This window comes from Hevea brasiliensis, chromosome 9, assembly GCF_030052815.1.
Source record: "Hevea brasiliensis isolate MT/VB/25A 57/8 chromosome 9, ASM3005281v1, whole genome shotgun sequence".
Classification (NCBI taxonomy): Eukaryota; Viridiplantae; Streptophyta; class Magnoliopsida; order Malpighiales; family Euphorbiaceae; genus Hevea; species Hevea brasiliensis.
This window is the reverse complement of record NC_079501.1, coordinates 47575096-47647184: the sequence shown is the minus strand read 5'-3', so window position 1 is coordinate 47647184 and position 72089 is coordinate 47575096.

Genomic DNA, 72089 nt, shown 5'->3' with positions numbered 1-72089 from the left:
TTGTTGATTTCACAAAAATTGCTCCTTGCAACTAGAACAAACCTAAGGCAGCAAAAGAAAAAGAGAGAAAGATTTTTCTTAAAGCTTGGGTTGACACACACAAAGGTTAGTGCTTTAACTTATAGTTATTTCTGTGTTTTATGAAAGAAATTAGTAAATCCTACAACTAGGTGCCATAGGAAATTATAGATGAGTGAAAATCTGGAATCTGTACAGTATATGCGTGAACAGTAAATTTTAAAAATTCATAACTGGAATTAGGGATCTCAGATCAGGGTGATTTTTATGTCAAAAGAAACCTTAAGGAATGTTCTAAAACTTTGTAGTTCTATGGCAGACCTGATTCTAATGTTAGGTTAGGGTTTGAGGACAAAACATTTTATTGCTCAAATGTGGACTCTGTTCTGCTGATTTCCTGCAACAGGACAGCCATCTTCAATAAATCATAACTGGAGCCACAAAACTCGAAATGATGTGATTCTTGAGTCCTTGAAACGCTTATTGAATGCTCTAAAACCTTGTAGTTATGGCCAAGAGCTAATTGTGGTAGCTGCTGGTTGATATTTTTACATTTCCTTACTACTATCTTACATGTACTGGATTCTGGACAGGTTGCACCTTTTTAATTAGTTCTGCAATTTTCGATCTGATTTTGATGTGGTTCCAATTGGAGATTGAGTTAAACATATGAAGGTTGATTTCTGGAAAATATGGTCTTGAAATCATGTTTCTATAAATTATGGTGATTATTTTTGCACCCTGTTTCTGCATGCTGATTGTGCACTGAGTGCACTATTCATTCTAGTAACATGTATATTGCATGAGCTAGAAATTTTAGAGGAAAAATGATTAAGCATGCTTTGATTTAATGAAGTTACATGTAGAAATTAATAAGGAGGAGGCCCATTTCTGGTCTAGAAATGAGTGACATGAGGAAATTGAGTGAATAGGCATGCTGCCCTTGGTGACCTGCAGGACTGGTTGTGAGTCCAGCAGGTTTGGGCAGCTATAAATGGAGATGTATAGGTTCAATTGGTGCAAGGCAAATTGGACATGAAACTAGACACATAATGACACAACTTTGGTGAAGAAGCCATGCTCAGAAAACCAAACCAAGTGGACCAAAAGTTTGCCCTAATCCGGGTGACCTGCAGTCTGCCTGGGCAAAATGACCAAATGAATAGTATTCGGTCATTTGGCCATAACTCAATGTAGAAAGGTCCAATTGACCTGAAATTTTACCAGTAACAAGTTGAGATATAGACCAACAACTTTCATGAAGAAAACTGACCCAAATTATGACCATAACCTAGTCAAATTGCTAGCCAAACTTGAGTTACCAAATCTGGATTAAACAATTTTACCCAGAATTTTGGAATCTGACCAATCCGTTTTAGGCCATAACTTGAGCTACAAAACTCCAAATGGAGTGGTTCAAAAAAATAAATTCAACTACACAAAATGAGGAACAACTTTCATGTTGAACATTTTTGCAAATTCCCACTGCAAAAGTGACAAATGGAACAGTAAAGACAAAGCATGAAAACTGAAAATTCTGCCCAATTAACATTAAGCTTGGAAATGGTATTGGCAACCAATACCAACAAATTTTGAATGCAAAATGTGGTATCTTTGAGAACTTAGGTTCAATAAATTTATTATGTATTAAAAAGTCAACAATTTGAGTGAATAGTAATACAAAGACACAAAGTATAATAACTAAATTGGTAGAGGAAATTAAGGTATGAAATTTGAAATCCATGAAACATTCATGGATTACTTGGAATAGGAATAGTAATTCACCTAAATGACTTAATGAACATTTAAGTTATGTGAGTATATAGTTAAGATTTATTCCCATTATTAGTAGGTCTAATAAAACATAAGTAATACCACTTGAATATGAAATGACATTAACCTAGATGGATTGTTGAGTATAAATAGGATGAGGTTTACATTAGGATTTGTGTTTCCATTACAAATAAGATAATAACACCTTGTATGAGTTATGAATTCATATACATATTGTAATGAATAAATGAATCACATGAAAATATAAATGAAACATTAGTTCTATTTATAAGAGAAAGGAAGAATGTTTTGAGTACAATGGTATATGAACACCATTGTTGTGAATTGTGATCAATATGAATGATGTAAGAAATGTATGAATAGTATGATGAATGTATAAATTATGAAATTTATTATGAAATAATAAAGTCATAAAACACAATATATTAATATTTAATGATATTATGTGCCCTTGTATTGCCTAGACATGTGTGTCAGATTGGATAGTTTGGCATGCCAATAGGGTATTGTTTTAGCAGTACTGCGAAAGGCTTTATGCCTGTATTCATGGCTTTATGCTCGTATTCATGGCTTTATGCCCGCATTCATGGCTTTATGCCAACATTCATGGCTTTTATGCCCGATTATGTGTTATCATGGCTTTTTAGCCATACTGACTGCATACGTGGTTGATGTTCTGCGTCCCATGGTATGACGGCCCGAGGCACCGCGGTGTCCAGTGCCAACGACCCGTTATCAAGTTTAGTCAGCCTGTCATAGGTTACTTGGGCAGTGAAATTTATTGAAATAAGTTAAGAATATTAGTAATAAAAACATATTAGAAATTAAATAAATGAGTAAGATGACCTAAAAGAAATTAGAATAGTTATTTATTAGAAAGAATCGAAATGAACTGGACCGATATCAAAATTTACTTATTATGAAATAATCTGAGACAACCTAGAAAGTATTGAGAAAATGCTAAAAGATTAGCAAAGAAAATTATAACACACATAAAAATTGCAAATGTGACTTACATGATAATATAAGCATATATTTATTATTTTTAGATCATTTTTCTATGTACATTATTACTATACATTGGCGAAATAAACACTTCCAAAGAAAACTAAATTAGGATAAAACTTATTAAATTTTAGAAACCGCATGTGAAGTATAAACAAATCTTAATTATTTGAATTATGTTTTATTTCTATCTTTATTTGTATATTATTTCCTTGTTATATTATTGCACCACTAAGCAGCAATGCTTAGCGCGATGGAAGGAACGGAAGCGTGAAAAACACAAGTTTATACCATTGAATTCAAAAATTTTCACCTAGGGTAACATGCATCATGCAAGATTTATTTTTATCTATTTGATTTCAATGATAAACAACATATTAAAACTCTTTTAATATGTTTTTGGATCTGTATTTGCCATTTAAGATTTTAAAATTAATCAGATTAATTTTAGAACCCTAGATTAAATCAAGAACGATTACACTAACCTCTTGATGCACTGCAGCGTATGCGCCTTTGAGATCGTCTTGAGGACACGGATGTTGTCCCTCTAGCTTGTCCACACCAAGAACACCTATGGCAGCCCTTGAACAGCTTCTAAAGCCTTTTCTATTAATTAGAAATTCAAGTTCTGCCTTTTAAGAGATTAGAGATGTAAACAGGACACTAGAAACAATTCCTAGTGTTCTTAATTCAAGAGATTGATGGCTAATCTCCTTGAATTGATAAGAGATGAAGAAGAAGAGATAAAAAACCTCAAAGTGGCGTGACAAAGGAGTGTGGCTGCTGGTTGTATTTTATTTTCTCATAACAACACTTAAATAGCTAGGTTAACACATTAAACCCTTGCCACATGTCACCCTTTGATTAGCTCTAGGTTTAAGTGACCCAATCACATTGTGCCAAGTGTCAAACCTATATTTAATCTTGATTTTAATCATCTTACATGATCAAAAAACATTTGGCAAGCTTATGTGTTATGCCATGTGTCACCATCTCATGGTGCCACATGTCACACTGCAAAATGACCAAAATGCCCCTGTGTCTTAATTTTGAGTTCTTAACCCAAAATAATTATTTTCTTCTTCTAATTAATTTATATCAAATATAAATTAATTAATTAATCTCTATTAATTAATTTCTCATTAATTAAATTCATATTTAAACACTTTAAATATAAATTTAACTTATATTGTACATCCAATAATCTAGATTTGGTTTCAAGTCATGCTAGGGACTTTGCAATCTAATTGCAAATCAAACCTATTTAATTAATCAATTTAAACTCTTTAATTAATTAATTAAATCATATTTAATTAGGTGATAACTTGTGTATGTGTGTGACTTACTAGGCTCATCACTAATTGGCAATGAGACATGATATCAACTCTTAATATCATCAGAACTCTTTCTTACCATAAATGATTTCTCTAAATCATTTTATGAACCTCATAGACCATGGTTAACACCTAGTATAGCATGCCATAGCCACCCAATTAGTAATAAGGTTTATCTTAAATGAACCTATAATCATATGTTACCATGCACTAGAATCTCTCTGTTACAAAATCCCAACTCAAGCTGGAGTCATGGTTTATGTCAAACTCCATTTGCTATGAATATTATGTTCTCTTTTAATTCCAGTTCTTGACTAAAAAGATTTTCTCATCAGAAACTCTTTTCTGAATAAATCTATCTGTCCTGGCCAGGAACTTGAAACATCAAGAACAATTAAATGAACATAGGATTTTATCTCTATTTACTTAGAGGAACAGATTCCATCTTGATCAACACCAACCTCCATATATAACTAGTAGGAGCCAACACATGCCCATATACCCATACACAGTACAAGTATGAAAGCAGTATCAAACTCAAACTACCTATATACAAGATAACTGTGCTATCTCAGGTCTAAAGATTATATGCACTGATATGATTTATGACAAAACATTGACAAGAGTAAACTCCATGTGCTTGTCATAAGTGTCACTGGTTCGGCCTACTTATCATTTATAAGTGCCTATCATGTTTGTCATATGGCATGAGACTCACCATTCCATCTTATTTATACCTCATATAAATAACTTGGGAACAAACATGAATACAATCTTTCTGGATAAGTCATGTCCTTATTATGAAGTATCCTTGATTGTGAACCTATTTATGATACTTTGTGCTAGAAATATTGTCACTCATATTCTTAACAACTTAAGAATAATATTTCTAACAAAATATCAATGGACCTTTTCTACTACACATAAATATATTATGTAAACAGAAAAGTGGAAATGCCTTTTATTAATAAAAATATATACAAGATACATACTAAATGATATGCTCTAGGGCATACTACTAACAATCTCTCACTAGCACTAGAGCCATTCATTACAATACCTTAGACCCATCTTCTCAAGATGTCAGTCTAACTGAGCTTGTGACAAAGGCTTAGTGCATGGATCAGCTGAATTTTTTTGACATGTTATTTTTCTGCATGGCTATATCGCCTTTGCCCAACTATATGTCTGATAATGTGGTAGTGCCTTTCTATGTGTTTGGATTTTGGGTAAGACCTTAGTTCCTTAGCCTGTATGACTGCTCCATTGTTGTCACAGTGTAGTGGAACTGCTGACTCAATGGAAGGAACTACTGTAAGTTTTGTCACGAACTTCTTTATCCAAAGCGACTTCCTTTGCGACATCGATGCGACAATATACTCGACCTCTATAGTGGAATCTGCGGTCATGCTCTGTTTGGAACTCTTCCAAGCGATTGCACCTCCATTACAAATGAACACATATCTAGAGGTAGACTTTCTATCATCAATATCGATTGGAAATCGAATCGATATAACCATCCAATTGCAAGTCTCCACCTCCATAAATCAAGAATAAATCCTTAGTTCTTCTCAAGTACTTAAGGATATTCTTGTGACTATCGATGTTCCAAACCTGGATCGGATTGATACCTGCTAGTCAAACTAACAGCATATGCGATATCCGGCCTAGTACACAACATTGCATACATTATACTTCCAATAGCTGAAGCATATGGAATCCTGGCCATCTTATCTCTTTCTTCAGGTGTCTTTGGAGACATCTCTTTAGAAAGATGGATACCATGTCTCACTGGTAACAATCCTCTCTTGGAATCAAGCATGTTAAACCTCTTTAACACCTTTTCCAAGTATAAACTTTGGGATAAACCAATTATTCTTTTCGCTTTATCTCTATAAATGCGAATCCCAAGAATATAGGTTGCCTCCCCTAAGTCTTTCATGGAGAATGTATTTGACAACCATACCTTTATAGTTGTCAACATACCTGTGTCATTACCCATCAATAGTATGTCATTCACATATAAGACAAGGAAAGTGATAGCACTGTCACTAACCTTCTTATATACACATGGCTCATCCTCATTTTTGATAAAACCAAAGGATTTAATGGCTTCATCAAAACGGATGTTCCAACTCCTCGAAGCTTGTTTCAACCCATAAATGGATCGCTTTAGCTTGCATACCTTGGAACCATCTTGGGATTCAAATCCCCTAGGTTGTTCCATGAAAATGTTTTCTTCAATGTATCCATTGAGAAAAGCTGTTTTGACATCCATCTGCCAAATCTCATAATCATAGTACGCAGCTATTGCTAATAAAATCCTAATTGATTTAAGCATGGCAACAGGTGAGAAAGTCTCCTCGTAGTCGATTCCTTACCTTTGGCGAAACCCTTTCGCTACTAGCCTTGCCTTATAGGTCTCTACCTTTCCATCAGAACCAATTTTCTTCATGAAGAAGAACAAGAGTTGTCTACTCATGAAGAAGTTGTATGAGTTATGAATTCATATACATATTGTAATGAATAAATGAATCACATGAAAATATAAATGAAACATTAGTTCTATTTATAAGAGAAAGGAAGAATGTTTTGAGTACAATGGTATATGAACACCATTGTTGTGAATTGTGATCAATATGAATGATGTAAGAAATGTATGAATAGTATGATGAATGTATAAATTATGAAATTTATTATGAAATAATAAAGTCATAAAACACAATATATTAATATTTAATGATATTATGTGCCCTTGTATTGCCTAGACATGTGTGTCAGATTGGATAGTTTGGCATGCCAATAGGGTATTGTTTTAGCAGTACTGCGAAAGGCTTTATGCCTGTATTCATGGCTTTATGCTCGTATTCATGGCTTTATGCCCGCATTCATGGCTTTATGCCAACATTCATGGCTTTTATGCCCGATTATGTGTTATCATGGCTTTTTAGCCATACTGACTGCATACGTGGTTGATGTTCTGCGTCCCATGGTATGACGGCCCGAGGCACCGCGGTGTCCAGTGCCAACGACCCGTTATCCAGTTTAGTCAGCCTGTCATAGGTTACTTGGGCAGTGAAATTTATTGAAATAAGTTAAGAATATTAGTAATAAAAACATATTAGAAATTAAATAAATGAGTAAGATGACCTAAAATAAATTAGAATAGTTATTTATTAGAAAGAATCGAAATGAACTGGACCGATATCAAAATTTACTTATTATGAAATAATCTGAGACAACCTAGAAAGTATTGAGAAAATGCTAAAAGATTAGCAAAGAAAATTATAACACACATAAAAATTACAAATGTGACTTACATGATAATATAAGCATATATTTATTATTTTTAGATCATTTTTCTATGTACATTATTACTATACATTGGCGAAATAAACACTTCCAAAGAAAACTAAATTAGGATAAAACTTATTAAATTTTAGAAAGTGCATGTGAAGTATAAACAAATCTTAATTATTTGAATTATGTTTTATTTCTATCTTTATTTGTATATTATTTCCTTGTTATATTATTGCACCACTAAGCAGCAATGCTTAGCGCGATGGAATTGTTTCCTTCGCGTAGGTACTGAAGCTAGAACCCAATGGACGTTTGACTGGGAATTTTGGGAGTTTTGATCTGCAGAAGTGTCTGAAGTATTCAAGGTTGTCACCTCCTCAGCGATGCATGTAGATAGGGCCCATATAGATCATATTTTGTATTTTGTATAAAATGCTAGATATTGTATTATAATGTAGATTATGAACAGGTAATTAATAGGAATGCGATGTAAATTAATAAATTAGCTTTTTCATATGTAATTAATTTGTATATCATGTAAATTATGAAATTATGTAAATTAATGAAATTTGAAAATTTTACTTATGTGATTTGAGCATGAATGAGATTGTATAGATTTGAAGACAGATTTGAAATATATAGATAATGCATGGAAATGAATATAAAATTGAGATATATGAATGAGATTTGAAATATGAGAAAATTATGAGAATGATTGATGAGAAAATTATGATTAGCATGGATAAGATTTTATTTTAGAAATATTGTTGAATTTTCAAACAAGTGAATATTGAAATACGCGAAACGATAATAAAATAGGGGAAACTCCGCTGGTTTCTCCGTCGAAAAATAATTGATATTAAATTAAATGAATTCAAAATTATTTATAAAAAAAAAAGTAAGATAAGTTAGGGTGCTCCGGCACCGATTGTAGCACGCCTTGCTCGGCTACACTGTAGTAAAGTGAGGGGTGTTACAATAAATCACAATACAATTAGATTCAAAGTCAATTCCAATATCCAATAATTTTTATGCTCATCACAATTCAAATCATAAATTTGCATTTTTCCATGCAAATTGCCCATCACAATTCAAAACATGTTCTATCACAATTTTCTAAAACTTAATTTATTCAATTCACAACAATGCTTAATACTTGAGGAAATACCATTTCACAAAGCTAAATTCACACATACTATAACAATTTCAATAATCATTGAATTAAATCCAATGCTTGTTAAACATAATACATAAGAAAAATATGTCATTTAATCATATGAAATATTCAGAACAAAATCAGTTAAAAACTAGTTGTGCACAAACCTCTGATAAATGCCTCTTAGCTCTGACTCAGTGTTCCTTATGCTTCCCAATATCCTTATCAACTGAAACACACAACTTAAAGTGTTTCAGTACTCAATGAATTTGTTTCTAATAATAAAATCCAATATTTAAATCTTCTTGGTACTATTCCCTTCAATTCATTTCATTAGTCAACCTATAATGTTGACCCTTGATGCACTCTAAGTGAGTCAATTCCAATGTTACCAATATGTCACATTTTATAGCCCTTTAGTGTTGGTATATGTTACCAAATTCATTTTTAAGTGTATTGCATTTTATTGCAATTTACCGGATTTTCGTGTACTATTTTGACCTAGCCGGACGACCTAGTTCCCTCTGTTTTTGAGTTTCGGTCTAACCTAAAAACTTATAGGTCTATGTCTTATTACACGAGGGGCAAAATTTTAGGTCATTATGAGTTGTGTGTACCAAGTTATAGGCAATTTACTAATGCTGGACAGAATGCAGCAAAATGGTAACTTTAGGTCATTTTTAGGTCACTTTTGGTTCGACTAGTTTTGGTACTTGAATTTGTGCAAGCTATTTGGCTTTGTTCTGGCCATTTATGGGGTTTGTTGTCTTCATAAGAATTGTAGATATATGTCTAAACTATTCATGGTAAAAATTTCAGGTCATTTGGACCTGTTGTGGGTGAGTTATGGCCAAAACACTAACTACAGCCCAAGTGGTCAATTTTCAGGCTTTCAAGTCACTAATCCAGATTTGGTCTTTTTTCAAGTCACCTTCTAGGAATAATTTTGGTAAGCTTCCTTCATGAAAGTTGGCACATTTTGTGCCTAGTTTCACCTCCAATTAGTCTCATACCAATTGGAGTCACACACTTAAGGTTCTAAGCTAAAACATACATTGCCCTACTACACACTTCTCATCACTTACCAATTACATATTCAACACTTACCAAATTACTTCCTTCATGCCAATTCTAGTTTGTACCTTACCATTAACACCTTTAACAACACATTTTTGGTCATTTTGGATAGCTTGTAACCATTCTCAATATGTACACTATAATACAGAATTTTCCAAAGTCCATTTACATCATTTAACCACATGAACATACCCCATTTACATACCCAATTCCAAACCATTATACACATATCTATGCTGCCATCAATAACAACATCTTAAACAACCATAAACAATTAATAAAAAGCTACATATACTAAATTTCCATGGCTGCCAAAATGTACATCTCTATTAATACATCAAACTTCAAAAATTCTTCCATAAATCAACTATCCACAACCTTGGTTACACTTTTAATGAAACAAGAATTGAAAAAACTCACTTGCCACTTTTGAAATTCTTCAAAACCTCACCCAAACTTCTTCTTTTTGCTGCCAATGTTTTCCCCAAGTTGAGTATGCAAGGTTTAATGAAGGATTTACGGTGAAAGGAAGCTTGAATCATGGATGCATGGGTGTAGATGTGAGTTTGGCCATGGAGTCGCCCATGGAGTTCATTTCGGCCACTCTTCCAATGGTTGAAGATGACAGAATTTTCTTTCCAAAGGTTGATTAAAGGTCCACTTAAGTGATGTTAGTGGAGCACTAATTGATTAAAAATCTATTTTAATGTTAAACTTTCTAATTTTTGCAATTTGGCCACCACACTTTCACTATTTACATAATGTATGTCATTTTAATTTTTCATGATATTTTGAAAGTTTAATATCATTTATTTTTAATGGAAATTTAGGTCAAAAGACAACTCGGGGTGTCAAATGACCACAATGCCCCTATTCGGGTTGCATTCTCGATTTTTCGGTAACACCGAGTTTTGTCGTTTTCTCGATTTCTTGTTTTTCTTTGTACTAATTAATTAATTTTTCTTTGATATTTCTAATGACATTTATACTTCAATAGATGTTTATTTAAGTCTTAAAAATATTTTCCAGGATTCCCCGCGATCTAGGGCTAGTCAACGGTCCACACCGAAACTTCCTAGTGCGGTCACCCATCGCTATGGTTCTCGGCTCGTTTAACTTGGTTACATTTCATTGCTATTATTTTTCCTTTGTTTTTCTTGTATTTTCTTTTCTTGTATTTCATTATTTTATGTCTCCTCACCCATATCTAAGTGTAGTTCTAGGCATACTAGCTGTCCGGAAAACACTGGTCACCGGAACAGTAGAACGCACTACTGAACATAGGGGTGTTACAATTCTCCCCCCCTTAAAATAAATTTCGTCTTGAAATTTTACCTGGCATCAGTCTCTGAATAGCTTTGGGTGCTGTCTCCTCATGTCCTCTTCCAAGGAGAAACTTTAAGGAATACCTTATTACCCACTGCATATTTAATATCTGTGACACCCCTTGCCCGTCTACAGTATATCCGAGTAAAATATGTCACACAGTGTACCAGAACACTCTATTTTATCTCAACCATTTTTATTCTTCCTTAATTTATTTTTATCATAGTTTTGGATATAATTTGTGAAATATAATTCATTTAAGTCATTTATTGAAATTATAATTTATTTGAGGTTCCGAAAATTTTATAGAAAATTCGGCAGAGTACCGGCTAAAAATGAAGAAAACAGTTCTTCGGAACCTGTGAAAAACACTTCCACAAATCATTTCCAATCATTCTCAAACTCTAATAATCATCAAAATCTCAATATTTTTCAACAACATTTCCATTTCTCAATCATTCATTTCTCATGGTATTCATACAAAAGCAATAAATAAATACTCAATTTTCCATTCATAAACACAATTTCCATTTATTTACATTAACATCAAAATACATTACATAAGTCTCAATTACACAAGATAAAATAAAAGTTAGTTACAAAATACCAAAATAAAACCTAGTGCCGTACCAATGACTAAAGATGGTGAGGTGACACGGACACTATGCAGAGCTGCAGGAGGTCTCACCCAGTCTGTGGTTTACTGGGCTCTCGGTCAGTATCTCCAGAACCTACGCGTGACAAAAGCAACACGCTAAGCAATAATGCTTAGTGGTGCCAATAATAAAATAAAAAGAAATAACATAAAGTAAATATGCAGTGAATGTATTGATGTCTCATTGCAAATAAATTTTTGTTGAGTATTTGTAGACTTACTTATTTTTTACTTGTTATATTCATTATTTCATTAAATTTATCCACTTTCATTTTTGGTTGCCCAAGTAACCTATACTGGACGACTGAATTGGATAAACGGGTAAACTGGCACTGGGTATCAAGTACCTCGGGCCGTCATACCATCGGTCACATATGTATCTCCCGGTGTGCAACAGAACAACTAATAAGTTGTAATAACATTAGGCACAAGGCCAAGTCTCAACACAATGTCAGAATGGCTAAAAGCCATGAAATCACAGAATGGCATAATGCCATGTGCAGTACTGCTAAGTAAACCCTATTGGCATGCCAAGCTATCCAAACCAATCTTGTTAGGTATACTAGGGCATTTCACACTTTTAAATTTCACAATTTTTGGAATTTAAGTTTTAGTGTTACTATTCCATTCATTGGTCAACAAAAATGTTGACTTTTGCATAGGCAATAGGTACATTGATTTTAATATCATCAACATACCACATTTTGCATTCAAAATTTGTTGGTATTGGTTGCCAATACCATTTCTAAGCATAATGTTAGTTGGGCAGAATTTTCAGTTTTTACTCCTTGTCTTTACTGTTCCATTGGTCAATTTTTGCATTGAGAATTTGGCAAAATGATCAACATGAAAGTTGTTCCTTGTTTTGTCTAGTTGAATTTCATTTTTTGAATCACTCCATTTGGAGTTTTGTAGCTCAAGTTATGGTCCCAAAACCACAACTGGCCGGATTGAAATTTTTCTGGACTGACCATATCTACAGTGCAGTGAACAGTGACTTCAACTTACTTGTTGGATAGGTTCTGGTCATAATTTGGGTTAGGTTTCTTCATGAAAGTTTTTGGTCTATATCTCAGCTTGTTGTGGGAAAAACTTCAGGTCAATTGGACCATTCTACATTGAGTTATGGCCAAATGACCAAATACTATTCATTTAGTCATTCTGCAGAAACAGATTGCAGGTCACCCGGATTGGGGCAAGCTTTTGGTCCACTTGGTTTGGTCTTATGGGCATGGTTTCTTCACCAAAGTTGTGCCATTATATGTCTAGTTTAATTTCCAATTGGCCAAACACCAATTGAACCTCTACAATTCAAGTTATGGCTGCCCAAACCTGCTGGACTCATGTCCAATTATGTAGGTCACCTAGGGCAGCCACACTAAACCCAAATCCCATCACTAAACACACTTTATTTCTTGTTTACCCATAACCAAATGGTCACTAATTGACCATTAAAGCTTCCATTTACCATCAATATGGCCAAACCCTAATATAGCTCAAAACCCTAATTTTTAAATATCCATTAATGCACATACATCAATTCAACACATTTAATGTTATTTATGTCTCATACTCATGTTCAAGACCACCCATATACAACTTAAATTCATTCAAAACTCATCAACACTTCCATCACTAAGGCTGCCAACAAATTTTAAGTGGTCCATATGTAACACCCCTATGTTCGGTAGTGTGTTCTACTGTTCCAGTGACTAGTGTTGTCCGGACAGATAGGATGCCTAGAACTATACTTCGTTATGAGTGAGGAGACATAAAATAATGAAATACAAGAAAAGAGAATACAAGAAAAACAAAGGAAAAATAATAGCAAAGAAATGTAACCAAGTTAAGCGAGCCGAGAACCCTAGCGATGGGTGACCGCACCGGGAAGTCACGGCGTGGACCGTTGACTAGCCCTGGACTGCGGGGAAGCCTGGAAAATATTTTTAGGACTTAAATAGACACCTATTGAAATACAAATACCATTAGAAATATTAAACAAAAATTAATTAATTAGTATAAAGAAAAGTGAGAAATCGAAAAACAGACAAAATCCTGTGTTACTGAAAAAAATCGGGAATACAACCCGAATAGGGGCATTGTGCTCATTTGACACCCCGAGTTGTCTTTTTACCTAAATGTCCATTAAAAACACATGATGTTACACTTGGAAAATATAATGAAAAATTAATTTAGTGGTACCTAATGTAAATAACAAAAATGGAGTGTAAATGGAGTAATTATCACTTAAAACTTATTAAATCATTTTCTTAGGTGAGTGGAGCACTATGGGAATTAAAATATACACTAAGTGGGCAGATTACTTCCACTAAACACTTCATCATCTTCAATTCACTCACCATGCCGAAATGAAGCTTTCAAACCCTCCCATGGCCGCCCAAATGCATGGCTCTTTACACCCATTTTCAAGCTAAATTTTGTTTACTTATCTTCATTAATTTTGATCCCCACCTCACAAGGAAGAAGTAGATACTAATTTCAAGAGAGTTTGGTGAAGATTTAACAAGCCTCATCAATAGGTAAGTTTGTATTTTTTATTGTTGTTTTATTAAAGTTTGTAAGGATGTTATAGGTGTTTGATTTATGGAGAAAATTTTGAGGTTTGATGTTTAAAGGGGGAAGTGTACTTTTGGCAGCCATGGAAACACCTTGAAGACAGTTTATTTTTGCTTGTAAATGGTGAATAAAAGGATTGATTAAATGTATATGGTGTAGGAAATTATTTGGGTGATGTATACTTAGTATATGTGAATGTGTATTGAAATTTGAATGCTTGGAAATTATGGGAATGTAATGCATGAAATGGCAGCCTGGTTTGGTGAACCATAAGGATGTTATTTCATGTTTGGATTATAGAATATTAATGTTGAATTGTGTTGGTTATTATGGCAGTTTGGGTATGTGTGTGATGGTGTGAAGTTGGACATGTAAAAGTATTATGGTTAGGTGATTGAATTGTTATAAATTTGGTTTGAAAAATTTTGTGCTAAATGGTGCACATTGAATGTAATTGTAAGCTGCCAAAATGACCTATAATATGTTGTGAATTATGTTTAGGTTATGGTACAATCAGAATTGGCTTGAATGTTGAGTTTGGTAAGTGCTAAGAGTGATCCTTGATGTGTATGAAAGAAATACAATGAGGAAGTTTGTGTTTTAGGGCTAGAACTTTAAGTGTATGGCTCCAATTGGTATGAGACCAATTGGAGGTGAAACTAGGCACAAAATGTACCAACTTTCATGAAGGAAGCATGCCAAAATTCTGCTTGCAAGGTAGCTTGAAAAATGACCAAATCCGGATTAAGTGCAAATAAGGCCTGAAAATTGACCATTTGGGCAGCAGTTAGTTTTTAGGCCATAACTCACTCAAAACAGGTCCAATTGACCTGAAATTTTGACCATGAATAGTTACGACCCATATCTACAAGTCTTATGAAGACACCAAAGCCCTGAAATGACCATAAGCAAGTCAAACAGCTTGCACAATTTTGAGTCCAAAAACTGGCCGAACCAAAATTGACCTGAAATGACCTAAAGTGACCAATTTTGATGCATTTTGACTAGCAATAGTAAAATGACCATAACTTGGTCTACATAACTCAGAATGACCTGAAATTTTGCCCCGCGTACAATAAGACATAGATCTACAAGTTTTTAGTTTTGACCGAAACCCGAAAATTGAGGGAACTAGGTCGTCCGGCTAGGTCAAACAAGTATCCCAGAATCTAGCAAATTGCAAGAAAATGCAGTATACACGGAACTGAAATTGGTAACATGTACCAACCCTAAAAGACTATCGAATGTGACATATTAGTAGCACTAAAACCTAATTTACCTAAAATGCATCGAGGGTCGATATATTAGGTTGATTAAGCAAATAATAACATTCAGTTAATTAGTTATCAAGCATTATCGTTAGAGATGGTTTAATTTAGTACTGAAACACTTCAAATTGTGTTTCTCTATTAGCAAAGACTCAGGGAAAGAGAAGGAAACACTGAGTTAAGGCAGAGAGCGATTATCGAGGTTTGTGCACAATGTACTAATTCTTTTGAATTTTTCAATTGAAATGAATTATGACTATTTGTATGTTATTGTTTTAAATTGTGGAAATGTGTTTGAATGGATACTTATTGCTTGAAAAACATTGTAAATGGTTTGAAACTGTGAAAAATTGTTTGAATGATATTGATGGATACTTATTGATTGAAAAGCATTGGAAATGATTTGAAACCACAGTTATCATGTATATTGATTGTATTCCTCGCTAGCTTGTCTAGTGGGACAAATTGAATTCCCTCTCTGGCTGAAGTGTTGAGGTGTGTGCCTGTTGAGGACGAATCGAATGAGTACTCATATTTTTGCTAGCTAGCTATGTTATTCCTCATTAGTCATCGACTTTTGGGACGAATTGAATACCTCGTTCGCCATCGGCTTTTGGGACGAATTATACTTTGAAACATGATTAAGCTGTGTGTGATTTATTAATATGTTTTATGAGATTGAGAAATGGAGTTAAATTCTTATTGACATTCACTGTCTTTTGAATTTAATCACGATTTGATTTATTGAAATTATTGTGATATTGAGAAATGGAGTTTAAATTCTTGTTGACATTTATTGTCTTGAATTTAATTATGGTTTTAAGTATCCACTATTTATATGATTTATGAATTGTGATTTAAAGTTGAATTTGGTAAATGTTGTACTGCATCGAGACATTGTCTCGTGACGACTTTCATTCTTTGTCGTAGGTAGACAGATGGACAGGCGATGAGCTAAATTTGCTAGTACATTCAGCGAGAGATCATCGGGTATATTGAGTATACCCCATTTGGCATTTTGTACTGTAATGTATATTCACTATATGTATATTTTGTTCTTGGTTTGAGCAGTTGTAAAATAAAATTGTGCCTTGAAGTTGTAAAATAAATTATGAGTTATTTTGACTTTTAAAATTTGTACTATATCTCTTTAATCTCAGTATTTGAAAAATTGTTGTGGAATTGAGTTAAGGAAAATATTGTGTTGTTTAACTGTTGGAGTTGGGATTGATAAATATATTGAAGTGCTTTTTACAGGTTTTCTAAAGAACTGTTTTATCCAAATTATAGAAGGCACTCTGCAAAAATTTTTACAGAAATTACTAATAGTCTAAATGTGTTAGCTAATTCACTTTAGTTCAAAAAAGTTTTTAACACCTGTAAATAGTGCTCACCACTGTAAAAGAAGTAAGGAAAGTTTTGAAAATCTCTTGTAGTGTATTTAATGGGTTATCAGTAGGCGAAGTTGGTAATTCATTAGGTATACTACGGGATCATGTTATGCCTTACAGAGGGGTAGGGTGTGACATGTTTTAGTGGTATCAGAGCAAAGTTTTTAAATTCTGTTTTCACCTGTTACTTGAATATTCTTTCTTCATAGTACAACTGCTCAATATCATTGTTTGATACATACAGTACATTACATTATAAATATGCACTAACGGGAGGAAATCTCTTTGTGTTGTTTGTTCAGGAGGTCTAAGATCCTCGCATTGATCATGGAAGAGGGTGATCGTTCAGTCGATCAATCTATTGAGGCTGAGGTGCAAGGGGATGCCCCAGGCCTACACAATGTCAGTGGTTCAGTGACACCCGGCCCTGCGATCTTTGCGATTCCCTGCTCAGTTCGCTCAGCAGATGGCTGTAATGTTCCAACAAATGGCTGGTAATGTGCCTACTCAAGTCCCAATACAGACACCAATGGTACAACCACAGTCTCCTGCTAGGCAGTATGACAAATTGATGAAATATGGGGCTACAGAGTTCAAGGGGACAGTAGATCCTCTAGAGGCTGAAATGTGGTTAGAGAGGATAGATAGGGTATTCAAGAAACTGCATTGCACGGAGGAGCTCAGATTTGAATACCATTCCCCACAGTCTGGTAGAACCTGCAGTGCTAACATGGAATGACTTTCTCAGGGAATTCAGACAAAAATATGTCCCTGATGCTTATGTAGACCAGAAGCTACAAGAGTTCCTAAGTCTAAAACAGGGGAGCAGATCAGTGGCTGACTATGAAAGAGAATTTTCCTGCCTGAGCCATTATGCAGTAAATCCACTTTCTACCAGCAGGGAGAGATGCAAGAGGTTTGAAATCGGCTTGAAGCCCAATATCAGATTACAAGTGGTCGGATTCAAACACACTAACTTCTCTGAACTTGTTTCTCAATCCCTAGAGTTAGAAAGAATTGAGTCTGAAGCTGCTCCTGATAAAAAGAAATCAGAGAAGACAGAGAAAGAGGGAAAATCAGTAGAACAGAGTTGCAGTGGTCCTACTGGAAAGAGGAAGAACCATGGGGGACACGGCAGAGATGGCAAGAAGTCTGGTAGGGGAAGATATTCGGGATGAAGCCTCCCTATCCAGTCGTGAGCACAGAGGTTCCTACCCTCCCTACCAATGTGAAACTTGTGGAAGAAATCATGGTGGGATATGCTATAAGGCTATTGGAGCTTGTTATAACTTTGGAGGCACAGGACACTTTGCCAAGAACTGCACCAGTAGTCGCAGAGTTAAACCACCTCCTATTCTATGCGAAGTCGGTTCGAGCCTGTCACGAAGCTCACAACCACCTAGCAGAGGTAGAGGTAGGGGTAGAGGTAGCCCAACAGGCAGCCAAGGCACAGTAAGACATTCAGAGCAAGATAGTGCTCCAGTCAGAATCAATGCAATGAGACAAAGGGAAGAGGCCGAGACATCTGATGTTGTGGCTGTTACCTTCTCAATTTTTAATCAAGATGTGTTTGTGTTATTTGATCCGGGTTCTACCCATTCTTATATGAGTGCTAGCATCATCGATTGCATTGTTGTTCCATGTACAAAAATGGACGTTGAGGTGCTAGTAACAAGTTCGCTAGGATAGGAGGTCAGGGTTAATAGAATGTATAGAGATTTTCCTTTGATGATCCAAGGACACACTTTTCTATCTGATTTCATTGAAATGCCCTTTAGGGATTATGATATCATCTTGGGCATGGATTGGTTAGCTAGGCATCATGCCATGATTGACAGTAGGCTGAAGACAGTCACTTTTGGTCTCCCTCAGTACAGTGATGTGATAATACATGGGGAAAGGTAGTTATTGCCATCAAACATCATTTCGATTGCACTAGCTAGAAAAATGATCAGAAAGGGGTGTGAAGCCTACTTGGCACATGTGGTAGACACCCAAGTGGGGAGTCCAGCATTGAAAGACATCCCTATAGTATGTGACTTTCCAGATGTATTTCCTGATGAATTGCCAGGATTACCTCTGGAAAGAGAAGTGCAGTTTGAAATTAATGTTAGCCTGGTGTGGAACCAATCTCCATAACACCATATAGAATGGCACCAGCAGAGTTGAAGGAGTTGAAGATATAGTTGCAAGAATTACTTGGAAAGGGCTTCATCTGCCCTAGTGTGTCACCTTGGAGAGCACCAATGTTGTTTGTTAAGAAAAAGGATGGTACTCTCTGCTTATGCATTGACTACCAGCAGTTGAATAAGGTGATAATAAAGAACAGATATCCATTGCCACGCATTGATGATCTATTTGATCAGTTGAAGGGTGCAGCGGTATTCTCCAAACTTGATTTGCGATCTGGTTATTTTCAGTTAAAGGTGCAAGAGCAGAGTATTCCAAAAACTGCTGTCAAAACTTGATATGGCCACTATGAGTTTCTAGTAATGCCATTCGGGTTAACAAATGCTTCAGCTGCTTTTATGGATCTGATGAACACAATCTTCAGACCATTTCTCGATCAATCTGTGGTGGTGTTTATTGATGACATTTTGATATATTCGAGGAATGCAGAGGAACATGACAGACATCTGCGGATTGTACTGTAGACTTTAAGGGAGAAACAGCTATATGCCAAATTATCGAAGTGTGAATTTTGGCTGAAAGAAATCTCCTTTTTGGGACATGTTGTGTCAGCTGAAGGGATCAAGGTAGATTCCAGCAAGGTAGAAGCTATCCTTAATTGGAAGCCTCCCAGGAATATCACAGAAATTCACAGTTTTCTAGGTTTAGCTGGATATTATCGTCGGTTTGTGAAGGGGTTTTCTATGTTATCTTCTCCACTGACCAAACTACTTCGGAAAGATGTAAAATTTCAGTGGACTAATAAATGCCAGTAGAGTTTTGATGAGTTGAAGAGGTGTTTGATTGAAGCTCCAGTCCTCACTTTACCTACTCCGGGTAAAGAATACACAGTTTATAGTGATGCTTCTCACAATGGGTTAGGCTGTATACTGATGCAAGATCGGAATGTCATTGCTTATGCGTCACGCCAGCTAAAACCGCATGAGAAGAACTACCCAACAATCTGGAGCTAGCAGCTATTGTTTTTGCTCTGAAGATCTGGAGACACTATTTGTATGGGGAGAAATGCTACATTTACACAGATCACAAGAGCTTGAAGTACTTAGGCACCTAGAAGGAATTGAATTTGAGGCAGAGGAGATGGTTAGAACTGATTAAAGACTATGATTGCTTAATAGACTATCAGCCAGGGAAAGCAAATGTGGTGGCTGACGCCTTAAGTTGCAAGACTATGGCAAGTCTCAGAGTTTCTCCTTTGTCCATGGTATATGAATTGAAAGCACAGCATGCCAGTTTAGAGATTGATGATGAGGGACAGACAGTAGTTGCATGGCATGTACAGCCAGTGTTGATTGATCAGATCAGAATGGCTGCTCAGAGTGATGTTAAATATCAGAAGTTACTGAAAGAAGTCCAGCAGGGCAAGAAACCTGAATTTTCTGGTTTATTGTTACATCAGGGCAGAATGTGCGTTCCTAGTGATGTGGAATTGAGACAGATCATTATGAAGGAAGCACATGAGTCTCCTTTTACTATGCACCCTGGTGGAACTAAAATGTATAGAGGGCTGAAAGAGCATTATTGGTGGATGGGTATGAAGAGGGATATAGCTGAGTTTGTTTCCAAATGCCTAACTTGTCAGCAAGTAAAGGCAGAACATCAAGTTCTAGCTGGTTTGTTACATCCTTTGTCAGTACCAGAGTGGAAATGGGAACGGATAACTATGGATTTTGTTACAGGACTTCCAAGAACACAGAATGGTCATGATGCAGGATGGGTTATAGTTGACAGATTGACCAAGTCTGCTCGCTTTTTGCCAGTTCGGATGGATTATAGCCTGGAAAGATTGGCCAAATTGTACATATATGAGATTGTAAAACTGCATGGAGTGCCAGTATCAATTGTGTCTGACAGAGATCCTAGGTTCACTTCTAGATTCTGGGGTAGTCTACAGAGAGCCCTAGGAACTAGATTGAACTTCAGCACAATATTCCACCCACAGACAGATGGCCAGTTTGAGAGGGTTATTCAGATATTGGAGGATATGCTACGGGCTTGTGTGATTGAGTTTGAAGGTAGTTGGGATACACACTTGCCTTTGATTGAGTTTGCTTATAACAATAGCTACCAATCAAGCATTAGGATGCCTCCATATGAAGCTTTGTACGGTAGAAAGTGCAGAACTCCTTTATGTTGGGATGAAGTAGGTGAAAGGAAGATGATTGGGCCAGAAATTGTTCAGTAGACAGAGGAAAAGATCAGATTGATCAGAGATAGACTCAAGGCTGCATCAGACCATCAGAAGTCCTATGTTGATCTGAAGAGAAGAGATATTGAATATGCAGTGGGTGATAAAGTATTCCTCAAAGTTTCTCCTCGGAAGAGGATTATGAGATTTGGCAGAAAGGGGAAATTGAGTCCTCATTTCATCGGACCATATGAGGTTCTGGAAAGAGTGGGTCCCTTGGCATATCGGTTGGCATTACCTCTAGAGTTAGCAAGGATACACAATGTCTTCCATGTGTCCATTTTAAGGAGGTACAGATCAGACCCATCTCATGTACTATCAGTTGAAGAGATTGAAGTAAATCCAGAGCTCTCATATGAGGAAGAACCCATAAAAATTCTGGCTTATGAGGTGAAGCAGCTGAGGAACAAACAGATGCACTTGGTTAAAGTGCTGTGGAACCATCATTTAGGCCAGGAACCTACTTGGGAACGTGAAGAGGATATGAGGAGACAGCACCCACAACTGTTCAGAGACTATTGCCAGGTAAAATTTCAAGACGAAATTTATTTAAGGGGGGGAGAATTGTAACACCCCTATGATCGGTAGTGCGTTCTACTGTTCCAGTGACCAGTGTTGTCCAGACAGATAGGATGCCTAGAACTACACTTCGTTATGAGTGAGGAGACATAAAATAATGAAATACAAGAAAAGATAATACAAGAAAAACAAAGGAAAAATAATAGCAAAGAAATGTAACCAAGTTAAGCGAGCCGAGAACCCTAGCGATGGGTGACCGCACTGGGAAGTCACGATGTGGACCGTTGACTAGCCTTGGACTGCGGGGAAGCCTGAAAAATATTTTTAGGACTTAAATAGACACCTATTGAAGTACAAATACCATTAGAAACATTAAACAAAAATTAATTAATTAGTACAAAGAAAAGTGAGAAATCGAAAAATGAATAAAATTCGGTGTTACCGAAAAAAATCGAGAATACAACCCGAACAGGGGCATTGTGGTCATTTGACACCCCGAGTTGTCTTTTTACCTAAATGTCCATTAAAAACACATGATGTTACACTTGGAAAATATAATGAAAATTTAATTTAGTGGTACCTAATGTTAATAACAAAAATGGAGTGTAAATGGAGTAATTATCACTTAAAACTTATTAAATCATTTTCTTAGGTGAGTGGAGCACTATGGGAATTAAAATATACACTAAGTGGGCAGATTACTTCTACTAAACACTTCATCATCTTCAATTCACTCACCATGCCGAAATGAAGCTTTCAAACCATCCCATGGCCGCCCAAATGCATGGCTCTTTACACCCTTTTTCAAGCTAAATTTTGTTTACTTGTCTTCATTAATTTTGATCCCCACCTCACAAGGAAGAAGTAGATACTAATTTCAAGGGAGTTTGGTGAAGATTTAACAAGCCTCATCAATAGGTAAGTTTGAATTTTTTATTGTTGTTTTGTTAAAGTTTGTAAGGATGTTATGGGTGTTTGATTTATGGAGAAATTTTTGAGGATTGATGTTTAAAGGGGGAAGTGTACTTTTGGCAGCCATGGAAACACCTTGAAGACAGTTTATTTTTGCTTGTAAATGGTGAATAAAAGGATTGATTAAATGTATATGGTGTAGGAAATTATTTGGGTGATGTATACTTAGTATATGTGAATGTGTATTGAAATTTGAATGCTTGGAAATTATGGGAATGTAATGCATGAAATGGCAGCCTGGTTTGGTGAACCATAAGGATGTTATTTCATGTTTGGATTATAGAATATTAATGTTTAATTGTGTTGGTTATTAAGGAAGTTTGGGTATGTGTGTGATGGTGTGAAGTTGGACATGTAAAAGTGTTATGGTTAGGTGATTGAATTGTTGTAAATTTGGTTTGAAAAATTCTGTACTAAATGGTGCACATTAAATGTAATTGTAAGCTGCCAAAATGACCTATAATATGTTGTGAATTATGTTTAGGTTATGGTACAATCAGAATTGGCTTGAATGTTGAGTTTGGTAAGTGTTAAGAGTGATCCTTGATGTGTATTAATGAAATGCAATGAGGCAGTTTGTGTTTTAGGCCTAGAACTTTAAGTGTGTGGCTCCAATTGGTATGAGACCAATTGGAGGTGAAACTATGCACAAAATTTGCCAACTTTCATGAAGGAATCATGCAAAAATTCTGCTTGCAAGGTAACTTGAAAAATGACCAAATCCGGATTAAGTGCAAATAAGGCCTGAAAATTGACCATTCGGGCAGCAGTTGGCCATAACTCACTCAAAACAGGTCCAATTGACCTGAAATTTTGACCATGAATAGTTGAGACCCATATCTACAAGTCTTATGAAGACACCAAAGCTCAAAAATGACCATAAGCAAGTCAAACAGCTTGCACAATTTCGGGTCCAAAAACTGGCCGAACCAAAATTGACCTAAAATGACCTAACGTGACCAATTTTGATGCATTTTGACCAGCAATAGTAAAATGACCATAACTTGGTCTACATAACTCAGATTGACCTGAAATTTTGCCCCGCGTGCAATAAGACATAGATCTAAAAGTTTGTAGTTTTGACTGAAACCTGAAAACCGAGGGAACTAAGTCGTCCGGCTAGGTCAAACTAGTATCCTGGAATCCAGCAAATTGCAAGAAAATGCTGTATACACGGAACTGAAATTGGTAACATGTACTAACCCTAAAAGACTATCGAATGTGACATATTAGTAACACTAAAACCTAATTTACCTGAAACGCATCGAGGGTCGATATATTAGGTTTATTAAGCAAATAATAGCATTCAGTGAATTACTTATCAAGCATTATCGTTAGAGACAGTTTAATTCAGTACTGAAACACTTCAAATTGTGTTTCTCAGTTAGCAAAGACTCAGGGAAAGGGAAGGAAACACTGAGTCAAGGCCAGGAGACAGTTATCAGAGGTTTGTGCACAACAGCTAATTCTTTTGAATTTTTCAATTGAAATGAATTATGACTATTTGTACATTGTTGTTTTAAATCGTGGAAATGTGTTTGAATGGATACTTATTGCTTGAAAAACATTGCAAATGGTTTGAAACTGTGAAAAATTGTTTGAATGATATTGATGGATACTTATTGATTGAAAAGCATTGGAAGTGATTTGAAACCACAGCTATCATGTATATTGATTGTATTCCTCGCTAGCTTGTCTTGTGGGACGAATTGAATTCCCTCTCTGGCTGAAGTGTTGAGGTGTGTGCCTGTTGAGGACGAATCGAATGAGTACTCATATTTTTGCTAGCTAGCTATGTTATTCCTCATTAGTTATCGACTTTTAGGACGAATTGAATACCTCATTAGCCATCGGCTTTTGGGGCGAATTGAACTTTGGAACATGATTAAGCTATGTGTGATTTATTAATATGTATTATGAGATTGAGAAATGGAGTTAAATTCTTATTGACATCCACTGTCTTTTGAATTTAATCATGATTTGATTTATTGAAATTATTGTGATATTGAGAAATGGAGTTTAAATTTTTGTTGACATTTATTGTCTTGAATTTAATTATGGTTTTAAGTATCCACTATTTATATGATTTATGAATTGTGATTTAAAGTTGTATTTGGTAAATGTTGTGCACCACTGAGACATTGTCTCGTGATAGCTTTCATTCTTTGTCGCAGGTAGACAGACGGACAGGGCATCAGACTAGGCTGCTAGTACATTCAGCGAGAGATCATCGGGTATATTGAGTATACCTCATTTTGCATTTTGTACTGTAATGTATATTCACTATATGTATATTTTGCTCTTGGTTTGAGCAGTTGTAAAATAAAATTGTACCTTGAAGTTGTAAAATAAATTATGAGTTATTTTAACTTTTAAAATTTGTACTGTATCTCTTTAATCTCAGTCTTTGAAAAATTATTGTGGAATTGAGTTGAGGAAAATATTGTGTTGTTTAACTGTTGGAGTTGGGATTGAGAAATATATTCAAGTGCTTTTTACAGGTTTTCTAAAGAACTGTTTTATCCAAATTATAGAGGGCACTCTGCCAAAATTTTTACAGAAATTGCTAATAGTCTAAATGTGTTAGCTAATTCACTTTAGTTCAAAAAAGGTTTTAACACCTGTAAATAGTGCTCACCACTATAAAAGAAGTAAGAAAAGTTTTGAAAATCCCTTGTAGTGTATTTAATGGGTTATCAGTAGGCGAAGTTAGTAATTCATTAGGTATACTACGGGATCATGTTATGGCTTACAGAGGGGTAGGGTGTGACACCATACATGGATATGTTCTTTTAATTTCATGAATTTCTAACTAAATCCATATACCTAGCTTCAAATTTAAAGGAAAAAAAAAATGGAGAGATATAGCACTAACCTTAGTGGCAGAATTTTCTCTTGACCCAACTTAGATTTTTCCCTCACTTTCTTTAGTTTTCTTGGCTTCCAAACACCTTCCCAAGAGGTAAGGATAATTTTTAATGAAGAGAACTTAAGGTTTAGTGGTAAGAATTCAAGGTTTGTAAGAGAGAAAATGAAAGGAATTTTAATGGAAGAAGAAAAGGTTCACGGCTGGAAATGGGAAGAAGAAGAAAGCTGGATTTTTCTTTCATTTTTTGCCCATTTTATTGATTTTAAATGGGTTAAGGACATGTGTCACAATATGATTGGTCATTGGGGTTTTAATGACATCATAATGATGTCAAAATTCTCATTTATTCCATTTTCTTTTCTTTTTTCTTTTCTACTCATTTTCAATTCAATTTTTAGCAATATTTAATCATATTTTATGTTATAATAATTATTTACTTAATTGGACAAGTCGGCCAAAAATCATCTCTAAAGACGAAATGACCAAAATGCCCTCCGTTTGGCTTATTGAGCCAAAATTGTCTGTACCGATTGAAAACTTTTTCTAAATATTTTTCTTGTCATTCTAATGCCATAGGAACCTCAATGACCCTTCTCTGGAGTCCCAAAAATTATTTTATGAATTTCTCCCCGTGTCTAGGGCTCCTAGTTGCGAGAACCGTAACTTCCCACTAGGTTACCTATCGCTAGGGCACTGGCTCATTTAACTTGGTTGTATTTTATTTCTAAAATTTTTTTCCTAAATTTTTCTTATTAATATTTGAGTTAATTATGGTTCCTCACTTTATTTTAAATATTTTTTCAGACGTTCTAGCTGTCCGGACCGACACTGATCACCGGAATAGTAGAATGTACGGAGTTGCTACTGAGAGGGTGTTACAATATCTCTTCTCTTCAGGTCAACATAGGACTTCTAACGGTCTGATGCAGTCTTGAGTCGATCTCTGATCAATCTGATCTTTTTCTCTGTCTGCTGAACAATTTCTAGCCTAATCATCTTCCTTTCACCTATTTCATCCCAACATAGGGGAATTCTGTATCTTCCTTTCACCTACTTCATCCCAACATAGGGGAATTCTACACTTTCTGCCATATAAAGCTTCATATGGAGGCATCCTAATGCTTGATTGGTAGTTGTTGTTACAAGCAAACTCAATCAAAGGCAAGTGTATATCCCAACTACCTTCAAACTCAATCGCACAAGCCCATAGCATATCCTCTAATATCTGAATTACCCTTTCAGACTGGCCATATGTCTATGGGTGGAATGCCATGCTGAAGTTCAATCTAGTTCCTAGGGCTCTCTGAACACTACCCCAGAATCTAGAAGTGAACCTAGGATTTCTGTTTCATACAATCGATACTGGCACCCCATGCAGTTTTACAATCTCATTTATGTACAATCTGGCCAATCTCTCCAACTATAGTCCATCCGGACTAGCAAAAAGTGAGCAGACTTGGTTAGTCTATCAACTATGACCCATACTGCATTATGATTATTCTGTGTCTTCGGAAGTCTCATCACAAAATCTATAGTTATCCGTTCCCTTACAATGTTTCATAGGGTGCCATTTGAATGCTAGCTTGACACTTATTATTGTATAAAAATTCTGTTAGTGGGAGGTATCTGTCCCATCTCCCCTCAGATTCAAGGACACAAGTTCTTAGTATATTCTCAAAGGCTTATTACATTTTACAGGTTATTATTATCATTTCATTTCATTATTTACAGAAACTCAATGAGTTTTCAGAATTTACCTGAATTACTTGTTTCGACTGTCCATCCGTCTGAGGATGATAAGTCAAACTGATATCTCTAAACTTATAGCAATTACTGTGGTACAGGTAGTTCACATTATTGTAACCGAGTTACTGACATCCAGCTACCTTACAAGTGTAGTCTTTCAACAGGCTAGTTCTAAAGTTTTAAATTTCTGACTAAAATTTTCAGATTTATTTCCCGTAATAGTAATCTATTCGGGCATAACTGTATCAATTTATAGATTACTTATAAATATTCTTATTTTATTGTACCACGAGGAAGCACGTAGCTCTACACAATAATCCCATGTCGGTACTGTAATCTGTAGCTTACAATATAAACATTGAAAACATTACATAGTCACTACGTTATAACCTCACGGACTAGGTTTTCTAACATCTTATCTTTCTCGAATCCACTAATATCCTAAACCGATTCTGATTACAATATCCCTTGACAATTACTAACAGTAATATCTTTGCCCTCATCTAGAGCAATTATATTACTGTAACTTACTTTTAGGTCCTCTTGCCTTACATTAAGTAGGCTCGCCAATTAGCTTTATAATTTATGGTGTTAAAAAATACTTTTAGCTAACAATTCTTCCAAAATTAATGTTAATCATACTTGTTATTATAGTTTTTATCCTAAAGAACTAGTCACTAATACATCAAAATCCATTCCCATGTAAAGGAATAGCAACAGAACATATAGTTCTAACACTAGCACAAAACTAAGTAGTGTTGGGATAAAATAATAACTAATTGTTTATTTCAAAAATTAAGAACTTACCAGTAGCTACATTTGAAGTTTCTGTTCTTTCCCCTTGGCGCATAGTGGACGCTCTGACTGGTGCGCTACTATATTTGGGTTGATTCACTGTGTTATGGTGGTGAGGAGTACCAACTCTATTTCTATCTCGACTCTGACTGACTGTCTGTGAACTCCAGAGAGCAGATCGAGGTGCTCTAGTAATCTGTAACAAAGTGTCCAAGCTTTCCACAATTGTAGTAGGCTCCAGAGGCCTTATGATAAATACCTCCATGTAGCTCACCACAAACATGGCAGCAACGGGCAGAATAGGAACTTCTGGTTACTCGACGACTAGATTTTGGTGTTCTTTGCCCTGATGATCTGCCTCTATCATATCCCTGAGCTCGGGGTTCCTCAAATTCTTTTATTTTCCCCAAATTACTACTCGAGCTCTAACCTATGTGTTTCTCCCTCTTCTCCATTTCACACTACCTTTGTGGGGGTTGGGTTTATGCTTGAGCTTGAGCTGACAGGGTATCAGCCATTTGTTGAAAGAAAGTGGCCATTTGCTGGGCCATTTGTGTTGTAATTTGTATCGGTAAAATTGGTACAGTCGGGCCTTCGACACTTTGTGGGCCTAGGGCCTCAACTTATACTTTTGCCATCACAGACTGTTCTATTGTCTCATTCTTCTCTTTCATATCTTTTCACAGGATTTTCTATTCCTGTACAACCAACACAAGGAGATTCCTCTCCATTAGTTCATATTTATGATGTAAATGTACTATATGTATCAAACATTTGAGCAGTTGTAGTTACCGATAAAAAGATTTCAATTTTACAATTCAAAATTTACTTTAAAACCTGGCTCTGATATCACAAAACATGTCACACCCTACTCCCCCGTAAGATGTAACATGATCCCATAGAACACCTAAAGAATTACTGTACTTCGCCTACCAATAACCCATTAGATATACTACAAGGGATTTTAAAATAATTTTCGTGAAATTTAAATCATCAATTAAAATCTGGTGTTATAAATTTTTTTTTAAAATTTCGGCAAAGTGCCAGCTGTGTTTTGAGAAAACAGTTCTTCAAACCTGAAAAGAAAAAACACTCCCATTATGTTTTCTTAAATACAATTCCAAGAAACTTCATTTCATCTCACAATTCAATCTCAATAATCAATCATTTCATTTTCAAACCAACCTCATCATAAAAGAAACATTTCATTGATTACAAGACTCAAAAATTAATATTACAAAACTATTCAGGTAAATGAAACCCCAAATTTACATTTACAATAATTTACATTTAATTAGATATCAAAATATTTTACAAGAGTTTTTATACAACTGCTCAAATAATTTACACACATATTATTACATGCATACATCAAAACCTGTGTACATGGGTATACCTGGAGTTGATCTGAATGTCTCTTCAAAGAAGCTTACTAAATTGCTCTATGCTCTTTTCACCTGCGATAGCATACAAAGCTATTACTGTGTAACACCTTTAAGTTCGGTAGTGCGTTCTACTGTTCCGGTGACCAGTGTTATCCGGACAGCTAGAATGCCTAGAACTACACTTTGATATGAGTGAGGAAACATTAAATAATGAAATACAAGAAAAGAAAATACAAGAAAAATAAAGGAAAAATAATAGTAAAGAAATGCAACTAAGTTAAGCGAGCCGAGAACCCTAGATGAGGGCAAGGATGTCACTGTTAGTAATTGTTAATGGATATTGTAATCATAATAAGTTCGGGATATTAGTGAATTCGAAAAGGATAAAAGATAGGAAAATTTGATCTATTGGGATGTATCATAGTAACTATGCAATGTTCTTGATGTTTATACTGTAAGATGCAGATTACAGTACTGACTTGAGATTATTGTGTAGAGCTACGTACTACCCGATAGTATACCTAGATAAGAATAGTTACCAACGATATCTGTTTGGGTATAGTTATGCCAGGACAGAATTTAATTGTTAGAAATAAGTTGAAAATCCTACTTAGGGATCTAAAACTCAAAGGTTAGAATATCGAAAGGTTATAGTTCAGTACAAAAGAAAGTAAGTTATAGAATATTGACAGATAAAAAGAGTTATAGAAGTAAAAATTCGAACAGTTGGTTCAAATATAACAAAGAAATATTACTAATGTGAGGAAGACTATGGACTAGAATGGTCAGAGGACCAATGACTAGATAAATGATTCTAACATGACCTCAAGGGTCATTCAAGAAGGGACATAAATCGAAATATTAGACAGGACAATAGTAAGAGAAGATTGGTGTTATAGAAACAAATTAAATGTTGTATTAGATTGTTAAAAGTCTTATACAAATTCGAGAGAAAGAAGATTATAAGATCATATAGAAAGGAGAAAATAAACGTATGACTATTGTAAGATGGCTATTGGGAAAAATTTCGTGGATGAAATTTATTTTAAGGGGGGCAGAATTGTAACACCCCTAAGTTCGGTAGTGCGTTCTACTGTTCTGGTGACCAGTGTTGTCCGGACAGCTAGAATGCCTAGAACTACACTTCGATATGAGTGAGGAAACATTAAATAATGAAATACAAGAAAATAAAATACAAGAAAAATAAAGAAAAAGTAATAGTAAAGAAATGCAACTAAGTTAAGCGAGCCGAGAACCCTAGCGATGGGTGACCGCACCGGGAAGTCACGGCGTGGACCGTTGACTAGCCCTGGAACCCGGGGAACCCTGAAAAATATTTTTTAAGACTTAAAGAGACACCTATTGAAGTATAAATATCATTAGAAATATTAAATAAAAATTAAATAATTAGTACAAAGAAAAGTGAGAAATCGAAAAACAGACAAAACCCGGTGTTACCGAAAAATCGGGAATGCAACCCGAACAGGGGCATTGTGGTCATTTGACACCCCGAGTTGTCTTTTGACCTAAATTTCCATTGAAAACACATGATATTATATTTGGAAAATGTCATGAAAAATTAAATTAGTGGTACATAATGTAAATAGCAAAAATGGGAAGCTTAATGTGGGAAAATAAAATCTTTGATTAAACTAATGTTATTTCTACATTAGTGGACCACTAACACCTTGTAAATCAATTAAAAACCTGTCATCTTCCACTAACTTTTGCACAGCCATCTTCTTTCTCAAACTTTCCCATGGCCAAGCCAAAAAGCTCCCAAATTCTCCCATGGCCGTCCAAGCTCCAACCTCCATGCATCCATGATCCAAGCTCCCAATGGTTAAGGTTTCTTCATTAAACTTGACCACCACACCATGGACAGTAGATAGGCAGCAAGAAGACCAAGTTTTGGAGAGGTTTTGAAGAGTTTCCAAAGTGGTAAGTTTGAGTTTTTGGTTAGTGCTTCATTAAAGTTAGTAAGGAGGTTATGGGTACTTGAATTGTGAGAAGAATTTTGGAGTTTGATGTTCTAATGGTGATGTTTATTTTTGGCATCCATGAAAACTCTTTAAGGGCAGTTTATTTTTGCTTGTAAATGGTGAATTAAATGATTGATTAAATGTATATTGTGTAGGAAATTGTTTGGGTAATGTATACTTAGTATATGTAAATGTAAAATGAGATTTAAAGCTTGGAAAGTAATGGAATGTAAGTGTACCATTGTGGCAGTTTGCTAACTCTTGAGGAATGCTAGAATTCATGCTTGGTTTATGGAATAATGATGTTAATTTGTGATAGGAGTTATGACAGTTTGAGTGCATGTATGATGATGTGAAGTTGGGCATGTAAATGGGCATGAATTGGTGATTGAATTGTTGTAAATTGAGTTGGATAAATTCTGCACTTGTTGGTGCACATTGAATGTAATTGTAAGCTTCCAAAATGACCTATAATATGTTATAAATTATGTTTAGGTTGTGGTACAACCAGAATTGGTTTGAAGGTTAAGTTTGGTGAGTGTTAAAAGTGATGCTTGATGTGTATGCAAGAATTTCAATAAGGCAGTTTGAGTTTTAGGCCTATAACTTTAAGTGTGTGGCTCCAATTGGTATGAGACCAATTGGAGGTGAAACTATGCACAAAATGTGCCAACTTTCATGACGGAAGCTTGCCAAAATTCTGCTTGCAAGGTAGCTTGAAAAATGACCAAATCCAGATTAAGTGCAATTGAGGCCTGAAAACTGACCATTTGGGCAGCAGTAAGTATTTAAGCCATAACTCACTCAAAATAGGTCCAATTATCCTGAAATTTTAACCATGAATGGCTAAGACCCATATCTACAAGTCTTATGAAGACATCAAAGCCCAGAAATGACTATAAGTAAGTCAAACAGCTTGCACAAGTTCGGGTCCAAAAACTGGCCGAACCTAAAATGACCTAAAGTGACCTAAAATGACCAATTTTGGTGCAATTTGACCAGCAACAGTAAAATGACCATAACTTGGCCTACATAGCTCAGAATGACCTGAAATTTTGCCCCGCGTTCCATAAGACATAGATCTACAAGTTTGTAGTTTTGACCGAAATCTGAAAACCGAGGGAACTAGGTCGTCCGGCTAGGTCAAACTAGTATCCTGGAATCCAGCAAATCGCAAGAAAATGCAGTATACACGGAAATGAATTTGGTAACATGTACCAACCCTAAAAGACTATCGAATGTGACATATTAATGACATTAAAACCTAAATTACCTAGAATGTACCAAGGGTCGACATAGTAGGTTGACTAAGCGAATAAATGAATTCAGTGAATTAATTATCAAGCATTATCGTTAGAGACGGTTTAAATGAGTACTGAAACACTTCAAATTGTGTTTCTCAGTTAGCAAAGACTCAGGGAGGGGAAGGAAACACTGAGTCAGAGCCAAGAGACAGTTATCAGAGGTTTGTGCACAATAATTATTTCTTTTGAATTTTTCAATTAAAATAAATTATGATTAATTGTATGTTATTGTTTTAAATTGTATTTGTGCATAATAAGTATTTCTTTTGAATTTTTCAATTGAAATAAATTATGATTATTTCTATGTTATTATTTTAAATTGTGTTTGTGCACAACGGCTATTTCTTTTGAATTTTTCAATTGAAATGAATTATGACTATTCTACATTATTGTTTTAAATTATGTTTGTGCACAATAAGTACTTCTTTTGAAATTTTCAATTGAAGTAAATTATAATTATTTGTATGTTATTGTTTTAAATTGTGTCCGTGCACAATACTTTTATATTCACTGCTTTTACTAGCAAATTTATTTGGAGAAATGAGTTATGAATAATTTTTGATTGCTTTGTTTTTTGGAATATTATTTGGAACTTATTGTGTTGCCAACTTTGCAAATGGAAATTTTGAGATAAAATGTGATTTATGGTTTGTATGAAATATTGTGATTTGAAATTGTTTTGATTCACACTTGGCATGACACTGTTACTATGTTCCTCCTCCATTTATGGGGTGAGTGTGATATTCCTCCCTCTTTGACTTATCAGTCTGGGGTGAGTGTGATTATGTTCCTTCCTCTTTGAATTGCCAGTCTGAGGTGAGTGTGGAAGAGTACTCATTATTCAGTTAGCTTCCTCCCTCATTGATTTCGATTATTGGGGTGAGTGTGTTTTGTCATAGTGTACAACACGGAATGTGTGGAAAAATTGTGTCATGACCTAAATTGTGTTATCGATTGGCAAAATTGTATTATTCAGTTATTTGATCGAATTGTGTTATTGATTTGCAAAACGGTATTATTCAGTTATTTGATCGAATTGTGTTATTGATTTGCAAAACGCTATTATTCAATTACTTGATCAAATTTGTGTTAGGTGAATTTTGTAAATTGTGAAATGGAATTGTGAATCATTTGATTTGTGAATTGTCAATAAAAGATTTATATATCGCATTTCAAATGGTTATTGTGCACCACTGAGTAAATTTTACTCAGTGATAGCTTTTTTTTGCTGTCGCAGGTAGACAGACTGATAGGGCAGCAGACTAGGCTGCTAGTACTACATTGAGAGATCATCGGGTATATTGACTATACCATATTTTGTATTTTGTACTATAATGTATGTTCACTGTATGTATATATTGTTCTTGATTTTGAGCAGTTGTAAATTAAAATTGTACATTGAAGTTGTAAAGTAAATTATGAGTATTTTGGCTTGAAAAATTTGTACTGTATTTCTTTTATCTGTCTTTGAAAAATTATTGTGGATTTGAGTTGAAAAACATATTGTGTTGAATTATGTTGGAGTTTGAGATTGAGAAAAATATTGAAGTACTTTTTACAGGTTTTTAAAGAATTGTTTTGTCCAAAATACAGATGGCACTCTACCAAAATTTTTACAGAAATTATTAATAGTCCAAATGTGTTAGCTGTTTCACTTCAGTTCAAAAAGTTTTTTTAACACCTGTAAATAGTGCTCACCACTATATAAAGAAGTAAGAAAAGTTTTAAAATCCCTTGTAGTGTATTTAATGGGTTATCAGTAGACGAAGTTGGTAATTCATTAGGTATACTACGGGATCATGTTATGCCTTACAGAGGGGTAGGGTGTGACATGTTTTAGTGGTATCAGAGCTAGTTTTTTTTTAATTTATGTTTTCACATGTTACTTGAATATTCTTTCTTCATAGTACAACTGTGCAATATCATTGTCTGATACATACAGTACATTACATTATAAATATGCACTAACGGGAGGAAATCTCCTTGTGTTATTTGTTTAGGTGGTCTAAGATCCTCGCATTGACTATGGAAGAGGGTGATCGTTCAGTCAATCAATCTATAGAGGCTGAGGTGCAAGGGGATGCTGACCCTACATAATGTCGATGGTTCAAGAAGACCACCCCGCAGCATCAGTAGTTCCTCGCTCGGTTGCTCAAGAGATGGCTGCAATGTTCCAACAAATGGCTGGTAAGGTGCCTACTCAAGCCCAAATACCGACAACAGTGGCACAACCACAGTCTTCTGCTAGACAATATGACAAATTGATGAAATATGGGGCTCTGAGTTCAAGGGACAGATAGATCCTTTAGAGGCGAGCAGTGGTTAGAAAGGATGGATAGGGTATTCAAGAAACTGATCGCATGCAGGAGCTCGGATTTGAATACTCAGTATCTTTGCTCTGGGGATGCTTATGACTGGTGGAAAACCATTCCCCACAGTTTGGTAGAACCTGCAGTGCTAACCTGGTATGACTTTCTCAGGGAATTCAGACAAAAATATGTCCCTGATGCATATGTAGATCAGAAACTACAAGAGTTCCTAAGTCTGAAACAGGGGAGTAGATCGGTGGCTGAATATGAAAGGGAATTTTTTCGCCTGAGCCATTATGCAGTAAGTCTACTTTCTACCAGTAGGGAGAGATGTAAGAGGTTTGAAACCGGCTTGAAGCCTAGTATCAGATTACAAGTGGTCGGATTCAAACATAACAACTTCTCTGAACTTATTTCTCAAGCACTAGAATTAGAAAGAATTGAATCTAAAGCCGCTCCTGAGAAAAAGAAATCAGAGAAGACAGAAAAAGAGGGAAAGTCAGTAGAACAGAGTTCTAGTGGTCTTACTAGAAAGAGGAAAAACTTTAGGGGATACAACAGAGATAGTAAGAATTCCGGTAGAGATAGATCTTCTGGACAGAAACCACCTCGATCCGATCAGCAAACTCAACAGAAACCCAGGAATGCGCTGTCAGATCGACTTTGTGAAACTTGTAGTAAACCACATAGTGGGGTATGTTATAGAGCCGTAGGAGCATGTTTTAACTGTGGAGAGACTGGCCATTTTGCTAGGGATTGTGTAAATCCAGGTCGTTCTGGATCATTTACTACACCAAAGGGATCAACCCAAGTTTCGACCCCAAAGAGTTCACCATCAGTTAGTAGAGGCAAAGGTAGAGGTAGGGGTAGTACACATAGAAGTCAGAGTACTGTGAATCAGCCAGAACAGGGTGATGCTCCAGCTGAAGTATACGCTATACGGCAGAGAGAAGAGACTTAGACTTTTGATATTATTGCTGGTACTTTCTCAAATAGTAACTAAGAGATATATATATGTATTGTTTGACCTGGGGTCTGTATACTTTTATGTTAGTGTTAGAACTATATGTTCTATTGTTATTCCTTTACAGGCGAATAAATTTTGATGCATTAGTGATTAGCCCTTTAAAATAAGGATTGTGATAATAAGTGAAATTAGTTTTGAAAGAGTTTATTGGCGAAAAGTATTTTCTAACACACCATAAATTATAAAGCTAATTGGCGAGCCTACTTAATGTAAGGCAAGAGGACGTAAAAGTAAGATGCAGTAATGGAATTGCTCTAGATGAGGGCAAGGATGTCACTGTTAGTAATTGTTAATGGATATTGTAATCATAATAAGTTCGGGATATTAGTGAATTCGAAAAGGATAAAAGATAGGAAAATTTGATCTATTGGGATGTATCATAGTAACTATGCAATGTTCTTGATGTTTATACTGTAAGATGCAGATTACAGTACTGACTTGAGATTATTGTGTAGAGCTACGTACTACCCGATAGTATACCTAGATAAGAATAGTTACCAACGATATCTGTTTTGGTATAGTTATGCCAGCACAGAATTTAATTGTTAGAAATAAGTTGAAAATCCTACTTAGGGATCTAAAACTCAAAGGTTAGAATATCGAAAGGTTATAGTTCAGTACAAAAGAAAGTAAGTTATAGAATATTGACAGATAAAAAGAGTTATAGAAGTAAAAATTCGAACAGTTGGTTCAAATATAACAAAGAAATATTACTAATGTGAGGAAGACTATGGACTAGAATGGTCAGAGGACCAAAGACTAGATAAATGATTCTAACATGACCTCAAGGGTCATTCAAGAAGGGACATAAATCGAAATATTAGACAGGACAATAGTAAGAGAAGATTGGTGTTATAGAAACAAATTAAATGTTGTATTAGATTGTTAAAAGTCTTATACAAATTCGAGAGAAAGAAGATTATAAGATCATATAGAAAGGAGAAAATAAGCGTATGACTATTGTAAGATGGCTATTGGGAAAAATTTCGTGGACGAAATTTATTTTAAGGGGGGGAGAATTGTAACACCGCTAAGTTCGGTAGTGCGTTCTACTGTTCCGGTGACCAGTGTTGTCCGGAGAGCTAGAATGCCTAGAACTACACTTCGATATGAGTGAGGAAACATTAAATAATGAAATACAAGAAAATAAAATACAAGAAAAATAAAGAAAAAATAATAGTAAAGAAATGCAACTAAGTTAAGCGAGTCGAGAACCCTAGCGATGGGTGACCGCACCGGGAAGTCACGCCCGTGGACCGTTGACTAGCCCTGGACCCCGGGGAACCCTGGAAAATATTTTTTAAGACTTAAAGAGACACCTATTGAAGTATAAATATCATGTAACACCCTCCCGGTAACCACTCCGTACATTCTCTCTGGATCCAGGTGTCGGTCGATACTAGAACGTCCGGAAAAATATTTAAACTAAAGTTAGGAACCCTAATTAACTCAAATATTAATAAGAAAAATTTAGTAAAAATTTTAGAAATAAAATACAACTGAGTCAAACGAGCCGGTGCCCAAGCGATGGGTAACCGGAGGGAAGTTGCGGTTCTCGCAACGAGGAGCCCTAGACCCGGGGGAAAAATTATAAAATAATTTTTGGGACTCCAGAGAAGGGTAATTGAGGTTCCCATGGCATTAGAATGCCAAGAAAATACTTAGAAAAATTTTTCAATCGGTACAGACAATTTTGACCCGTTAAGCCAAACGGAGGGCATTTTGGTCATTTCGCCTTCCGAGGTGATTTTTGGCCGACTTGCCCAGTTGAGTAAATAATTAATATGACATCAAATATGAAGAAATATTACTAGAAATGAAAATTGAAATGAGTAGTGGAAGAAAAGAAAAGAAAATGCAAAAATAAGGCAAACAGGACATCATTTAAAAAGTTGGACCAATCACACTTAAGCCATTGTTTGACTAACCATTAAAAGAGATAAGAGAAGACCAAATTCAACAAAATTTCAGCAGCCATCCTTCTCTCCTTAGTGCAGCCAAAACGTGAACCTCTCGCCTCTCTCAAACTCCATTAAACCTCACTTCTCAAGCTTAATTTCTCCCTTGTTTCACCACAAAACCCTAACCTCTCTTCATTAAAATTTTACTCCACACCTTAAACAACCTTTTGGCAGCCTTGAAAGTGAAGGAAAGTGAAGTTTGGAGGTGGGAAAAATCTGCCCTAAGTGAGGTTAGTGCTACAAACTTCATTCTCCTTCTTTTAATCTTAGTTAGAATATCATTTGAGCTAAGAAATTTTAAAGAATTGAAGTAAATTACATGAGTTATGGTACTTTAAATTTTCAGCAGCCCTATGGAAGTATGAGGTTGATTGTTTTGATAAATTTAAAGTGGCTAGAAATGATGGTTAAAGTATTAAAACACATGGACATTAAACTAAGTATGTTAATTAAGTTCATGAGTAAATTTAGTTGGATATTAGGGTTTGGAAGGGTGAAAATGTGGATTGGCTTAGGAAATTGTTAGGGCACATTGTAATGGTCAATTAGTGACCATTTTAGATATGTTGACCATAAATGGGACTGAAAAATGCTATGGCAAAGTGAGGTGAAATCTGCCCTATGGACAGCAGCATAGGGACTGAAATTTCAGTCCCTTTGCACAGCCATAACTTGGGCTGTGTAAGTCCAATTGAATTTTGGCCAATTGGACATGAAACTAGGCTTATAATGGCACATTTTTGCTGAAGAAACCATGCCCAAAAGACCAAAGCAAGAGGACCAAAACTTGGCCCCAATCCGGAACCCTGAAACTGCCTCTGCAGAATTTGACCAAATGAACAGTAACTGTTCATTTGGCCATAACTCACTGTAGATTTGGTCAATTGGTCTGAAATTTTTACAGCAACAAGTTAAGACATAGACAAACAACTTTCATGAAGGAACCTACCCCAAATTATGGCCAGAACCCAGTCAACCAAGTGACTCAAGTCACTGTTCATGTTACTGTAGATATGGTAAATCTGCAGAATTTGAAATCCGGCCAGCTTGGGTTTTGAGCCATATCTGAGCTACAAAACTCCAAATGGAGTGATTCAAAAAAAGGAAATTCAACTAGACAAAATAAGGAACAACTTTCATGTTTTACATTTCTTCAAATTCCAACAGTAACAGTGTCCAATGGAACAGTGAAGTTAGGGCACCAAAACTGAAATTTTCTGCTAGTGTGGGTTACACTTTGAAATTGCAAAAACACTTAATGCCAACAAGTTTTAAACACCAAATGTGGTATGTTGGGAGTGCCAAAGTTGATGTACACATTTTTATGCTAAAAGTCAACATTTTTGTTGACCAATGATGAATAGTAACACAAAAAAGTTGAAATTCACAAATTGACGAAGTTAAGAGTTTCAAATGCCCTAGTATACCTAACAAGATTGGTTTGGATAGTTTGGCATGCCAATAGGGTTCCGTTAGCGATCGCACATGGCAACAATGCCATTCTGTGATTTCATGGCTTTTAGCCATTCGACTTTACATTGAGACTTGGCCTTGTGCTCGACATTATTTACACTTGATAGTCGCTCATGCACACCGGAGATGCATATGCAACCAATGGTGTGACGGCCCGAGGTACTAGGTACCCAGTGCGGTTACCCGTTATCCATCGATCGTCTATTGTAGGTTACTTGTGTCAACAAAATGAATAAAACTGAAAAAATTTAATTAATTAATGAATATACCAAAAAAAAACAAAGAAAGCATACACTTTTCATACACATTTATTTCATTGCTATTTTCTTCTATTATATTATTGCACCACTAAGCATTATTGCTTAGCGCGTTGCTTTGCCACGCGTAGGTACTGGAGATCCCGATCGTGAGCCCAGTGGACCACAGATCGGTGAGTCCATCCGATTACGCTCGATTATGCATGTCACCTCACTACTGCGATTGCATCGGTAGGGCACTAGGTGTCGGTTGTCATTTTGATATTTTGTAGTAGATTTGTATTTTCTCATATGTATTTGATCTCATGTAATATATTTTGATGTATATGTAAATTATGAAAATTGTATTTGTTAATGGAAAAGTAGATGTTTACTTGTGATTTACATGCGAACATCACATGTGAATGATGAATGAAAATGGAAATTGAAATGTGGAAATCATGATATTGAATTTGGTGTTGATAATGAATGTTTGAGAAATATTGTTGAGATTTTGGGATATAGGAGTTAGAGATGATGAAATAAAAGTATAGGAAGTGTTTTTAACAGTTCAAGAACAGTTTTCTCCATTTTTAGCCAGGTACTCATGGATTTTCTTAAAATTTTTGGAACCTTAAATGCATGATACTTTTGATAAATGGTTTAAATAATTTGTATTTCATAAATTATGTGCAAAAGCATTTTCTAAATTAATTGAGAAATATTAGAGTGTCTTGCGGTACACGGTGGCATTACTTACTCGGGTATCTTGTACGGGTAAGGGGTGTAACATTTAGTGGTATCAGAGCCTGGTTTAGGCACTTCTGGGCCTAGATTGACTCCATACAATGCATTGCATTTGTAAGTGTCGAGGTGACACTAATGCAGATCTGTTTTTCTTTCTTATTTTGAATAGGATATGGATACTTCCTCTCGAGAGCCGTTGAGGAGGAAGTGGAGAGTCATGCTCCACTGCAGCGATTGAGGCTGGAGGCATGAGAGAATCTGCTCCGGCTCAAGCGAGCACCTTTCGGCCTCCACAGCCATGTTCCAACAAATGGCCGACTTCTTTAGACAGATGGTCAGGGTAATGCCAGCACCACCACCACCACCACAGCTCCACAAAGTAAATCACACTGGAAAGGTTAAGAAAATTTGGAGTCGTGGACTTCTATGGCAAGAGAGAAGATGACTCTGTTGCGGTAGAATTGGTTGAACGAACAGGCGAGTCTTAAAACAACTCCACTGCACCCAGGCGAGAACTTAGAAGCTGCTATATCCTTGTTACAAGACGATGCCTACGGATGGTGGGACACTGTGTCGATGAAGTGCAGCCGAAGTCAGAACTTGGGACTTCTTCCTCTCGAGTTCAAGAAGAAATATGTGGTCTTGTATACGGAAGAGAGAAGAAGGAATTTATTAACTTTGGCGAGAGACAATTGTCGATGGTGAGTATGAGAAAGAATTCGTCCGATTAAGCCGCTACGGAAGGAGATAGTCCCTAATGAGGTGAAAGGTGCAAGAGATTCAAGAGGCTGAATGACAATATCAAGATACAACTCACTGCATTGGGAATCACAGAATTTAGTAAGCTAGTGGAAGCTGCAAAAAGGGTTGAAAAAGAGAGAATCAATTATCAGACAAGAAGGGAGAGACAGCAGAAGAGGGGACCAGGTCAGTCTAGTTCCACCCCTGGATTTGGGAAGAAGTTTAAGGGTCCTCACACGCAGTTGGGTCACCACGTGGTCGAGTCGATCTCGGGGCCAGGCCACGTTCACCCCTAGGAGAGTCGGTCCACACCATCGGTGGGCGCTCTCCGAGGATGGGGTTCAGGGACCAGCCCGGCATCTTCTGCGTGTCCACACCGAGAAATGGCACAAGGGAATGTTGGAGAGTGGCGGTGCTTGCTTGAGATGTGGGTCGGCAGAACATCAATCGAGGAACCGCCACGAGAACTACTACATTGCTCAGACACAAGTAGGCAGACACTGCTCTGCACCACCAAGGGTAGAAGGTCCGTAAATCAGCCGTGGGACCATCTCGAGGCCTACATCGAGCCGGCGAGAGGCCGGATAATGCACCACCTGCGAGAAATTATGCCTTGAGAGCTCGGGAGGAATAAGATGCCGGGCGTCATCGAGTGCGTTCTCCTCTACAATACTCCTGTGCATGCATTGGTGGATCCAGGATCCACTCATTCTTACATTTGCATCAACCTACCCGTAGAAAGGGGATATTGGTAGGAGAGTGACCAAGACATTACGGTCACTAATCCATTGGGCCACGATGTGGTAGTGAACAAAGTATACAAGGGTTGCGTTGAGGATTCAGGTATGAATTCTTGGCGGACCTAATTGAGTTGCCCTTCCATGAGTTTGACGTGATATTGGGAATGGATTGGTTGTCACGTCATCGAGCAATAGTTGATTGCAAATTGAAGAGAATTTCTCTAAAAACTTGAGAGGGTAATGAGATCACGGTTGTGGGGAAAGGAATGATTTCTGTCAATGTCATCTCGACCACGATTGCAAGAAGAATAATGAGAAAAGGTGTGAAGCCTACCTAGCACATGTGGTGGATACTAGGCGAGCTAAGCCAAACACGAGTGACATACCCACGGTGAGAGACTTCCCAGGTATTTCTGAAGAGTTGCTGGTTTGCCACGAGAAAGGGAAGTCGAATTTGCCATTGAGACAACTGCCGGTCTGACACCCATTTCCATTGCTCCTTATAGGATGGCACCACGAGTTGAGGAGTTGAAAACTCGGTTGCAAGAGTTGCTTGATAAGGGGTTCATACGCCCGATGTGTCACCGTGGGAGCTCCAAGTCTTGTTTGTGAAAAAGAAGGATGGGACTTTGAGACTATGCATCGATTCAAGCGATTAAACAAAGTGATTTGAAGAACAAATATCCGTTGCCTAGAATTGATGATCTGTTTGATCGGTTGAAGGAAGCAGAGTATTTTCCAAGATTGATCTCGGTCGAGGTATCATCGATTGAGGGTGAAGGATGCGGATGTGCCAAAGATCGCATTCGAGGACTCGATATGGGCATTATGAGTTTCTAGTGATGCCCTTTGGCCTAACAAATGCACCAGTGCATTCATGGACCTTATGAACCGTATCTTCCATCCACACTTAGATCGGTTCGTAGTGGTCTTTATTGATGATATTTTGGTGTATTCCAAGACCGAGGAAGAACATGATGAGCATTTGAGGATTGTTGCAAACCACGAAAGAAAAGAAGTCAGTATGCTAAGTTGTCCAAGTGTGACTTTTGGTGAATGAAATTGCATTCCTTGGACACATAGTGTCGGTGATGGGATTAGGTGGATCCCAAGAAAATAGAAGCGATGATGGAATGGAAGCCTCCCGTAAACACAAGCGAGGTCGAAGCTTCTTGGGGCTAGTGGGTATTCTGAAGATTTGTGAAGGATTTTCCCTAATAGCCGCTCCAATGACCAAGTTGTTACACAAGAATGTCGATTTGGACTGGAATGACAAGTGCCGCACCGGTTTGAGAAGTTAAAGGCTATGTTGTGAGGCACCGGTGTTAACACGGCCGAGGTCGTGAAGGATTTTGTGGTTTCTGATGATGCCTCTCATAATGGGTTAGGGTGTGTGTTGATGCAAGAGGGAAAGTGATCGCCTATGCTTCCGCATACCTAAGGCCACATGAACAGAACTACCCTACCCATGATCTAGAGCTTGCAGCAATTATCTTCGCATCAAGATATGGAGGCATTATTTGTATGGTGAAAAGTGCTACGTTTACACGACCACAAGAGCCTAAAATATTTGCCAACCGGAAGGAGCTCAACCTTAGACAGAGGCGATGGATTGAGTTCCTGAAGGATTATGACTGTGTAATTGACTACCATCCTGGGAAGGCAAATGTAGTTGCTGATGCATTGAGCAGAAAATCCATGACAGCCTTGAGATCATTGAATGCCAAACTATCTATGATTCTAGAAGGAGCTATTTTGGCCGAAGGCAAGTGAGGCCAAACTCGCTACATACAGATACTAGATGGGCAAAAGACAGATGAAAAGTTATCAAGCTATTATGAGCAAGATCTCGAGGGAAAAGCAATCGACTATGGGGTGAAAGCAGATGGGTGTCTCAGACTACAAAGGAAGACTGTGTGTACCAGATGATGGGGAATTGAAAGCTAGTATTCTAAAAGAGGCACACACTAGTGTATATGCTATGCACCCAGGAAGTACAAAGATGTATCACGACCTGAAGCTTCAGTATTGGTGGCCTGGTATGAAGAGAGATATCGGTGACTATGTGACTAAATGCTTGACATGTCAGCAAGTCAAGGCAGAACATCAAGTTCCATCAGGATTGCTACAGCCTATACGCATACCTGAATGGAAATGGGATCGGGTCACCATGGATTTTGTAAGTGGTCTGCCTCTCACCCAGAGGAAACATGATGCAGCATGGGTAATAGTGGATAGATTGACAAAGTCAGCACACTTTCTGCCAGTTAGGACTGACTACTCACTAGAGAGGTTAGCAGAATTGTATATCAGTGAGATAGTTAGACTGCATGGAATCCCACTTTCCATTATATCTGATCGAGACCCAAGGTTTACATCGAGATTTTGGAAGAAATTGCATGAATCCTTGGGTACACAACTCCATTTCAGCACAGCTTTCCATCCTCAGACGGATGGGCAATCAGAAAGAGTAATCCAGGTAAACAATTGAAACCCACGAAATTGATACAAATATTGAATTGAAATGATAACAATAACATGAAATATTTGTCAGGTCCTTGAGGATATGCTGAGGAGTTGTGTCATTGAGTTTGAGGGAAGTTGGGATAGATACCTCCCACCGCGCACTGTGATACAACAATAGCTATCAAGCTAGCATCCAAATGGCCCCATATGAAGCAATCGTATGGGAGAAAATGTAGAACTCGGTGTCTTTGGACTGAATTGGGCGAAGACAACCGGTAGGCTGCACTGTGAAACAGACTGAGGACAAGGTAAAATTTATCAAAGCTAATCTGAAGGTTGCCTCGCATGCATGTAAATCTTATGCCGACCTGAAGAGAAAAGAAATAGAATATGGGGTTGGCGACAAAGTGTTCCTCAAGGTGTCACCATGGAAGAAGGTATTGAGGTTTGGAAGAAAAGGTAAGTTGAGCCCTAGGTTCATTGGCCCATATGAAGTCATTGAACGTGTGGGTCCAGTGGCCTATAGGCTAGCTTTACCACCAGAGCTGGACAAGATCCACAATGTGTTCCATGTATCCATGCTCAGAAGATACCGCTCAGACCCTTCACATGTCATCTCCAGAGAAGAAATTGAAATACAACCGGATTTGACATATGAAGAAGAACCTCTACGAATCTTGGCTCGGGAAGTGAAAGAGTTGAGGAACAAACAGATTCCACTGGTGAAAGTGCTTTGGAGGCACCACAACACCGAGGAGGCAACTTGGGAAAGTGAAGAAACGATGAGGCAACAGTTCCCTCAACTGTTTGCATCAGGTAAATTTCGAGGACGAAATTTAAATTAGAGGGGAAGAGTTGTAACACCCTCCCGGTAACCACTCCGTACATTCTACTGTTCCGGTGACCGGTGTCGGTCCGGACAGCTAGAACGTCCGGAAAAATATTTAAACTAAAGTTAGGAACCCTAATTAACTCAAATATTAATAAGAAAAATTTAGTAAAAATTTTAGAAATAAAATACAACTGAGTCAAACGAGCCGGTGCCCAAGCGATGGGTAACCGGAGGGAAGTTGCGGTTCTCGCAACGAGGAGCCCTAGACCCGGGGGAAAAATTATAAAATAATTTTTGGGACTCCAGAGAAGGGTAATTGAGGTTCCCATGGCATTAGAATGCCAAGAAAATACTTAGAAAAATTTTTCAATCGGTACAGACAATTTTGACCCGTTAAGCCAAACGGAGGGCATTTTGGTCATTTCGCCTTCCGAGGTGATTTTTGGCCGACTTGCCCAGTTGAGTAAATAATTAATATGACATCAAATATGAAGAAATATTACTAGAAATGAAAATTGAAATGAGTAGTGGAAGAAAAGAAAAGAAAATGCAAAAATAAGGCAAAAATGACATCATTTAAAAAGTTGGACCAATCACACTTAAGCCATTGTTTGACTAACCATTAAAAGAGATAAGAGAAGACCAAATTCAACAAAATTTCAGCAGCCATCCTTCTCTCCTTAGTGCAGCCAAAACGTGAACCTCTCTCCCTCTCTCAAACTCCATTAAACCTCACTTCTCAAGATTAATTTCTCCCTTGTTTCACCACAAAACCCTAACCTCTCTTCATTAAAATTTTACTCCACACCTTAAACAACCTTTTGGCAGCCTTGAAAGTGAAGGAAAGTGAAGTTTAGAGGTGGGAAAAATCTGCCCTAAGTGAGGTTAGTGCTACAAACTTCATTCTCCTTCTTTTAATCTTAGTTAGAATATCATTTGAGCTAAGAAATTTTAAAGAATTGAAGTAAATTACATGAGTTATGGTACTTTAAATTTTCAGCAGCCCTATGGAAGTATGAGGTTGATTGTTTTGATAAATTTAAAGTGGCTAGAAATGATGGTTAAAGTATTAAAACACATGGACATTAAACTAAGTATGTTAATTAAGTTCATGAGTAAATTTAGTTGGATATTAGGGTTTGGAAGGGTGAAAATGTGAATTGGCTTAGGAAATTGTTAGGGCACATTGTAATGGTCAATTAGTGACCATTTTAGATATGTTGACCATAAATGGGACTGAAAAATGCTATGGCAAAGTGAGGTGAAATCTGCCCTATGGACAGCAGCATAGGGACTGAAATTTCAGTCCCTTTGCACAGCCATAACTTGGGCTGTGTAAGTCCAATTGAATTTTGGCCAATTGGACATGAAACTAGGCTTATAATGACACATTTTTGCTGAAGAAACCATGCCCAAAAGACCAAAGCAAGAGGACCAAAACTTGGCCCCAATCCGGAACCCTGAAACTGCCTCTGCAGAATTTGACCAAATGAACAGTAACTGTTCATTTGGCCATAACTCACTGTAGATTAGGTCAATTGGTCTGAAAGTTTTACAGCAACAAGTTAAGACATAGACAAACAACTTTCATGAAGGAACCTACCCCAAATTATGGCCAGAACCCAGTCAACCAAGTGACTCAAGTCACTGTTCATGTTACTGTAGATATGGTAAATCTGCAGAATTTGAAATCCGGCCAGCTTGGGTTTTTGAGCCATATCTGGAGCTACAAAACTCCAAATGGAGTGATTCAAAAAAGGAAATTCAACTAGACAAAATAAGGAACAACTTTCATGTTTTACATTTCTTCAAATTCCAACAGTAACAGTGTCCAATGGAACAGTGAAGTTAGGGCACCAAAACTGAAATTTTCTGCTAGTGTGGGTTACACTTTGAAATTGCAAAAACACTTAATGCCAACAAGTTTTAAACACCAAATGTGGTATGTTGGGAGTGCCAAAGTTGATGTACACATTTTTATGCTAAAAGTCAACATTTTTGTTGACCAATGATGAATAGTAACACAAAAAAAGTTGAAATTCACAAATTGACGAAATTAAGAGTTTCAAATGCCCTAGTATACCTAACAAGATTGGTTTGGATAGTTTGGCATGCCAATAGGGTTCCGTTAGCAGTACTGCACATGGCAACAATGCCATTCTGTGATTTCATGGCTTTTAGCCATTCTGACTTTACATTGAGACTTGGCCTTGTGCTTGACATTATTTACACTTGATAGTCGCTGCCTGCACACGGAGATGCATATGCAACCAATGGTGTGACGGCCCGAGGTACTAGGTACCCAGTGCCAGTTTACCCGTTATCCAGTCCAGTCGTCTAGTGTAGGTTACTTGGGGCAACCAAATGAATAAAAGTGAACAAAGTTAATGAATTAATGAATATACCAAAATCAAACAAAGAAAGCATACACTTTGCATACACATTTATTTTTTTGCTATTTTCTTCTATTATATTATTGCACCACTAAGCATTATTGCTTAGCGCGTTGCTTTTGCCATGCGTAGGTACTGGAGATCCCGATCGTGAGCCCAGTGGACCACAGACTGGGTGAGTCCATCTGACAGTTCTGCTCAGTGTCTGTGTCACCTCACTACCTGCAGTGCATCGGTAGGGCACTAGGTGTCAGTTTGTCATTTTGATATTTTGTAGTAGATTTGTATTTTCTCATATGTATTTGATCTCATGTAATATATTTTGATGTATATGTAAATTATGAAAATTGTATTTGTTAATGGAAAAGTAGATGTTTACTTGTGATTTACGTGCGAACATCACATGTGAATGATGAATGAAAATGGAAATTGAAATGTGGAAATCATGATATTGAATTTGGTGTTGATAATGAATGTTTGAGAAATATTGTTGAGATTTTGGGATATTGGAGTTTGAGATGATGAAATAAAAGTATTGGAAGTGTTTTTAACAGGTTTCGAAGAACGGTTTTCTCCATTTTTAGCCGGTACTCCGCCGGATTTTCTTAAAATTTTTCGGAACCTTAAATGCATGATACTTTTGATAAATGGTTTAAATAATTTGTATTTCATAAATTATGTGCAAAAGCATTTTCTAAATTAATTGAGAAATATTAGAGTGTGCCGGTACACCAGGTGGCATTACTTACTCGGGTATACTGTACACGGGTAAGGGGTGTCACATTTGCAGCTCAATTGGTAAGAGGCGAAGCAAACCCGTGAGGTGATATGGGTTCGAATCCTAGCTCTGCAGGGCGAAGGGATTGAACTCCACCAGAGCGGACAGTACCGATTTGAGTTGCATCGCCGGCCTCTAGAGGGGTACGCCGGCAAGATGGCCACCCATAGAGGGGCTTGAGCTGGGGCCCACTAAGCCGGGGTGTGACATATCATTAGAAATATTAAATAAAAATTAAATAATTAGTACAAAGAAAAGTGAGAAATCGAAAAACGGACAAAACCTGGTGTTACCGAAAAATCGGGAATGCAACCCGAACAGGGGCATTGTGGTCATTTGACACCCCGAGTTGTCTTTTGACCTAAATTTCCATTGAAAACACATGATATTACATTTGGAAAATGTCATGAAAATTTAAATTAGTGGTACCTAATGTAAATAGCAAAAATGGGAAGCTTAATGTGGGAAAATAAAATCTTTGATTAAACTAATGTTATTTCTACATTAGTGGACCACTAACACCTTGTAAATCAATTAAAAACCTGTCATCTTCCACTAACTTCTGCACAGCCATCTTCTTCCTCAAACTTTCCCATGGCCAAGCCAAAAAGCTCCCAAATTCTCTCATGGCCGTCCAAGCTCCAACCTCCATTCGTCCATGATCCAAGCTCCTAATGGTTAAGGTTTCTTCATTAAACTTGACCACCACACCATGGGCAGTAGATAGGCGCAAGAAGACCAAGTTTTGGAGAGGTTTTGAAGAGTTTCCAAAGTGGTAAGTTTGAGTTTTTGGTTAGTGCTTCATTAAAGTTAGTAAGGAGGTTATGGGTACTTGAATTGTGAGAAGAATTTTGGAGTTTGATGTTCTAATGGTGATGTTTATTTTTGGCAGCCATGAAAACTCTTTAAGGGCAGTTTATTTTTGCTTGTAAATGGTGAATTAAATGATTGATTAAATGTATATTGTGTAGGAAATTGTTTGGGTAATGTATACTTAGTATATGTAAATGTAAAATGAGATTTAAAGCTTGGAAAGTAATGGAATGTAAGTGTACCATTGTGGCAGTTTGCTAACTCTTGAGGAATGTTGGAATTCATGCTTGGTTTATGGAATAATGATGTTAATTTGTGATAGGAGTTATGACAGTTTGAGTGCATGTATAATGATGTGAAGTTGGGCATGTAAATGGGCATGAATTGGTGATTGAATTGTTGTAAATTGAGTTGGACAAATTCTGCACTTGTTGGTGCACATTAAATGTAATTGTAAGCTGCCAAAATGACCTATAATATGTTATAAATTATGTTTAGGTTGTGGTACAACCAGAATTGGTTTGAAGGTTAAGTTTGGTGAGTGTTAAAAGTGATGCTTGATGTGTATGCAAGAATTTTAATAAGGCAGTTTGAGTTTTAGGCCTATAAATTTAAGTGTGTGGTTCCAATTGGTATGAGACCAATTGGAGGTGAAATTAGGCACAAAATGTGCCAACTTTCATGAAGGAAGCTTGCCAAAATTCTGCTTGCAAGGTAGCTTGAAAAATGACCAAATCCGGATTAAGTGCAATTGAGGCCTGAAAACTGACCATTTGGGCAGCAGTTAGTGTTTATGCCATAACTCACTCAAAACTGGTATAATTGACCTGAAATTTTAACCATGAATAGTTAAGACCCATATCTACAAGTCTTATGAAGACACCAAAGCTCAGAAATGACTATAAGTAAGTCAAACAGCTTGCACAAGTTCGGGTCCAAAAACTGGCCGAACCTAAAATGACCTAAAGTGACCTAAAATGACCATTTTTGGTGCAATTTGACCAGCAATAGTAAAATGACCATAACTTGGCCTACATAACTCAGAATGACCTGAAATTTTGCCCCGCGTTCCATAAGACATAGATCTACAAGTTTGTAGTTTTGACCGAAATCTGAAAACCGAGGGAACTAGGTCGTCCGGCTAGGTTAATCTAGTATCCCGAAATCCAGCAAATCGTAAGAAAATGCAGTATATGCGGAAATGAATTTGGTAACATGTACCAACCCTAAAAGACTATCGAATGTGACATATTAATGACATTAAAACCTAAATTACCTAGAATGGACCAAGGGTCGACATAGTAGGTTGACTAAGCGAATAAATGAATTCAGTGAATTAATTATCAAGCATTATCGTTAGAGACAGTTTAAATGAGTACTGAAACACTTCAAATTGTGTTTCTCAGTTAGCAAAGACTCAGGGAGGGGAAGGAAACACTGAGTCAGAGCCAAGAGACAGTTATCAGAGGTTTGTGCATAATAATTATTTCTTTTGAATTTTTCAATTGAAATAAATTATGATTAATTGTATGTTATTGTTTTAAATTGTATTTGTGCATAATAAGTATTTCTTTTGAATTTTTCAATTGAAATAAATTATGATTAATTCTATGTTATTATTTTAAATTGTGTTTGTGCACAACGGCTATTTCTTTTGAATTTTTCAATTGAAATGAATTATGACTATTCTACATTATTATTTTAAATTATGTTTGTGCACAATAAGTATTCCTTTTGAAATTTTCAATTGAAGTAAATTATAATTATTTGTATGTTATTGTTTTAAATTGTGTCTATGCAGAATACTTTTATATTCACTGCTTTTACTAGCAAATTTATTTGGAGAAATGAGTTATGAATAATTTTTGATTGCTTTGTTTTTGGGAATATTATTTGGAACTTATTGTGTTGCCAACTTTGCAAATGGAAATTTTGAGATAAAATGTGATTTATGGTTTGTATGAAATATTGTGATTTGAAATTGTTTTGATTCACACTTGGCATGACATCACATTATGTTCCTCCTCCATTTATGGGGTGAGTGTGATATTCCTCCCTCTTTGACTTATCAGTCTGGGGTGAGTGTGATTATGTTCCTCCCTCTTTGACTTGCCAGTCTGAGGTGAGTGTGGATGAGTACTCATTATTCAACTAGCTTCCTCCTTCATTGATTTCGATTATTGGGGTGAGTGTGTCTTGTCGTGGTGTACAACACAGCATGTGTTGAAAAATTGTGTCATGACCTAAATTGTGTTATCGATTGGCAAAATTGTATTATTTAGTTATTTGATCGAATTGTGTTATTGATTTGCAAAACAATATTATTTAGTTATTTGATCGAATTGTGTTATTAATTTGCAAAATGGTATTATTCAATTACTTGATCAAATTTGTGTTAGGTGAATTTTGTAAATTGTGAAATAGAATTGTGAATCATTTGATTTGTGAATTGTCAATAAAAGATTTATATATCGCATTTCAAATGGTTATTGTGCACCACTGAGTAAATTTTACTCAGCGATAGCTTTTCATTGCTGTCGCAGGTAGATAGACTGATAGGGCAGTAGACTAGGCTGCTAGTACTACATTGAGAGATCATCTGGTATATTGAGTATACCATATTTTGTATTTTATACTGTAATATATGTTTACTGTATGTATATATTGTTCTTGGTTTTGAGCAGTTGTAAATTAAAATTGTACATTAAAGTTGTAAAGTAAATTATGAGTATTTTGGCTTGAAAAATTTGTACTGTATTTCTTTTATCTCAGTCTTTGAAAAATTATTGTGGATTTGAGTTGAAAAACATATTGTGTTGAATTATGTTGGAGTTTGAGATTGAGAAAAATATTGAAGTGCTTTTTACAGGTTTTTAAAGAATTGTTTTGTCCAAAATACAGATGGCACTCTACCAAAATTTTTACAGAAATTATTAATAGTCCAAATGTGTTAGCTATTTCACTTCAGTTCAAAAAGTTTTTTTAACACCTGTAAATAGTGCTCACCACTATATAAAGAAGTAAGAAAAGTTTTAAAATCCCTTGTAGTGTATTTAATGGGTTATCAGTAGACGAAGTTGGTAATTCATTAGGTATACTACGGGATCATGTTATGCCTTACAGAGGGGTAGGGTGTGACATGCTGAGTGGTGAGCTCAGTGGTGCACAACTATAACTTCAAACATAGTTCAATATACCTTGGCAAAATTACAGCAAATAATTTGGAAATCAGGATACTCATCATATTCCAAAAATCAAATTATTCATTGCCAATAACATAAATCATTTGTATGAAATGACTTTGATCGCAAAAGTCAACTTATCAAATCACAACCAAACATTTAAGGTAATTCCAACAAAATCAATTATACATAAATCATAATTGAAATCACAATTCTTTAATATTCAAAACCATTCTTTATCTCAAAAGCCATTCTTTATCTCACTAACTATGCAAGACTAATCCGCAAGGGCCATCTTCGGGGTGATTCTAACTCCCTATGGTTGGGGAGGTCGATTCGGATTCTAGCTCCCTATGGTCGGGGAGGTCGAATCATCGGGCACAGTACACACCACAATACTGAATCTTCCAAAAGGGCCATAACATAAAAAACTTAGATCTAACCTCTACTAAGAGGAGAATCTAAGCCTGTGCACATACTTTGGTAATCAAAACACAACTGTGACACCCCTTTACCCGTGTACAGTACATCCGAGTAAGCAATGTCACACGGTGTATCGGCACACTCTAATTTTACCTTAATCAATTTTTTTGTCATATTTATGAATATACTTTATGAAATATAATTTATTTAAGCTTTTTTTCGAAATTATAATTTATTTGAGGTTCCGAAAATTTTATAGAAAATCCGGCAAAGTACCGGCTAAAAATGGAGAAAACCGTTCTTCGGAACCTGTGAAAAACACTTCCTATATTCTTATTCATTCATCTCAACTCCATTTATCAAAATCTCAATATTTTTCAGTTCACATTCATTTCTCAATCATTCATCTCATTTGTTAATCATGTACAAGTCATAAATAGACATTCACTCTTCCATTCACAAATACAATTTTCATTATTTACATGAACATCAAAATATGTTACATATGTTCAATTACATATGAGAAAATAAACATTAGTTACAAAATACCAAAATGAAACCTAGTGTCCTACCAATGCATCAGAGTCTTTGTGAGGTGACACGGACACTATGCAGAACTGTGAACGGCCTTACTCAATCTGTGGTCTACTGGGCCCTCTGTCCAAATCTTCAGTACCTACGCGTTGCAAAAGCGACGCACTAAGCATAAAGCTTAGTGGTGCAATAATAAAATAAAAGAAAATAGCAGAAATAAATGTGTATTTAATGCATATGCCTTATTTGTTTTGCATTTGTATATCCCTTTTTTTTTTTTTCTTTTCGTTAACTTTGTCCACTTTCATTCATTTGGTTGCCCAAGTAACCTATACTGGATGACTGGACTGGATAACGGGTCGTTGGCACTGGACACCGCGGTGCCTCGGGCCGTCATACCATGGGACGCAGAACGTCAACCACGTATGCAGTTAGTATGGCTAAAAGCCATGATATCACATAATCGGGCATAAAAGCCATGAATACGGGCATAAAAGCCATGAATACGGGCATAAAAGCCATGAATATAGGCACAAAGCCTTTCGCAGTACTGCTAAAGCAATACCCTATTGGCATGCCAAACTATCCAAACCAATCTTGTTAGGTATACTAGGGCATTTTATACTTTAAAGTTCTTCAATTTGTAAATTTCAACTTTTGATGTCACTATTCACTTCATTGGTCAACAAAAAGTTTACTTTTGCATAGAAAATAGGTGCATTGGTTTTAACACTCTCAATGTACCACATTTTGCATTTAAAGCTTGTTGGAATAAGTCACCAAATCCATTTCTAAGTTTAAACCAAGGGAAGCAGAATTTTCAGTTTTTGTAGCCCAACTTTACTGTTCCATTGGGCACTGTTGCAGTGGGAATTTGAGGAAATGGTAAACATGAAAGTTGTTCCTTATTTTGTGTAGTTGAATTTCTTTTTTTGAATCACTCCATTTGGAGTTTTGTAGCTTCAGATATGGTCCAAAAACCACAGCTGGCTGGATTTCCATTCTGCAGAAATTACCATATCTACAGTAACATGAACAGTGACTGTGATTGCATATTTGAATAGGTTTTGACCATAATTTGGGGTAGGTTCCTTCATGAAAGTTGTTTTTCTATGTCTTAACTTGTTGCTGTAAAAATTTCAGGTCAATTGACCATATCTACAGTGTGTTATGGCCAAATGAACAGTTACTGTTCATTTGGTCACTTCTACAGGTGCTGTTGCAGGGTATCCGGATTGGGGCTAACTTTTGGTCCTCTTGCTTTGGTCTTTTGGGCATGGTTTCTTCAGTAAAAATGTGCCATTATAAGACTAGTTTCATGTCCAATTGGCCAAACACCAATTGGACCAACACAGCCCAAGATATGGCAGTCCAAGTGGACTGAAATTTGATCACCTGCTTTGTCCCTAGGCAGCCTACACATTCGCTTTGCCATGCTATATTTCAGTCCAAATTGTGGTCAACTTACCTAAAATGGTCACTAATTGACCATTAAAAAATTCTCTAACAATTTTATAAGCCAAGTCAAATTTTCACTTCTCAAAACCCTAGTTTCCATTTCAATTCACCCATACACCTGATTAAACACTTTTATTAATTATATATGTGTATATACACCTTAAGCATAATCTTTAATTCATTCTAAGTCCATTAAAACTATCAAAAACACTCCACCTTTGTTCCTTCCTTAGGGCAGCCGAAATTTATGGCATACATACACATAGTTTTTATTCATTTTGGTTACAATTCCTTACTAAATTCAAGTCCCTAATCATGAAATTAAAGAGTTTTAAGTAGATAGGTGCACTAACCTCTTGTAGGCAGATTTTTCCAAGCCCCAAACTTCACTTTCTTTCTTCTTCTTGGCTGCCAAAAGGTCTTGCAAGGTGCAAGGACAAATTTTTGTGAAAGGTCTCTAGGGTTTTAGGGTGAAATGGAGAGGGAAATGGAGCTTTGGATTGGAAATCAGTGGAGGGAGATGGGGAGAGGTCACATTTTTGAGGATGATGAAGAAGAAGAGCAGAATTTTTTTGGTCTTTCTTTGTCTCTTTTATTGATTAATTAAAGGGTTGTTTACATGTGATTGGTGGTGGCTTTTTAGATGACATCATCATATGTCATAAATGAGCCTTTTTCCTCATTTTCTTTTCTTTTCATCACTACTCAATTTCAATTTAATTTTTGGTAATATTTCTTCATATTTTATGTCATATTAATTATTTACTTAATTGGACAAGTCGGCCAAAAATCACCTCTGAAGGCGAAATGACCAAAATGCCCTCCGTTTGGCTTAACGGGTCAAAATTGTCTGTACCGATTGAAAAATTTTTCTAAATATTTTCTTGGCATTCTAATGCCATAGGAACCTCAATAACCCTTCTCTGGAGTCCCAAAAATTATTTTATGAATTTTTACCCGGGTCTAGGGTTCCTAGTTGCAAGAACCGCAACTTCCCTCTGGGTTACCCCTCGCTAGGGCACCGGCTCGTTTAACTTGGTTGTATTTTATTTCTAAAATTTTTACTAAATGTTTCTTATTAATATTTGAGTTAATTATGGTCCCTCATTTTAGTTTAAACATTTTTCCCGACGTTCTAGCTGTCCGGACCGACACCGGTCACCGGAACAGTAGAATGTACGGAGTTGCTACCGGGAGGGTGTTACAACTCTTCCCCTCCAATTTAAATTTCGTCCTCGAAATTTACCTGACTTAAGTAATCGGGGAGTTGCTACCTCCTTGTTTCTTCACTTCCTTGTATCGCCTCATCAGTGTCTGGGTTTGGCTATTCCTGAGCTTCCATAGCATATACTTGTGGTACCACCCTGACTTTGGGCTTTTCAACTGTCTCTGAAACAATCTTCTGTGAAATGTCAACCGTTTCTTCTTTACCCGATCTTTTACCCCTTTGAACTATAGGGGAAGGTCTATCAACTTGTACCGGAGCTATTGAACCACTTTTCTGAGGGCAATCTCTTATGAAATGATCCGTAGCCCCACACTTGAAACACTCTCCAGTTAACAGTCGACACTCCCCTCTGTGTCTTCTACCACAATGCATACATTCAGGCACTGGGGTTAATCCCCTTGTTATTGTGCCCGGGGAACTAGCTATAGAGATTCCAATCTGGCCTCTGTGGCCCTGTGTCTGATCTTGTAAACTAGAACCCTTAAACTTCTTACTATCGGTTGGTATACTTGACTGTCCTGGTCCAAATTCCCTCTTACGCTGCCTATCTTTCCTATTTTGTTCATTTATTCTCACTTTCTCCACTTTTAATGCAGCTTCCACTAGCTTGGTGAAATCAGTGATTCCCAAGGCAGTGATCATGAGCTTTATATTGTCGTTCAATCCCTCTTCAAATCTCTTGCACCTCTCGGCTTCATTAGGGACTATCTCCCTTCCATAGCGGCTCAATCGGACAAATTCCTTCTCATACTCAGCCACTGACAACTGTCTCTGCCTCAGGTTAATAAACTCTCTTCTTCTCTCTTCCAGGTATACAGTACCCACATATTTCTTCTTGAATTTGGAGAGAAAGAAGTCCCAAGTTACAGCTTCTGGCTGCACTTCACTAGATACCGTGTCCCACCATTCGTAGGCATTATCTTGCAACAAAGATATGGCAGCTTCCAGGTTTTGCTCTGGAGTGCAGTGGAGTTATTTTAGAACTCTGCCTATTCTGTTCAACCAATTCTACCGCAATGAGTCATCTTCTCTCTTGCCATAGAAGTCCACACCCAAACTTTCTTAGTCTTTCCAGTGTGATTTACTGCGTGGAGCCGGTGGTGGTGGTGGTGCCGGCATTACCGGCCATTTGTCTAAAGAAATCGGCCATTTCTTTGAAACATGGCTGTGGAGGCTGAGCAGTGCTCGCTTGAGCTGGTGGAGTAGGTTCTCCCTACCCCCGGGCCTCGCTCTGCAGTGGAGCATGACTCTCCACTTCCTCCTCGACTGCTCTCTGTGATGAAGGGTCCATATCCTATTCAAAATAAGAAAGACAAACAGATCTGCATTAGTGTCACCTCGACTCTTACAAATGCAATGCATGGTATGGACTCAATCTAGGCCCAGAAACGCCTAAACCTGGCTTTGATACCACTAAATGTGACACCCCTTTACCCGTGTACAGTACATCCGAGTAAGCAATGTCACACGGTGTATCGGCACACTCTAATTTTACCTTAATCAATTTTTTTGTCATATTTATGAATATACTTTATGAAATATAATTTATTTAAGCTTTTTTTTGAAATTATAATTTATTTGAGGTTCCAAAAATTTTATAGAAAATCCGGCAAAGTACCGGCTAAAAAATGGAGAAAACCGTTCTTCGAAACCTGTAAAAAACACTTCCTATATTCTTATTCATTCATCTCAACTCCATTTATCAAAATCTCAATATTTTTCAGTTCACATTCATTTCTCAATCATTCATCTCATTTGTTAATCATGTACAAGTCATAAATAGACATTCACTCTTCCATTCACAAATACAATTTTCATTATTTACATGAACATCAAAATATGTTACATACGTTCAATTACATATGAGAAAATAAACATTAGTTACAAAATACCAAAATGAAACCTAGTGTCCTACCAATGCACTGTAGCCTGTGAGGTGACACGGACACTATGCAGAACTGTGAACGGCCTTACTCAATCTGTGGTCTACTGGGCCCTCTGTCCAAATCTTCAGTACCTACGCGTTGCAAAAGCAACGCACTAAGCATAAAGCTTAGTGGTGCAATAATAAAATAAAAGAAAATAGCAGAAAATAAATGTGTATTTAATATATATGCCTTATTTGTTTTGCATTTGTATATCCCCTTTTTTTTTTTTTTCTTTTCGTTAACTTTGTCCACTTTCATTCATTTGGTTGCCCAAGTAACCTATACTGGACGACTGGACTGGATAACGGGTCGTTGGCACTGGACACCGCGGTGCCTCGGGCCGTCATACCATGGGACGCAGAACGTCAACCACGTATGCAGTCAGTATGGCTAAAAGCCATGATATCACATAATCGGGCATAAAAGCCATGAATACGGGCATAAAAGCCATGAATACGGGCATAAATGTGACACCTCTTACCCGACTACAGTGTAGCCGAGCAAGTTATGCCACTTAGTGTGCCGGAGCACTCTATTTTATCTGAATTCATTTTTTATCATAGTTTTGAAAATAACTTGACTGTCCTGGTCCAAATTCCCTCTTACGCTGCCTATCTTTCCTATTTTGTTCATTTATTCTCACTTTCTCCACTTTTAATGCAGCTTCCACTAACTTGGTGAAATCAGTGATTCCCAAGGCAGTGATCATGAGCTTTATATTGTCGTTCAGTCCCTCTTCGAATCTCTTGCACCTTTCAGCTTCATTAGGGACTATCTCCCTTCCATAACGGCTCAATCTGACGAATTCCTTCTCATACTCAGCCACTGACAACTGTCTCTACCTCAGGTTAATGAATTCCCTTCTTCTCTCTTCTAGGTATACAGTACCCACATATTTCTTCTTAAATTCAGAGAGAAAGAAGTCCCATGTCACTATTTCTGGCTGCACTTCATTAGACACAGTGTCCCACCATTCATATGCATCGTCTTGCAGCAGAGATACAGCAGATTCCAAGTTTTGCTCTGGAGTGCAATGGAGTTGTTTTAGAGTGCACTGCTCGCTCAACCAATTTTCTACTGCAATGAATCATCTTCTCTCTTACCATAGAAGTCCACTGCTCCAAACTTTCTTAGCCTTTCCAGGTGTGATTTCTACTGTGGAGCTGGTGGTGGTGGTGGTGCTGGCATTACTCCGGCCATTTGTCTAAAGAAATCGGCCATTTGCTGGAACATGGCCTGTGGAGGCCGAAAGGTGCTCGCTTGAGTCCGGAGTAGGTTCTCCCTACCCCCGCCTCACCGCTACAGGTGGAGCATGACTCTCCACTTCCTCCTCGACTGCTTTCTGTGATGAAGGGTCCATATCCTATTCAAAATAAGAAAGACAAACAGATCTGCATTAGTGTCACCTCGACTCTTACAAATGCAATGCATGGTATGGACTCAATCTAGGCCCAGAAATGCCTAAACCGTGCTCTGATACCACTAAATGTGACACCCCTTACCCGACTACAGTGTAGCCGAGCAAGTTATGCCACTCAGTGTGCCGGAGCACTCTATTTTATCTGAATTCATTTTTATCATAGTTTTGAAAATAACTTGTGAAATATAATTCATTTATTGAAATTGTAATTTATTTGAGGTTCCGAAAATTTTAAAGAAAATCCGGCAGAATACCGGCTACAAATAGAGAAAACAGTTCTTCGGAACCTGTGAAAAACACTTCCTATGATCATATTCAATCATCTCATCACTCTCAAACTTCAATATCAAAATCTCAACATTTTTCACCATTCATTTAATCATTCATTCATCTCATGTAATAATCATGTACAAGTCACAGTTATGTATTCACTTTTCCTTTCACAAACACAAATTTGCATTATTTACATGAAAATCAAAATACATTACATAAGTTTCATTACATATGAGAAAATCAAAATTTATTACAGAATGCCAAAATGACACCTAGTGTCCTACCAATGCACTGCAGAAGTTGAGGTGACACGGACACTATGCAGAACTGTGAATGGCCTTGCCCAATCTGTGGTCTACTGGGCCCTCTGTCCAAATCTTCAGTACCTACGCGTTGCAAAAGCGACGCGCTAAGCATAAAGCTTAGTGGTGCCAATAATACAAGAAAATACAATATGCAAATAAAAATAATAATTTCCTTGCTATTGTGTTCATAAGAAATGAATAATTACTCACTTATTGTTTTAGTCGAGGGCTAATCATGTTTTATGATATTAACTTCTTCATGCATTTCGTTAATTATTTTCTTAATGATCTTGAGCTTCTTTGTATTTTTGTAATCATTCCTGATACTTAATTTTCATATTTTCTTTAATAATCAGTTCAATCACAGTTATACTTTTCCATGCCCAAGTAACCTATACTGGACGATTGGACTGGATAACGGGTCGTTAGCACTGGACACCGCGGTGTCTCGGGCCGTCATACCATGGGACGCAGAACGTCAACCACGTATGCAGTCAGTATGGCTAAAAGCCATGATATCACATAATCGGGCATAAAAGCCATGAATACGGGCATAAAAGCCATGAATACAGGCATAAAGCCTTTCGCAGTACTGCTAAAACAATACCCTATTGGCATGCCAATCTATCCAAACCAATCACATTAGGCCTACTAGGGCATTTGATACTTTAAAATTCTTCAATCTTTGAATTTTAACTTTTGGTGTCACTATTCATTTCATTGGTCAACAAGAAAGTTGACTTTTGTATAGAGAATATGTACACTGACTTTGGCACTTCAAACATACCACATTTTTCATTTAAAACTTGTTGGCATTAAGCATTAATACCATTTCTAAGCTTTAACCAAGGGAAACAAAATTTTCAGATTTGGTGCTTCATCTTTACTGTTCCATTTGTTATTTTTACAGTAGGAATTTGAGGAAATGGTAAACATGAAAGTTGTTCCTTATTCTATCTAGTTGAATTTCCTTTTTTGAATCACTCCATTTGGAGTTTTGTAGCTCAAGTTATGGCCAAAATAAGTTTACTGTTCACGTGCACTGTTCATACTGCACTTTTGGGTTTTGGCAGATTTTGGTCCAACTTTGGTCAGTAATTTGATCAAGTTAAGTTCATAATTTGGCCTAACTTTCTTCATATGAAATGTTCTACTATGCCTTAGGTTTTCATCGGTTCAAGAATCGCCTAAATCCGAGTTTTCTAGAGAGAGTTATAGCCATCCAAACATTACTGCTCAAATGAAAATTCTGGAAATCTCAGTACAGTAAACTTCACTTTGCTCAATGATTTGATTAGGTTAATGGCATAATTTAGATTGGTGTCCTTCATGAAAGTTGTTTGTCTATATCTTATCTTGTTGCTGTAAAAATTTCAGGTCAATTGACCATATCTACAGTGAGTTATGGCCAAATGAACAGTTACTATTCATTTGGTCATTTCTGCAGGGGCTGTTTGCAGGGTATCCGGATTGGGGCCAAGTTTTGGTCCTCTTGCTTTGGTCTTTTGGGCATGGTTTCTTCAGCAAAAATGTGCCATTATAAGCCTAGTTTCATGTCCAATTGGCCAAACACCAATTGGACCTACACAGCCAAGGATATGGCAGTCCAAACATGCTGGACTCACAGCCTCATTTCTGCTGTCTCTTGGCAGCCTCCCCATTTCAGTTTACCATGCATTAGCTCACTTCAAATTATGATTTACTTGCCTTAAATGGTCACTAATTGACCATTAGAATGTCCACTAATCATTCCATAAGCCAAATCAAATTTTCACTCCCAAAACCCTAGCTTAAATTCAAAATTTACACAATTTACCTTAATTAACCAACTACTTCATTATCCTTATGTTCATACACTTTAAACATAATCTCTAGTGCACTCCAAGTCCATCCAAACACTCAATCTTGTTCCTTCCTTAGGGGCAGCCGAAATCCATGGGCTTCATACACATGAGTTTAGTTCATTTATTTCACAATTTCTTACCTATTACACATCTCTAACATGGAATTAAGGAGTTTTAAATACATATGTGCACTAACCTTACTTTAACCTCTTGTAGGCAGATTTTTCCAAGTCCCAATCTTCACTTTCTTTCTTCTTCTTGGCTGCCAAACACTTCCCAAGAGGTATAAACAAGTTTTTAGTTAAAGGACTTAGGAGAGTTTTGTGATGAAATAAGGATGAAAATGGAGCTTTGGTTGAGATTCAATGGAGGAAGAGGGGAGGGGGTGTAAAACGTTTTTCTAAGCAGAATAAGGGCTCCAGATTTCTTTTGTTTTTGGCCATATTTATCAATTTTTATTTATTAATTAATAGGTTGTTTAATTGTGATTGGTTGGAAGTAAGTGAGTGACATCATAATATGTCATAATTTGCTTAATTTTTGATTTTTCTTTTCTTTTCTTTTCTACCACATTTCAATTTAATTTTTAGCAATATTTATTCATATTTTGAATCATAATAATTATTTAATTAACTGGACAAGTCGGCCAAAAATCACCTCTGAATGCGAAATGACCAAAACGCCCTCCGTTTGGCTTAACGGGTCAAAATTGTCTGTACCGATTGAAAAATTTTTCTAAATATTTTCTTGGCATTCTAATGCCATAGGAACCTCAATGACCCTTCTCTGGAGTCCCAAAAATTATTTTATAATTTTTCCCCCGGGTCTAGGGCTCCTCGTTGCGAGAACCGCAACTTCCCTCTGAGTTACCCCTCGCTTGGGCACCGGCTCATTTAACTTGGTTCTATTTTATTTCTAAAATTTTTACTAAATTTTTCTTGCTAATATTTGATTTAATTATGGTTCCTGACTTTAGTTTAAATATTTTTCCAGACGTTCTAGCTGTCCGGACCGACACCGGTCACCAGAACAGTAGAATGTACGGAGTTGCTACAAGGAGGGTGTTACAATAAAAGCCATGAATACAGGCACAAAGCCTTTCGCAGTACTGCTAAAACAATACCCTATTGGCATGCCAAACTATCCAAACCAATCTTGTTAGGTATACCAGGGCATTTGATACTTTAAAGTTCTTCAATTTGTAAATTTCAAATTTTGATGTCACTATTCACTTCATTGGTCAACAAAAAGTTGACTTTTGCATAGAAAATAGGTGCATTGGTTTTAACACTCTCAATGTACCACATTTTGCATTTAAAGCTTGTTGGAATAAGTCACCAAATCCATTTCCAAGTTTAAACCAAGGGAAGCAGAATTTTCAGTTTTTGTAGCCCAACTTTACTATTCCATTGGGCACTGTTGCAGTGGGAATTTGAGGAAATGGTAAACATGAAAGTTGTTCCTTATTTTGTCTAGTTGAATTTCTTTTTTTGAATCACTCCATTTGGAGTTTTGTAGCTCCAAATATGGTCCAAAATATCAGCTGGCCGGATTTCCATTCTGCAGAAATTACCATATCTACAGTAACATAAACAATAACTGTGATTGCATATTTGAATAGGTTTTGGCCATAATTTGGGGTAGGTTCCTTTATGAAAGTTGTTTGCCTATGTCTTAACTTGTTGCTGTAAAAGTTTCAAGTCAATTGACCATATCTACAGTGAGTTATGGCCAAATGAACAATTACTGTTCATTTGGTCATTTCTGCAGGTGCTGTTGCAGGGTATCCGGATTGGGGCCAACTTTTGGTCCTCTTGCTTTGGTCTTTTGGGCATGGTTTCTTCAGCAAAAATGTGTCATTATAAGCCTAGTTTCATGTCCAATTAGCCAAACACCAATTGGACCAACACAGCCCAAGATATGGCAGTCCAAGTGGACTGAAATTTCAGTCACCCTGCTGCTGTCCCTAGGCAGCATACACATTCCCTTTACCATGCTATATTTCAGTCCAAATTGTGGTCAACTTACCTAAAATGGTCACTAATTGACCATTAAAATGTTCTCTAACAATTTCCTAAGCCAAGTCAAATTTTCACTTCTCAAAACCCTAGTTTCCATTTCAATTCACCCATACACCTAGTTAAACACTTTCATTCATTATATATGTGTATATACACCTTAAGCATAATCTTTAATTCATTATAAGTCTATTAAAACCATAAAAAACACTCCACCTTTGTTCCTTCCTTAGGGCAGCCGAAATTTATGGCATACATACACATAGTTTTTATTCATTTTAGTTACAATTCCTTACTAAATTCAAGTCCCTAATCATGAAATTAAAGAGTTTTAAGTAGATAGGTGCACTAACCTCTTGTAGGCATATTTTTCCAAGCCCCAAACTTCACTTTCTTTCTTCTTCTTGGCTGCCAAAAGGTTTTGCAAGGTGCAAGGACAAATTTTTGTGAAAGGTCTCTAGGTTTTTAAGGTGAAATGGAGAGGGAAATGGAGCTTTGGATTGGAAATCAATGGAGGGAGATGGGGAGAGGTCACGTTTTTGAGGATGAAGAAGAAGAAGAGCAGAATTTTTTTGGTCTTTCTTTGTCTCTTTTATTGATTAATTAAAGGGTTGTTTACATGTGATTGGTGGTGGCTTTTTAGATGACATCATCATATGTCATAAATGAGCCTTTTTCCTCATTTTCTTTTCTTTTCATCACTACTCAATTTCAATTTAATTTTTGGTAATGTTTCTTCATATTTTATGTCATATTAATTATTTAATTAACTGGACAAGTCGGCCAAAAATCACCTCTGAAGGCGAAATGACCAAAATGCCCTCCGTTTGGCTTAACGGGTCAAAATTGTCTGTACCGATTGAAAAATTTTTCTAAATATTTTCTTGGCATTCTAATGCCATAGGAACCTCAATGACCCTTCTCTGGAGTCCCAAAATTTATTTTATGAATTTTTACCCGGGTCTAGGGTTCCTAGTTGCGAGAACCGCAACTTCCCTCTGGGTTACCCCTCGCTAGGGCACCGGCTCATTTAACTTGGTTGTATTTTATTTCTAAAATTTTTACTAAATGTTTCTTATTAATATTTGAGTTAATTATGGTCCCTCACTTTAGTTTAAACATTTTTCCAGACGTTCTAGCTGTCCAGACCGACACCGGTCACCGGAACAGTAGAATGTACGGAGTTGCTACCGGGAGGGTGTTACAACAACTAACTCCATTATCTTCTCAATAAATGAGAGAGACGGGTAGTAACCTAGTCAAGCATCTATAGTGAAAAATAAAACAATATCACAATCCTTTTAGTAAGTATAAATCACAATACAATTCGATTCAAAGTCAATTCCCATATCCAATAATTTTTATGCTCATCACAATTCAAATCATAAATTTGCATTTTTCCATGCAAATTGCCCATCACAATTCAAAACATGTTCTATCACAATTTTCCAAAACATAATTTATTCAATTCACAACAATGCTTAATACTTTTGGAAATACCATTTCACAAAACTAAATTCATACATACTATAACAATTTCAATAATCATTGAATTAAATCCAATGCTTGTTAAACATAATACATAAGAAAAAATATGTTATTTAATCATATGAAATATTCAGAACAAAATCAGTTAAAAACTAGTTATGCACAAACCTCTGATAAATGCCTCTTAGCTCTGACTCAGTGTTCCTTATGCTTCCCAATATCCTTATGAACTGAAACACACAATTTAAAGTGTTTCAGTACTCAATGAATTTGTTTTTAACAATAAAATCAATATTTAAATTTTCTTGGTACTATTCCCTTCAATTCATTCCATTAGTCAACCTATAATGTTAACGCTTGATGCACTCTAAGTCAGTCAATTCCAATGTGACCAATATGTCACATTTTATAGCCCTTTAGTGTTGGTATATGTTACCAAATTTATTTTCAAGTGTATTGCATTTTATTGCAATTTATCGGATTTTGGTGTACTATTTTGACCTAGCTGGACAACCTAGTTCCCTCGGTTTTTGGGTTTTGGTCCAGACTACAAACTTGTAGGTCTATGTCTTATTGCATGCGGGGAAAAATTTTAGATTATTCTGAGTTGTGTAGACCAAGTTATGGTCAATTTTCCAATGCTGGACAGAATGCACCAAAATGGTAACTTTAGGTCATTTTTAGGTCACTTTTGGTTCGGCCAGTTTTGGTACCTGAACTTGTGCAAGCTATTTGGCTTGGTTTTGGCCATTTCTGAGCTTTGGTGTCTTCATAAGAATTGTAGATATATGTCTAAACTATTCAAGGTAAAAGTTTTAGGTCATTTGGACCTGTTCTGAGTGAGTTATGGCCAAAACACTAACTACTGCCCAAATGGTCAATTTTCAGGCTTTCAAGTCACTAATCCAGATTTGGTCATTTTTCAAGTCACCTTCTAGGAAGAATTTTGGTAAGCTTCCTTCATGAAAGTTGGCACATTTTGTGCCTAGTTTCACCTCCAATTGGTCTCATACCAGTTGGAGTCACACACTTAAGGTTCTAAGCCAAAACATATACTGCCCTACTACACACTTCTCATCACTTACCAATTACATATTCAACACTTACCAAATTACTTCCTTCATGCCAATTCTGGTTTGTACCTTACCATTAACACCTTTAACAACACATTTTTGGTCATTTTGGATAGCTTGTAACCATTCTCAATATGCACACTATAATAAAGAATTTTCCAAAGTCCATTTACATCATTTAACCATATGAACATACCCCATTTACATACCCAATTCCAAACCATTATACACATATCCATGCTGTCATCAATAACAACATCTTAAAAAACCATAAACAAGTAAAAAAAAGCTACATATACTAAATTTCCATGGCTACCAAAATGTACATCTCTATTAAAACATTAAACTTCAAAAATTCTTCCATAAATCAACTACCCACAACCTTGGTTACACTTTTAATGAAACAAAAATTGAAAACACTCACTTACTACTTTTGAAGTTGTTCAAAACCTCACCCAGACTTCTTCTTTTTGCTGTCAATGTTTTCCCCAAGCTGAGTATGCAAGGTTTAATGATGGATTTATGGTGAAAGGTAGCTTGAATCATGGATGCATGGGTGTGGATGTGAGTTTGGCCATGGAGTCTACCATGGAATTCATGTCAGCCACTCTTCCAAAGGTTGAAGATGACAAAATTTTCTATCCAAAGGTTGATTAAAGGTACACTTAAGTGATGTTAGTGGAGCACTAATTGATTTAAAATCTATTTTAATGTTAAACTTTCCAATTTTTGCAATTTGGCCACCACACTTTCACTATTTACACAATGTATCTCATTTTAATTTTTCATGATATTTTCAAAGTTTAATATCATTTATTTTTAATGGAAATTTAGGTCAAAAGACAACTCGGGGTGTCAAATGACCACAATGCCCCTATTCGGGTTGCATTCCCGATTTTTCGAAAACACCGAGTTTTGTCGTTTTCTCGATTTCTCATTTTTCTTTGTACTAATTAATTAATTTTTCTTTGATATTTTTAATGAAATTTATACTTCAATAGATGTTTATTTAAGTCTTAAAAATATTTTTCAGGGTTCCCCGTGATCCAGGGCTAGTCAACGGTCCATGCCGCAACTTCCTAGTGCGGTCACCAATCGCTATGGTTCTCGGCTTATTTAACTTGGTTACATTTCATTGCTATTATTTTTATTTTGTTTTTCTTGTATTTTCTTTTCTTGTATTTCATTATTTTATGTCTCCTCACCCATATCTATGTGTAGTTCTAGGCATACTAGCTATCCGAATAACACTGGTCACTGGAACAGTAGAACACACTACCGAACATAGGGATTCTTATACATGGAATCAATCTTGGATTTCATAGCATCAATCCATTTTGAAGAGTCTATATCTGATATAGCTTCTTCATAGGTAAGTGGATCATCTCCATGATCTACTTCTTCATGAGTAGACAACTCTTGTTCTTCTTCATGAAGGAAAACATATCTCACTGGTGGGTGAGATACCCTGGTTGTTCTATGAAGAATAGCTGTAGATGTTTCATCAATGGGTGTAGGTTGACTAGAAGGATCTATATCCATCTGATCTGTTGGTTGGTTAAAATTCTCCAATTCTAACTCTATTTGCCTTCCTTTCCCTCCTTCTTGAACAAACTGTTGTTCAAGAAATGTGGCATCTCTACTTACCACAACCTTTTGTGAAGTAGGCAAATAAAAATAATATCCAAAACTATCTTTTAGATATCCAACAAATCAACCCTTTTCTGATTTGGTTTCCAATTTATCAGTGTTCAGCTTTTTTATATAAGCTGGACAACCCTAAATCTTAACATGTTTAAGACTTGGTTTTCTTCCATGCCATATCTCATAAGGTGTGAAAGAAACTGATTTTGATGGAATCCTATTTAGAATATAAAAAGCTGATTCTAATACAAATCCCCAAAAGGAGATTGGCATATCAATATAGCTCATTATACTACATACCATATCCAATAGGGTACTATTTCTCTTTTCAGATACACCATTCAGCTGTGGTGTTCCTGGAGGAGTCAGTTGGGAAACAATGTCGTGCTTTCTCAAGTATTCATCAAATTCAGTACTCAAATATTCACCTTCACGATCTGATCGAAGAGCTTTAATACTCTTTCCTGTTTGAGTTTCTACTTTATATTTAAATTCTTTGAACTTTTCAAAGGATTCATGTTTGTATTTCATCAAATACAAATACCTAAACCTTGATTTATCATCAGTAAAGGTAATAAAGTAATGAAAATCACCTCTAGCCATTTCCTTAAATGGACCATATACATCACTATGCATTAGCTCCAAAATATTTTCAACCCTTAGCCTTTGCCCAACAAATGGTGATCTAGTCATTTTGTCCTGAAGGCAATATTTATAAGTTGGAGTAGGCTCAGAGCCCAATGAGGAAAGAATCCCCATTTTCTCCAGTTTTACAATCCTATCTTCTGCAACATGACATAACCTTAAGTGCCAAATATATTTTGAACTTGAGTTGATTTTCACCATGGCATTTTATTCATTTAGATCACTTGTATTCATTTTGTGTTTGTCATTATTATCCAAATAATAAAGACCATCATTCATATAACCTGAACCAACATATTTATTTTCAAAATAAATATTGCAAACATCATCTGTGAACTGAAATTCATAGCTATTTCTAGTCAAACTAGATATAGAAATGATGTTCTTAAAAGCATCAAGTACATATAAAATATTATCCAAACATAAAACATGTCCAAACATGTAAAAAGATTTAGATCCTATGGCTAAAGCTTCAACAGTTGATCCATTGCCAATCCGGACTCTATCATCTTGAGAACGCAAGCTGCTACTATTTGCTAGTTCTTGTATATCATAAAAAATGTGAGAACTGGCACTAGTATCTAAAACCCAAGCTGTAGATGAACTATGAGTATCATCAGAATTTAAATAACAAGATATGGACATACCTTCCGAAGGTCTATCCTTCTTGTCCTTTAGAGAAGTAAGATACTCTGGGCAGTTCCTTTTCCAGTGCCCATCCTTCTGGTAGTGGAAACACTTTCCTTTGCCTCCATCAGCTTTAGTCTTCCCTTTTTGTTTAGCTATTTTCTTGGAAGGACTAGGAATCTGAGATTTCTTTTTCTTATTGCCCTTCTTCTTGTTGGACTTTCCAGTAGAAGAAGATGCAATCAAAGCTACCTCTTTTCTTTTATTGACTGGCATATTCTTTTGGGCAATAATCAGCATGTTGTGTAAACCAGCCAAGGTGCATTCCTATATAGTCATATGGAAATTTGTCACAAAATTCCCAAAAGACTCAGGAAGGGACTGAAGGATCAAATTCGTCTGTAGTTGGAAATCCATGTTGAAGTTAAGATGTTCCAGCTGCTCAATCAGCCGAATCATCTTGTAGACATGATCTCCAACATTCTGTCCCTCAAACATCCTCATGTGGAATAGCTACCTAGATATCTCATACCTAGCATTCCTGCTGTGCTCACCATACAACTCTTGTAGGTGAAGGAGGATCTCACTCACACTCTGCATTTTCTCATGCTGCTTTTGTAACTCATTACTCATGGAAGCAAGCATGTAACACTTAGCTCTCATATCATGCCCCTTCCACTTGTCCAAAGTTTCATGTTCCTCTTGGGTGGCCTCTAGAGTTAAGGGACCAGGAACATTTGAGTCTATAACATATCCTATATGTTTAAGGTTCAGAACAAGTTTCAAATTTCTTAGCCAATCAGACAGATTAGGGCTTGTCAACCTATTGCAATCAAGTATGCTTACAAGGATATTGGATGGTGGTGGCTGTTCTGTGCTCATTATTATCAGAAAATTAACTGCAGAAAATAACCAGATTAATTAGTAAATATATCATGTAATTAACCAAAATGATTATGGTATTTTAATCAAATTGGTCCTCCCACTAACTTAGCGAATACTACACTTCTAAAGTAAAAAACGGAAATCCTAGTTGGATAGATTTCTAGTGGATGATTGAATTCTTATAATTCTATTGATCATCCTCAGGTACATCCATTATTAGAATTACAATAAGCTATAAGTGAGTAACTCCTTGCCCATCACATCTCATGTGAGGTTCAATCCTTTACCTAGCCCTTAATGCTCAAAATCTCAGGTACATCCATTATTGACTTATCTTGCATTAGTTAAGTTGATCCCATTGAGCCAACAATTATGCAAATAATTTTAATGTCCTCAAGTACATCCAATATTGGCCACCAAACCATTTACATATTCACAACATCTCATACTTAACAATTATTCTGAAGAAAATCTCTTAAATTAATTACATTGTATGCAACTATTTAAAATTTCTTAAAATAATTGCCCCAATGGAAGGCCTATGTTATAATTACTTTAATTATAGCATTTCCAACATAATTATTTGTTTGGAAGATTTTATGGTCATCCTAATTACTATTAAGGTCTCATTTTGCACATTATCCATTTAGCATGCATATATGATATACTTGAATACATTCCCACACATCTCATGCATTCATGGATAAATAGTAAATATGGTATGATCATAGACTTTCTAAAGGATTCAATTCTGAGCCACCAAGAATTGAATCAGGGCATTCCTAGGTGCATTTCATTCATTCATTTTACAAGAGTTGCTAAAGGATACATAATCAACACTTGATCTTGAATTCCTCCCACTGGTCCTACCATTGCTCATGACCTCCTTGATCTTCTTGCAACCAATTACATAGTAATCCTTGGCATACCAAGGCGAATTTACAAGAACTTAAATAAATGAAATTACAACCCAAAATTATTACAACCTTAATAATACATGCCCAAAATAAATTAAAATAAATTAATTAATTTACAATCCCAAAGAAACATAAAAGAAATCAATCCAATCATATTGGTCTTTTATAGTCCATGATCATCCATTATGTATTTAACAATTAAATAAAACATACATACATAAATTAAATTGAATATCTCATATTCAACTTAAATATCCAGATTTGAATATGATTCAAATAAATTTAAAAATTCAGATTTGAATCACATTCAAACAAATTTAAAATTCAGATTTGAATCACATTCAAACAATCTTAAAAATTCAGATTTGAATCACATTCAAACAATTTTTAAAAATAAGATTTGAATCACATTCAAACAATTTTTAAAAATTTTGATTTGAATATTATTCAAACAACTTTAAAAATTCACATTTGAATATGATTCAAACAACTTTAAAAATTCAGATTTGAATCATATTCAAACAACTTTTAAAATTCAGATTTGAATCACATTCAAACAATTCTTAAAATTTTAATTTGAATCAAAATTTAATTGTGTGATTAAAAATCTAATTAAACAATTTAATTAGACATAGGATGAGCTTTTAGATCATACAACAATTGCAAATTAAAAAGCCAAACCTTGCGCACACTATGGAAGCCAAACCATGCGCACCCATGGTGCACTCCACCATGCCGCCACCTTTCATTGCAACCAGTAATGGATCTATCATCTTATGATCATACCACACAATTAAATCATATAATCAACAATCTAAATGGTAAATATA